The 58,054-nt window shown below is 41.8% G+C and overlaps 1 protein-coding gene across 4 annotated transcripts; it reads right to left on the reverse strand.

Annotated features, from left to right (window-relative positions):
- Positions 1 to 3,348: 3,348 nt before the first annotated feature.
- Positions 3,349 to 26,057, reverse strand: TNFRSF9 (TNF receptor superfamily member 9). 4 transcript variants are annotated; one of them, XM_075605025.1, is made up of 8 exons: positions 25,835 to 26,057; positions 23,279 to 23,449; positions 20,832 to 20,942; positions 11,751 to 11,891; positions 8,979 to 9,045; positions 6,604 to 6,731; positions 5,639 to 5,785; positions 3,349 to 4,077 (listed from the first exon to the last, which is right to left on the reverse strand). In XM_075605025.1, exons 2-8 carry the CDS (start codon positions 23,394 to 23,396, stop codon positions 3,986 to 3,988), a joined length of 804 nt encoding a protein of 267 aa, XP_075461140.1. In that variant the 5' UTR covers positions 23,397 to 23,449; positions 25,835 to 26,057; the 3' UTR covers positions 3,349 to 3,985. The 4 variants fall into 4 exon arrangements, with proteins under 4 accessions (XP_075461140.1, XP_075461142.1, XP_075461139.1 ...); XM_075605027.1 differs by having other exon boundaries at positions 5,639 to 5,779; positions 23,279 to 23,512; XM_075605024.1 differs by having other exon boundaries at positions 23,279 to 23,512.
- Positions 26,058 to 58,054: the final 31,997 nt, after the last annotated feature.

The following is a 58,054-nucleotide window of genomic DNA, read 5'->3' on the forward strand; positions in this document are numbered from 1 at the left end:
TGTAGTATTTCCAACCACAGCCCTTACACTATGTGTAACATAAGCATGTGCATATGATTCAGAAGAAGGTATTTCCACATCAAAGGGTACTGAAATCAGTTCAGTCTGGATGTGGAAAAATATGTTTAATGCTGGATTAAATGTTCACTTTATCAACAAATTAGATTTACACCTTTTGGGAATAAGATTAGACACAATTCCACCATCGGAGACTTTGCAATTGCTTGAAGCACCCCTCTAATTTTAAAGCTGCAGTCCAAGTAATATCCTACGTGTTTTCTTTTTTTTTATATAATAAATCGGTTCTGTACTATGAGAAAATAATTGTAGCATTAAAAAAAAAAAAAAAAAAAACCCTCTAAATTACATTTTTAATGTATTATAATGTAACATGCATTTTTTCTTTCTATAGCAACCATTTACAAAGTCACATCCTCTGAAACTGGCTCTGGCACACCCATTTTGAGCACTGTCCTCTCTCTAGCAGTGCACAATTGTATCTAGTGACTACCTGCTCACATGATCTTCCCCTCAGAACTTTGAATTTTTGGTCCTCTTCTGCTGCACTGACAGCCATTTAGCGAACCCAAGCCAAATCTTCGCCTATCGGCGAGAACAGATCGATTGCCAACTTAGCTAATTATGTATCATTGTGTGGATTGTATTGAAGCAGCTTGGTCTGATGCTTTAAAGTGTCTGCCCTGTAACTAACCTTAATCGGTGGAACAGAACAGCTTGCCTAGGCAAGTAAAAAGATCCCCTATAGTACAGCACTCGCCAACATGAACGTATATGAGTACAATTAAAACTTAACCTTTAATGGTTGATACAATATACAATCAGTGGGTGGCCAAATACAAATATACAGCACATAAACAACCTATCACTGATTCAGTAATTGTAATAAAACAAATGTTAAATAGATACTCTCACTCTTTTACAGGATAGGCTTAAGCATATGATAGGCTAATTTCCAAAATGAGGTAGGTGGGTTTTGTGATGGCTCAGGGTGTTGGCTACCCAGGGTATATGTAAAAGCTGTATGGCCCAACTGCAGTAAGTGCAGGCCTACTGGGTAGGTGTGTCCGCGCTATGTTGCGAGATCTATCTATCCCACGAAGACAGGACCCACACAGCTGATGAGAATCGTGTGTGCACACTATGCATCAATGGGTTTAGCAATTTGAGGTGTACCATAGGTTGTAGGGGCACACAGATGGCCCGTCTTCAACGTAGGAATATTAACATGCATACCAGGTGATTGGCATGGTATAGTGCCTGTTGCATCCAGATTGTGCTGCCTATACAGTATTTTGGTAAAAAGACCCCCACTCCCCCCCAATACATATAAAAAGATCACCACCCAAGACCATATCCTGTACAAGAGTGAGAGTATCTATTTAATATTTGTTTTATTTCCATTACTGAATCAGTGATTGGTTGTTTATGTGCTGCATATTTGTATTTATTCACCCACTTATTTTATTTATGTAACGGTGTTTGTGAACCGGTCTGACCCCCCCAATCTCACATTGGCCCCTGTGGTCTAACCAGTCCCCCATTACAGTGTGTAGTGTCTGGTGGTGCACCTGTTGGCAACAGGACTCCTGAGTCTCCCGCATGATGGTGTGTGGGGAGGACCCGTCCAGACAGGCAGCTGAGGTAGTGTGCTGAGTCCTACCTATTTCCAGTGCAGCGCCTCCACCTCATCAGGGTCCCTTCGATCACTTGGGGATGGTCCTGGCGAGGAACTCCTCTGTGGTGCTCCTCTCTGTACAATCACTCCACACATGTACACGAGAGGGTTTTCAATTAAGAGCATCTTTATTGCGTGAGGTGGGCTAGCTGCCCCTCGCAGTAGTATCTCTAGCCCCTCATGATCAGTAGTACCTCCCTTTGCAAGGTGTAATTCTCCTTTAATAGGGATTCCCTATTCCCGCCGGGATGTCTTTACTCTGTGCCAGGTCCCTGGACACAGTTTTCTTATTCAGCTACTATAACATAACTCTTCTCCTCTCATACACAGAACTCTGGCAGGACTAGAACTAACTTTTAGACACAGTGCTGTGCCTTATGTACACTCTGGAAGCTGACACACCTCTGACATCACTAACCATGGAGTCAGAGCCGGTGACCACTCCCATCCATACACAGGGCACCTCACCAGGGTGTGAGGGCAAACCTCCATAATTACTGCTGGCATGCCCACAACTTACCAGGCCTTACTGTCAGCAGGAGAGATGACTGTAGCCATTTTACATGACCGCTACATTTAGTATCAACCATTTAAGGTTACGTTTTAATTTTACTCATTTATATTCATTTTGGCGAGTGCTGTACTATAGGGAATCTTTTTACTTGCCTAGGCAAGCTGTTCTGTTCCCCATACCCCTGGCACCATCCATTCAGTACTGACAGTAGCAAGAGCTCTCCTCCACTCCCTTCACCCCACCTATTATTAACCTTATTCTGTAAAACAGATTAATGGAGTTGGGGTACCTTGAAGTAATGCTATTCCCTCCTCCAAATAACATACTTTTAATAATTAAAAATAACAGTGCAGATGGAATTATGAGTATGGAAAGATTGACGGCAATGCTAAAGCAAAAAATGCCGCAATTTTATATAACCTGGGAACCCTGGCCGGGATCAGGTACCCCCATTCTGACACAAACTTTATCGCAGTACTAATCCCCTGTCCTCCGAACCCCCAAAGCTCCCCACCTCTGCTCCTCCTCCCTCCCCCCTCCCCCCCCCTCTCTCTGTCCAAGTCGTTCCCAACTATCCACCCCCCCTTCATCACCCCCTCTCTTTTTCACCACTGAAAATGGGAAAATGGACTATTGTGTGTCATCAACTCTCCCCATGCTATGTACATGTACCGCGCCGTATTCCTAAGATGGCTTGACTGCCAATGTCTGTAATATGTACCAATTCGCTGTCTGGCACCAATAAAGGAAAAATATTAAAAAAAAAAAAAAAAAAAAAAAAAAATAACAGTGCATCTCAGACTTTGAAAATGCAAATGTAAAAATAGATATTTGTAGGACAAGGGAAGTAAAAAGCGTAGTCTTGTGGGCAGATATATACTATATTGAGGGGACCCGGTGAGCACTAAAATTGTTAATCTACTATACCTGATGTGCTCTTTAAGTACAATAGGCTGCCCTAGTCGTGTTTTTGCTGTGTAAAAAAGTGGTCATAACTCCCCAAAAATTGGCATATTCCAGCAGCAGGTGATGGACATCCCACCGGATTGCAAGGGTCTCTTACACCTACAATTATACAAGTCTTTCACTCCAAAACTGCTCATCGTATTCACTGAAAGACAACTGAATGCCAAAAGAATATGGTAAATTAAGTGATTTACTGACTATTACACACAGGTCCTCCTCCCAGCTTGTAAACAGTTTTTGTATGTACAATATTCAGTGCTGTACACAGGATTTGCAGGCACAATTCATGTCTGCTCTGTACAATATAGTCTTTGGTGCCTAAAGAACAGAAAATAAAGTGACTTGCCCAAGACCACCAATGGTTGGGTCACAAATCGGGTTCCCGAACTTTCAAGATAATACAATTATTACTAGGCAGCTTGTTCTCCCCCCATTCTCTATACACATACTGTAGCAAAACATGTACATTATAAATTAACAAAAAATACGTTTCTGCAAACAAGAACTTCACCAAAATAATTTTTACACTATAAGTTATGAACCACCATTAGAAAAATTATACTCCAATCTGATTTAGAGATTTGAATGTTAACATTATTGTGCTGTAGACTGCAAGGTCTTCCCACAATCATTATTGTGATCTTCTGATAGACTTCCCAATCCCTTGTGATAGATCCTGAGTCATTTCCCACTGCATTTTGCACCAATGTTAAGCCCAAACACGGTCTTATTCAATGTGACACCATTCCAGAAGCCTTCTGAGTCATAGGCAGTAACTTTAAGCAAGTTCAGTGCTGTGTCATGGTTGGTTAGTCAAGGGCTTCATCTCCTTGTTCTTCCTCTGGAAAGTGACAGCTGCAGGCATCTTCCTCTTCTGTGGTTCTTACAATTTGAATAGGAACTAAATGAAAGCGTAAAAAGGCTGTATTAATGCAACCATCCACGAGCTAGCTTGGCAAAAAAACTGGTATCAATAACATTTGGAAATGACCACTAATTTTAATTTTGTATTACAAATGAAGAATATTATTGGCTTATAGATCTGCAAATGAAGATTTATAGGTTTAAATTTTTTGGAACAAGCTGAAAAATTTGGCATGTCATATGCAATTCTCTTTAATTTTTGGCCTGTTTTAAGATTAGAATCACATTTTAAAGCACCAATCCCACGTATCTGTGTTCTTATTTTTAATATAGATTTTGCAGGATGAAAAGCAGAAGGCCCTTCAGAGCAGTCTCGCTATTTTTAACTTTGGGGACCTCCACCCCCGTCCAGTTATCAAGTTACTTATTTAGTTGATGGAGGTGTCTTCCATTTTAGGGAAATCAAAATGGTCTCTAAATCTTGCGATTCCCGCGTGCCAGTTGGTGGCTGCAACTTTATTGTGGGGGTTCTGTTGGATGACCATTTAAATGTCCAAGAAGAAGTGACACTCGTGTCTAAACGGGTAAGTAACTCAGGAGCCGGGGGTCCCAGAAGCTACAAATAAAGCTGTTGAGCTCTGGAGGGCCACTGGTTTGAATTCTGTAGAAAAATCAGGAACCCAAGTGAGTGGGATTGCTGCTTTAACTCTTTTGGTGCCAGAGAGATGAGCAGTGAATTACGCTGCACAGAGGTTCCTTATTACCACTTGTATAAAGACCTATTTTTTCAGCTGGTATTGTTATTGAATTAACAGTTAAGAATATTGCCTCCATTTCACTAAAACAAAATGTAATATGAATTTAGAGCGAGGTTTCCCACCTGCAGCTATTCATGGGATTGCAATGAGAAGATGATTCAAGACACCTGACACAGATTATGGGATGCACCTGGACTATGAGTTAAATCACCTGGACTGTTATTTATTGCACTGACTATATAGAGAGGACCCTTATGGTCCAGACACATGCCGCTCCTTGACAAAGGCTACCGTGACAGCCGAAACGTTGGACACTTTATTTGGCTTCAATAAATGATTGCATTTAGAAAATCCGTAGAGCCTCTACTCTTCCTTCCCTGTGTTTCCTGTACCTGCATTGCAGCGGGCCTTCCCTGTGTCTCCTGTACTTGGATTGCAGCGGGCCTTCCCTGTGCATCCTGTACTTGGATTGCAGCGGGTCTTCCCTGTGTATCCTGTACTTGGATTGCAGCGGGTCTTCCCTGTGTATCCTGTACTTGGATTGCAGCGGGTCTTCCCTGTGTATCCTGTACTTGGATTGTAGCGGGCCTTCCCTCATCAAGTTAGAGAGCACCGATATGAGTATCTCAGATGTATTTTTGATTTTTGGGGTGCAACATTTCCCCTCATTAAATTCCCATTATTCATTAACATTTTCAGGTCTATTTTGATTATACACAATATTTTAACTTCAAAAAAGGTAAGCAGTGTGCTAAAATGGGGCACTAGCATCTTTCCATTAACAGATTTATTATAACCAAATTCATATCTTTTATAAAAGGAACAGCTATACATGCTTACTTTTCTTGAATTCATTTTTCATTTTCTTCACACATTTTCGCAAGTTCACAAGCCCGATTACGACCAACAACCCGACTAATACGGCTGCACCCACGATAATGTACATTGTGGCCATTCCATCTGGGTTCTTCTCGGGATGTCCTAAAGCTTAGTAGATTGCAGATTTATTAGAACAAATCAAACTACAGTAAATCTAACGAGTCCAACTTCCCTGTAAGGTTGAGACATTGTACAGGAAGGTATATCCATATTAAGAATGTTCCTTTCTAACCATTACAATTATCTCGGTGCTGGATATTCCTACTGTAAGGGCCATATTTACAAGGTAGTGCTACTCCATATAACACTTTCTTGGACCGAAAAACAGCTTATTCAAATCAATGGAGAATTCCATTGTTATGGTTATTTTTATTCAAAAATCTTATGGAGTAGCACTGCTTCGTAAATATGTCTGACCCACAAGGGTAAAATCCAAGACCTCATTTTAGCCTATTTTATCTCTCCTCAAGGCCTCTTTGCATTTAGCGCCAACTACATTTAGATAGAGGTATCATACATACGATTTGGATGTACAAACTGGATGCCGTTTTATAACGATGCCAAATGTGTGGCGTTGTAAGTAAGGTTTGTAGAAGCGGAAATGGAGAAGCTAGAAACAAAGCTACTAAAGTATACATTTTTACGTTTACCCATTTCCTGTGCCTGTAAAGTATCCAATTTTTATTAGAATATTGGTTTAAAATGAATGCTGCATGTCAAATTGTAATAAATGTACCTGATCCTAACTGTCCCAAGGCCAAAAAGAGAACATAGATAATTTCGTTGAAATACAACTTGTTTCAGCACCGAGCTATTTTTTTCTCCTTCTACTGTCTGTATTTCACACCCCTAGGTGATTTCAACCTAAAATTTACCTTTTATGTAGCATGATAAAGATTACTATTCTTGTATCAACAAATACTCACTTGTTATAGCTGTGACTGTTGAAGACATGGTGGTGGTTATCTGTGAAGTACTGGTCGCAATATTTACGCAAACCACATTAGAAGTACTGGTTCCATTAACCAGAATCTCCGATCCTTCAGCAGAACAGCTGTATAGTTAGAAATATCGTCACCAGTTTTGCCATGAACACCACCTTTGCAGTAATGAATATGTGTGCAAATAACACAGTTTTTGTCTGTCTTAAATAGGTCCTTATAATATAAATAGCTGATGCATGTGTTATTTTTTGGTCGTCTTCTAGAACTTTACCATATCGACAGTAGAAATTCTGCTTTGTTTGCAAACTAAATTATGTCAATACCCACTAATCTTTTTTGATATATTACTCATTATTTTAGCTGGGTGCATATGGAATGCTTAAAATTATGCTTCAGTATAAAATCACCCCACTAATTTATACTGAAGTGTCTGTCTCCATATTTACTATGCGGTGCTAAGGCACATTACGACCGATTCACGTGAATGGTCCGTAAGGTACCTTACAGGTTGGTACCACTAGGCCTGTAATGCTCCAAGTGAAGAATACAATAAAGTGTAATATTTTTGTGTCCCACTTTTCATTTTACATATGCTGTGTTATCTGTCACTCTACGGCTCTAAATGCTAGAAGAGAGAGAGAGAGAAAGAGAGAGAGAGAGAGAGAGAGAGAGAGAGAGAGAGAGAGAGAGAGAGAGAGAGAGAGAGAGAGAGAGAGAGAGACAGAGAGAGAGAGAGAGAGAGAGAGAGAGAGAGAGAGAGAGAGAGAGAGAGAGAGAGAGAGAGAAAAAAAAATTGGGACATTTTACTATATATATATATATATATATATAGCCTGCCCTTCCGGCAGCTATTTCTTTTTCTGGGCCTTTCCTCTGTCAGTCCTGTTAGTGCAGGCAGTAGAAAGGTTAATTCCTTCAGTTGGCCTGTATGTGTATTTCAGCCTTGAATATTGTATCAATATTCGAGGGCGGGCCTGGCAACTCTGAGGCTGTCAATCTAAGGCCTCGTTCAGGGTGCCAGCTGCAGGACTCGGAGGGAGGGCGGGAGGGAGGCAGTGCGGCAGTTTGCTGGGCGATCTGTGTTTATCCCCCAGCAGACTTTTCAGCATTGGGGAGGGGGCGGGGTTACACACCGCAGGGTAAGTATCGAGGTTGCAGTCATGAAATCATTCTGAAGAATGATTTCATTGGCTGCCTAGGTCCCAGTGACGCTGCTGCAGCTCCAAAAAATGAAATTTTCGTTTATTGAAACTGTAGTCAGCTTCAACTCCTGGCCTTGGAGACAGGGCGGTTGCTACCCTGACAACCAGTATTCAAATTGAATACTTTGTTTCTCACGGCAGCACGCACGGCAGTACGCCCTCCCTCCGAAGCCAGCACCCTGAACGAGGCCTTAGGGGTGGATTGATTGGAACGCCCCCTGGTGTGTGTGGGCCAATCTGTATACGGCTCTGTCTTGTAATGAGTCAGAGTTAGAGACACTCCCCAAGGATGTTCAAATTGGGACATGCCTCCTAAATTAGTTAGTTCAGTTAGAGCAGTTAGACAAGAGAGAGAAGAGGTCTTGTGAAGAAACTGTCTCCCCCTTCCCCCATGCTACCAGGGGAAGGGAGGGGATATCATGCAGCTTAGGCCAAGAGAATAAGAAGCAGGAATGAGAATGAGTAATGCATGAGAGAAGTGTTACTCTGTGATGGAGCTTCTAAATAAAGAGAGAGAAAAGACATTGGTGTGTGGATTCATGTCTCTGGGTATGAAGGAGTGTCAGTGGGGGTCCATCCCCTGAAGATCATCAGGAGATCCTCACTGGCTGGAGGCACAGCACCATCAGAGATCAAGGTAATCTGTCCCCCCCCCCCCCTGTTCCCTGTCCTGGCCCTCCCCACACCACCGTGGAGCCCTCAGCCCTCCTGTTGCCAGCAGGTTGCCGCACCTAGACCGCTTGAGGTAACCAGCAAGGAGCATGCCCCCCATCTCATCTAGGGGGTGGGGTTATGATAAAAGGGTCACATATATATATATACACACACACGTTAAAGTTGTCAGATGGCACTCACATATAGTGCTTGAATTAGGTGCTTGTCCCATAGAGAGATGTATAAATAAAGAGGTGATTGTGCCAGTTTTTCTTCAATACACCCATGATATAGGATTACTTTAAGTACTGTCTCTTCTTTGCTGTGGTGTCCTGGGATACAAGGTCTGCCTGGTAAGGAGCGCTTTATTTTTATTTATTTTTTACCTGAGCTTGGATCATTTTAATACGAGTATTCTCATACTCCTATTACTCAGTGCCACAATTATAGTGAACTGTGCACGTGCATTTTGTTTTATCACAAAAATAGTACTGTACTTACCTAGTCCATGGTTTACAAGCACCATCTGTTCCAGGCTTAAACATTCCATGTCGGCAATCCATGCATTCTAGTGTAGATATATAAAAAAAAGAAATGATGTAGACCCCTTATCTATTTGCAATGTTTCCCAATCAAGTAGACAGCCAAATAGGAGCTATTTCTTCCTTGGTCTACTTTGTCATGGCATCAATATTTGTTCCTGCTCTTCGGCATTCTCAAAATTGATCGTAATCTTGTTTGTCTTAATGTTATAAATGAATCATTAATTCAATGTAAACAATAATACTGTTAAAGAAGCAGCAATGCTTATGTGACCACTTCTAAACTCTAGGAAACGTTCAAATGAAATACCACACGTATACGTTATGTGGGCGACATAATGTACTAAAATATTAATGCGTGCGGCTGCATACATCTCAAAACTGCCTTCTGTTATTTATTTTCTTTATATGGTGTTTTTATACTAAAGGGCCTTCTAATTACTTGGAGATATGCAGAAAGGCTTAGGTGCCTATCAGTACTTAGACCGAGCAGGAGTGTGACGCTTGTACAGTGCAGTGCGACGCTTGTACAAAGGAACAATAATTTGAAAGAAAAACATAACTATCTCATTGAGAAGAAACCATGTACCAATGTGCCTCCAGTTTAACATGCTATAAACAACTTGCTCATCACATTTAACATGCGAGCAATTAAGGTTTTCTTTTACACATGTAACCAGTAGACTATTCATTAGTTGCAATATGATATGCAGAATGATACCGTAATATTTTGATTATGCCAGGGCCATACTGGCAAAAACTTTCAGAAATATTGTAGAACCGTACACCTCTATTTCATGTAAATGACAGGTAGAGTATGACGGTTTTACTGCATTTATTTCCCGGTGGGGTGGATTAGATTGTGCCCACAAATCCGAACACATCCTACTCTTCTGATTACTGAGTAATATTAATATAAAACATCCTTCTATCTCATGTGAAAAGTAATAAAAATGAAGAATGATAACTTTTATTGAACCAACAATAGTTTGCCATAGTTTGAGCGTTACAGGTTCTGTACCCTAAGAAAAGCTCGAAGATATGAAAGTTTTTACATTGCAAAGTAAATAAAAATACGACTCGTGGTGCATTTGCATGTCTCAGACAGGTCTGCAACCCTGTCTTTCCCCATTATCACTTAGCGAAGTGTTTCCACTGCAGCCAGGGATTCTGGGTAATGTCATGATGATGCAAATGAGCACAATGTGTCACTCTGCTTCTTATCCATTTTAACATTGAACGCTATAAGCTTATGCCTGCCGCATTACACAGCTTTTCAGCACAGCCTGGGTTAAAGAAGTGCATACAATTTCTTGATCCAAAAATGTTATCCTACTATTTCATTTATCTCTTATATTTGTTGCATGAAATAAGGGACAAATATGACTACTAGCCTCTTTTGTCACATTAACCCAAGTTAAGATCAGCAGTCACATAGACTATTTATTTGTGATTCCTTCTGTAGGGCACTATATAGTGATTACACTTTTTTATCTTCTGGATGTGAGTGCTGCCTCTTTTTGCCCGACGCAAGGACGGCAATATATATATATATATGTAGCGGTCATGTAAAATGCCTACAGTCATCTCTCCTGCTGGCAGTAAGGCCTGGTAAGTGTGGGCATGCCAGCAGTAATCATGGAGGTTTTCCCTCACACCCTGGTGGGGTGCTCTGTGTATGGCTGGGACTGGTCACATGCTCTGACTCCATGGTTAGTGATGTCAGAGATGTGTCAGCCTCAGAAGCTTACATAAGGCACAGCACTGTGTTCTAAAGTTGGTTGCTAGTTGTTCTGCTGAGAAAGGAGTTCCAGCTCTTGTCAGAGCTGAGGAAGGAGTTCAAGTTCTATCAGAGTGTCAGTTATGTTATAGTAACTCCATGGGAGGCTGTGTCCAGGGACCTGGCACAGGACAGTGATTCCTGCGGGAATAGTGAATCCCTGATCTAGGTGATATACCTATCAAAAGGGAGCACTGGCGAGATGAGCGGCTGAAGATACTCCTTGTGGAGGGCAGTTGCCCTGCCGTGTCAATAAAGATGAGTTCAGCCAGAAACCCTCTCGTGTATCTATCTGGAATGAGTGTACAGAGAGGAGCACCACGGAGGAGTTCCTCGCCAGGATCATCCCCTTGCGGACGCAGGGACCCTGGTGAGGTGGAGGCGCTGCACTGGAACTAGGTGAGACTCAGCACACTACCTCAGCTGCCTGTCTGACGGGTCCTCCCCACACACCATCATGCGGGAGACTCAGGAGTCCTGTAGCCAGCAGGTGCACCATCAGGCATATTCACACTGTAATGGGGTCCGGTTAGACCACAGGGGCCAATGTGAGATTGGGTGGGTCAGGCCGGGCCAGAAAAACCGTTACATATATAAAATAAAAAAAAATTGTTTCTCGATTACAAATACTTTACCTCCAATAATTTAAAAGTTATTGTGGCTTTTATTTAAAATTATTTGGCTTGCTTAGCCACTTCCTCAAAATGTTATTGACAGGTTTTTTTGATTTTTGTAAAGCGCTGACAATTATGCAGTGGACACAATTTACAGGTATAATCTCATTTTTGTTTATTACAACACATGGAGATTGAGCAAGTTATTCTATGTCACAAGCAGTTGGCTTTGGGATGTGGAATACATTTTGAATTTAAGGAATCTGGGCAACTCCTTAGATCAGTCATATACTGTAAGTCAGTAAAATCTAATTACAGTATGTACATATATTCTTACTTTCTCCAACATGCTCTTGACCTTCTGGACAGGTATTATTGGCACACTTCTCGCAGTTCGGTCCAAAACACTTCTTGCCTTTGATACATTCACATACAGCATTCTTGGTAGAGGTGCAGTACTCCTTATATTGAAAGATTCCTTCAAAGTAAAAACAAATTGTTAAAAGAAAATCCAATATTCGTTGTTATCCCTGCCAAATATGTTCTTGGTATTATGTAATAAATTGTATTTTTAAATAGCGCTATGTCCCAGGATGTTGAGGAGGACGAGGTGAGCCGCCAACCTATCGATCAGAAGTGGGGGCTGCAGACATCCAGAGCTTGTCCTGACCCATTGTGTGCAGGAGGAAGAGCCCCGCAAAAGAAGAGTACCCAGATGGCCGTCCTAGAAGTCATGGCCTGACTTCTGGAGTTGGCTGGCTGTGCCCCCCTAATCCACTGTGCCTGAGATGGCTGCCCAAGATCTGCACCATTCCTCCAGTCAGTGGCCCTGAGTAAGGGCATGGTGGGTCTTCCAGGGGTGAATCACCATCAGCTACAGGGACACCCCAGATCCAGAGATACTTACTAGTTTTTCTAAAGGTATTTAAATCTCTGTCCTATAGGAAGCTTTCCTATTGACCTGTGTGATCCACAAGATTTGGTGATCCCTTTTTTTCTCCCGGAGTAAGTTTAAAATTAGTAACTTCACCACTAAGAATCTCGGGAGCTGAAAATAGTGTGGTTCAGTTTTGGAGGCCCCCCTGGTTCCAAATGTAGTTAAAAAGTTGTTGGAGACAATGGGGAAAGTCGGGAAATCTGGCGCATATTATGTAGTTTTTTCCCCCACCAAAAAAATGATGGTCTATGATTTAGAGCCTAGGAGTGGAAACCCTAGAAATTAGATTTTTCATTAGACCCGGTTTGTAGGGTCCTCTAAAAAACAACTTTTGGTTTTGAAGAAATATCTGTAATACGAACAATTGTAATGGAGATGCTAATGGAGAGTTTTATCTCATTTTTAAAAGCATAACACTAAAACGTTTTACAAAACATGGGACCCCTGGACGGGGGGGGGGGAGGAGGGGGGAGCCGGGACAAATTCTCCTGGGCCTGGAGGCTGTGGGGGGCTAACCTCTGGCCAGGCCCCAGATTCCCAGGGGCTGGCAGCTCTGCGTCCAGTGTTGCTGGGCCCCAGCTTTCCCCCCCCCCCCGCCCCACTTGCAGCAGGCCCCTCTCGGCTGCTGTTGCGGCCTCCCGAGTAGGCCCCTGCCTCCTCGACAGAAGTTCGTTGGCAGGACTGTGCAGCTTCGAAGGTGCGTGCCATTGTGGAGGGGTTGTGATGCGCAAGGGGGGGATGTGCAGGGGAGTATTAGGTGTGTGATGTGCAGTGGGGTTGAAGTGTGTGATGTGCAGGGGAGTAGTATACGTGTGATGTGCAGGGGTGGTGATGTGTGTGATGTGGAGGGGGAGTATTATGTGTATGGGAGAGGGGTGAGGGAGAGAGATGGAGGTGTGGGATAGAGGTGTAGAGGAGATAGAGGGGGGAGTCTCGCAAAACCGCCAAAACTAGGGGTGAAGGGGGGAGAGGCCTAGTGGAAACTGTAGTTCGGTGCCCTAGGAAAGCTATCTGCGGCCCTGCCCCTGGATCAATAGGTAGCTGGCACAGTTGTTGGAAATTAGGCTGTAGTATTTTGTCTCTGAAATTAATGTAAATCTGTTTTCCACGTGGAATCAAAATATTGATTGTAACGCTGATAAGTGACTCCTTATCCCACCCCCATATTTCTTTTTTCCCTTACTTTTTTCTTTACCTCCTCCCGCACCTCCACCCACACCCTGCTTAAACTTTTAATACAAATTGAGATGAAATTCTGCTTTAATTACTTTGAGAGGGAGGCATGAGATACCTTTGAGAATGTGTCCGCATTGAAAAGGAAAGCATGCACTGAGGGGACCTCAGGGACCTTATCACCTACTAAGCGGTGATAAGACCATGCTCTGAGCTGTAAGGTGCCTTTTACAGCTGCACGGAAGTAAATACGACCCAGTGGGTTTTATGTGCAAGTTACAGCTTGAAGAAAATTTGTGCTGAAACATGGGTGGTGTTCTCACTGCTTTACATGTTCACCCTCCATTTACAACTGAGGCTGTTCAGTGAGGACATTTAAAAAAAAAAAAAAAAGTCTGCAAACACTCCATTATCTTGACATTTTTGTTTACTTCAAAGTTTTTACTTCAGATTTAAAAAAAATAATAATAATAATAAGATTTCCCCCCACTCCCCCCAGCTGTTTAGTACTTTAGATAAAAGGTATTGTGTGAGTGTAGGCGGACGCTCACAGAGGTATGCAAGGGAGTCTGGTTATAGTGAAATTAAATAAGGCTTTTATTGCGCCTGTTTCCTTAGCATCGGGAAACCATCCAAACAAGGGGTAAACAAAGCTTCTATTCACTTGGGAGTATACTATGCAATCCACCACTCCCTTTAGATAAGCATGTCTCCCAGCCCCAAACATATAGCATGAAATTAACAGATATAAAAAAAGTCTTATAAATGAAAGTCTTATCTGTTCCTTGTGGTTTGGAGGGAAAATCTTCTTTGTTCCTGGTTGCTACCTTTTCTTCAGGATTTGTCAGCATTCAGGTTTAGAAGTTTCCTCTGTGTCTTGCAAGCAGCGTCTTCTGGTACAGTAGACTCAAGACGTCTGTCCCCATGTCAGTCTCACAAGTTGTGAGAGTAAGGGACAATCTCTGCTTTGTCTCCAAGTTCAGCTCAGGTGTGAGCTAAGGAGTCTCCCTTCCTGTCTCAAAAGACAGGCTTTTCTAAGCAATCTAATCAGGCAGGTGGTGTTTGTTAATTGACTACCAGCAGTTAACCACCACACTGCTGGATTAGAGGCACATTACCTGAACAGGGATAACTCCCCTGTTACAGTGAGATTAGGACATAGCTAGTGTTTTCCCTCCTGGAAACAAAATTCTTTAGCCCCATTAAATATCAGTTGCTATAAACCTGAAAATGTTCCAAATTAGCCCTTAAAACAAGGCTTATACATGCTCATTACATATATTTTGTTTGATAACATGCATGTGTTTTGTTGCTGTTGCTTTTGCTTGCAATCAGTTGACTAATTAAGAATTCAGTCCATAAAACCTGCATGATTAATAGAATCCGTGTTTACCAGCACCACAAAGCTAGCAGCTGTTTTACAATGACTGTAAAGTCTTGCAGAGGTATTGACAAATCAATAGAAACTCCCAACAGGGAGAAAATGGGGCTCAAAGGTATGGGATGCACTAATTAAATGAGAAAAACACTTAAGGATAGAGAATTCTTCCAATATGTTCACTCAGAATTAGAGATATATGCAATATAAGATACACACTTGGCAAACCTATGATAAGTCCATTCTAGAGCATTAATCTTGTGATAAAGCGAAACATGTCAATGTAATTTTCTCCGTTTTTTGTTGTTGCTGCAAATAAATCGTTGTTTCACCCTCTTCACTGTCTCATACGAAGTGGTGCAGTGTCTTTTGGCTTGTTGCCAGTTTCTCTTGGTATTCTCTTAGTATTGACAAATCAGCCGGTGACAATGCCATTGAAAACAATCTCTGTACATTGAGTAACAATGGGGAATTCATGAATTTAAAACTATGAGATCAAGTGACTCCACCCGATTTTCAAGCTTTCATTTTGATGACACATTGATTTAGTCAGTGTTTTCCATGTTGCAAAAGTGACCATGTTTTCATATAAACATAAGGGAAATTATATGGAGACCACTCGTGTATAAAAACACACAATGTTCACCTATTTCAAAGTCCTCTTATCACTTCAATAACACATACTTTTGTAGCACCTCACAGGTAAGGTGTTATAGACAAGTCTTGCTGGTTGTTGTTACTTAGGACTAGAACAGATCTGTTAGGAGGGGTTTATATTCTATTATCCTATAGAGTATGATACACTAATGTTCAAGTCAAGGTTACTATTATTTATATAGTGCCCTTGGTATGGTATATTAGTAAAACAATGGTGGGGTTATATTATACTTTAACCTGTGAATGTATATATTATGTGAAATGCATGTGTAACTAAAAATGATGTATATATGTGCCAATATGTTAATTATAGTGTGTGTGTGGGGGGGGGGGGGTGTATGTTGCCGTCCAACATCTGATTTGAAGTGCAGTATGCTTCCATCAGAGGAAGAAATCAAGAACATTATCTAAGTCCAAGGGAGCCATATCCAGGTGTCGGAGCTGCTGATGAATCCTCTTTGTACAGTGTAAGGCAAGCAGCCAAATGGACTAGCCATTCCAGTCAGATTGTCTTGGATACCCGTTAGAGGCCAGAGAACCACAGGAGATGGGCCCTGTGCTAGTTCAAGGGGTCACTTATTCCAGCTTGGCCAAAAGATTCTACCCTGGGCAGCAGCTTCCTGCCCCTCATAAGTGCAGTGCTCTCAATGAGGGAAGCATGGGACCCTAGGTGGTCCTTAGTGAGTGAAGTTGTGTTTGGATTTGTGGAGAATGACTGTGCCCTGAATCAATATTACTGCTATATTAAAGATTTTATTTTTGCGATTGAAGATTTCCCCAAAAAATACTTTATTTTTTAGTTAAGCAAAAGTCCTTGAGATGCATTTTGGACGAGTCAGACACTTGCAGCAACCGCTAGACCACCATGTCCATTGCCCAGTATCACCTCCCCCCTCCCTTTAACCCTAATTTTGTGGGCCATACTTAGATGTATTATTTAACCTGATTATGTATTTAATTCCTTTTCTGGAGTTAGTACTTCCTCCCCGCTCACCATTCTTCCAATATCTGAAATTTTGCAATATCAACTATTTCTCAATTCAACTTGCACGTAATATTTGTTACTTGTAACTTCCTTTTTACTCTTGGGGAAACACTTTTTATTTTGCTTGCCAGCACTTATAAAAAAAAAAAGCACATATGTAAATTCACAGTGTGATATTTTTGGTCAGTGAAAGACTGTAGGCACGTGGGGACTTTTTAACCTGCCTTTACATTTTTAATGCTTCACAATACTATAAAATACGACAGAACAATTTTCGCTATATTATTTTATTTATTATATATATTTTTTCTAGAGAGCTACTTTAATAAAAATGTGTTTTAATTTTTAGCTCTAACAAAATAAGAATGATTAGGTTGAATGGAGGTTATAAGCCTTTTTTTGGTTAAGGAACCTTATAATTCTATAGTGAATTTCTGCGGAACCCCAACCCTCTCTAATAGCATGGCTGACATCAGATGCATTGTAAATTCTTCTGTATTTTGGTACAATTTTCAAATAACCTGAAAATTGCAGAGAACCCATTATGGATGCCCGGGGAACCCAAGCGTTCCTTGGAATCCCTGTTGAGTTTCAGCCTTATTCAACTGAGTCTGATGCACCACATCACTTAGCGATCAGCCAAAAAGTGCTATTCAAGTTTATTGAGCTTAGCTGGTCGCATTTGTTTACACCAGGTAAGAGTTGGCAGTGCTTGGATACAAGTAAAAGGTGAACAATGACAGTCTTAGAATTTAACATATCCCTAAATATATTCACTAGATTAAAAAAAAAAAAAAAAAAACAGTAAAAACTAATGCAAAGTATCCTGATGTCTCTGACATTTATCATAATACATCATGCTGATGGATTATGAGAAACTTCATTCAATGCATACTTTAAATGTTTCTCTTCCTGTATTCCTACCCTCATCTAACTTGTTTGTTACATACAATGTATAAAGAGGGAACCTTTTCTTTTCTGATGACGCTTGAAGAGAACATAACCAAATGTAAATGTTACAAGGTAGTAAACAAATAGCAATGGGAAAACCCTGCTGGTTTCCAAGTGTCACTATACTGTAGTTATCGTTCCTTTTTTGCAATAATAGAACGCACTTGTCAGGGTGTGTTTTTGCATTGCATCTAAATTAGATTTCTTTGTATGACAATTAACAATGCCATTCTCAGAAACCATATCAGTAAAGAGTATAATAGAGACTGTGTACATTATAAGGACATGAACTGCTTGGTAGATCCCTTATTTTATGGCAGTAATTGGGGCCATGCTGTTGGTTTGCAGGTGCACAGTGAAGCATTGTTCTGTAGCACAATGGCAATACATATAGGCTATGGTTGCTGTGCAATTTTTAAGTGATGAACAAGTTTATATGCAGTATTTCCCTGATGCACCTATATGTTTTTATACCGGATACTGTCAATATATGCTTAACTGAAGTTTTCAAAAAATAAAAATTATACAGTATATGTTTGGTAAAGAAAGAAAATGTGTCTGATTTTGGCCGGATAAAGGCAAAACATTTTTATGTACGTAAGTTCATCATTTCTATTCACCGGCAAATGGGGAAAAGATTCTGGTTAAATCTGTTCAAATCAGGCTAAGTATAAATGTTTTCACCTGAGAAGCATAGATTTGTACTATAATAGCATGTTCTTGTATAGCGCTGTTAGTTTTACGTAGCGCTTTACAGAGACATTTTGCAGGCACAGGTCCCTGCCCTGTGGAGCTTACAATCTATGTTTTTTGGTGTCTGAGGCACAGGGAGATAAAGTGACTTGCCCAAGGTCACAAGGAGCCGACACCGGGAATTGGACCAGGTTCCCCTGCTTCAAACTCGCAGTGCCAGTCAGTGTCTTTACTCACTGAACCACTTCCTCTTCCTGAAATACTGGTATAGTTATGTATTCCTGGTACTATTACAGCTCTTATTATTCTTGAATCCCAATCTATATCATAGGCTTTACCTGAAGAAACCACTTGTGTGAAGGAGAGCGCAAGGGAGGTTCTGGCACAGGGTTAATATAGAAATCAGGGTAAGGTTGGCACAAAGTGAACAAATGTCAGATTATTGCATGGCACAGATCTGTAGTTGTTGTTATTACCCAGTTCTAACTAGAACTCATTTTATTTACACCTGGCTAGCATTTGTACCTAAAACAGCGAAACCATAAAGTTCTCCTGGCTCACTATCTATATAACTGTAGTAGTAGCACCAGCTATACAAAAGGCTGCCTCTTGCAAACCCTTTGTACCCCCCTCGTGTACATCATGTACCTCTGCCCATCAGAGGTCATTACACTCTGCTCATATTACTCGATCTCTCTGCAGCATTCGACACCGTGGACCACCCTCTTCTCCTTCACATTCTCCATACTCTTGGTATTCGGAATAAAGCTCTATCCTGGATCTCCTCTTACCTCTTCCACCGTACTTTCAGTGTCTCTTTTGCTAACACCTCCTCCTCCTCTATTGATCTCTCTGTGGGGGTACCCCAGGGCTCTGTCCTGGGACCCCTTCTCTTTTCTCTTTACACACTCTCTCTAGGTGACCTAAATCACATCTTTTGGGTTTAAATATCACCTCTATGCTGACGACACACAAATTTACCTTTCAACCCCTGACCTTACACCTGCTATACAGACCAAAGTTTCTGAATGCCTCTCTGGAATATCATCCTGGATGGCCATCCGCCGACTGAAACTTAACATGGCAAAAACAGAGCTCCTTATACTTCCTCCCAAACCTGGCCCTGCTACCTCCTTCCACATTACTATTGGAAATACGATCATTCACCCAGTAGCCCAAGCACGCTGCCTAGGGGTTACACTTGAGTCTCTCTCTCATTCTCCTCTCATATTTAAAACGTTTTCCTCCGCAATATCACAAAGATACGCCCTTTCCTCTGTTACTCGACTGCTAAAACTCTGACTCAGGCCCTCATTCTCTCACGTCTCGATTACTGCAACCTCCTCCTGTCCGGCCTTCCTGCCTCTCACCTGTCTCCCCTACAATCTAGACAAAGTTTAAGGGAGTAAACCCTTGGAATACTGTGGCTACCAAAACCGTGGTGGTATGATTATGTAAGCCTGTGGTTGCAGGAGGTAGACATCCTTCAAGTATGAAAGCAATAAGCAACAGAAGTATATCCGTATAGACTAATGCAGGGCGGGGGGCCAAACCGGGGGAAATACCAGCGAGCACGTCCAGGGAAATGCCCAAAGGTAGACCCTACAATCTATCCTAAACGCTGCTGCCAGAATCGCTCAGCTCTTTCCTAAATCTGTCTCCGCATCTCCCCTCCCGAAATCCCTCTCCTGGCTTCCGATCAAATCCCGTATCTCACACTCAATTCTCCTCCTCACTTTTAAAGATTTACATTCTTCTGCCCCTCCTTACATCTCAGCTCTAATTTCTCGCTATGCACCATCCCGACTCTTGCGTTCTTCTCAAGGATGTCTTCTTTCTACGCACTTTGTATCTAAAGCTCTCTCCCGCCTTAAACCTTTCTCACTTTCTGCCCCGCACCTCTGGAATGCCCTTCCCCTCAATACCCGACTAGCACCCTCTCTATCCACCTTTAAGACCCACCTTAAGACATCTGCTTAAAGAAGCATATGGATAGCACTGGATAATCCTGGACACATGATACATAAAGCTTGGCCCCCTGCAGACGTACTTACTAGAATTCCCTCCTACTGTCTCTGTACGTTCTCCCTACCTACCAATTCGATTGTAAGCTCCTCGGAGCAGGGACTCCTCTTCCTTAATGTTACTTTTATGTCTGAAGCACTTATTCCCATGAACTGTTATTTATATTATTTGTTATTTATATGATATGTATTACTACTGTGAAGCGCTATGTACATTTATGGCGCTATATAAATAAAGACATACAATACAATACAATGCTGTGAATAAATGTAAGCCATAACTCCATAAAGTGGTTGCGTTTCTCTGGTGCGGCGGTGATACTGTGAATTTCTAGCATTGAACCTGCCATTTCCACTGCATAACTCGGTCATATGTTCAGGATTTACTTTTCAAAACAATTTGGCTTTAATTGATCTACCAGCAAATTCTGGTTGGTGCGGGTCAAACTTTTGCAAATAATTTCAAAACACCTAACGTTTACCTGAACACATGTCGTGCTACTCAATGTTGATGCCAGTGTTTGCATTTCTCATGTTACCCTAATTTTGAAATGCAGTAATGTGCATCATGTAATGTGTCGCCAGTAGTAAGTTAAATCCAAGTTGTGTGTTTAAATTACCTTCACATCGCTTACATCTATTACAGTTGGTCATGCTGCTTGCTTGGTCCATGTAACTTGTTGGGGGGCATTTGGAACAACTGCCACAGTCTCTATTCAACAGATAAAAACCTATAAGAAATGTAAACGGATAGAATTATTCAGCATTGCATAGGCCATCACATTATTTCATGCTCATTCTGCAGGTAGAGTTTGCTTTTGCATTATAAGATTGCAGCTATTTGTAATTAGGCCAGGCCCAGAAGAGAGATTGTAGGTATTGTTTTCATTGTAGATAGTTCCTAAAGCATATCTGGGAGTAGTTACAGGAAAGACTAGTGTAAATTGACACCAGCGTCTTCCATGCAGTATTTAATAGTTTACTTCAGAAGGAATAACAAACAGGACTCAAAAGTGCCATATCTCTTTCTGTACACCATCATCCATTAAGCTGTTTTTGTTCTGCCCAATATGGTGACCTGTTTGTCCGCAGAAAGGGTCAATATAAAGGAAAGGTTCCTAGTAAGAAAGCATAAGGAGTCACAACTAGTTTCAGGAAGAAAGCACAATCTGAGGAAAAGAAGGTCTGGGATAGGATGACTCGTCAAGAGGCCAAATATGAAGAAGGACAGTTAGGTCAAGAATGTAATCTATTACAGGTGGATATGGTTCGGAAATTCATTTTTCTAAGGCTACCAGAGTAATAGCGCATATGTACATCATAAGAGGATAATAGGACCTTTGAATAACTACTGTAATAACGCTAGGTGTCAGGCAACACGCAGTCAACCTTTAAATAAGCAATAATAACCTATGATTGTGTTGTAACACTGTGGATATATAATGATTAGACGTACAGCCCTACTTGAATAACTCCAAGGATACAGGACTTTCCTATTTTATTATTGCTTTGCTGATATGGTTGCTTACAAATACTACAAACATTGGGCCCTGTTTATTGTTAGGACATCTCTACAGTACCCCTTATCTTTATGTGACCACATACACCAGCCGTAGGAGCACATTAAAACCAAACACTACACAAGTACTAAATATGTTGTTGCATTGGTGCTATTTGAGCTTTTTCTGGAAGATCTATTCTGACATGAGTCAGAGCTTTGGTAATAAATGGGTATCGCATGAAAAGTTACATTGATGTTTTAGTAGGCCTTGAACCGTTCGCCAGTGGTGTGGATTGGTGGTTGAAATTTTACACTGCTATACAGTACATCATTTACTGTTTGGCGCATGTGCTTCTTGATCATAGATACCATAGTTTATAGCTGCAGAACAAATTGGAAGTTGTGCTGGCCATCTTTTTCTTTACAATAGCCAATTCCAGTTGAAACAGATCATTCTATAGGGAATATTTTGATGCAGAATATGTGAATAAAGAATGGGTGACTGGTAGCATAAAAATGTTTGTTTGGAATAGCTTGGTTCAAAATCAGTGAAGGTTCAGGATGAGGAGATTTGGATGCCAAAAAGGAAAAGCAGTAGACTGTAGTAAAGTAAAAGGAACAGGCATCCCGACCAGGCCAATCAGTCTTTGTGAGAGATAAATTACTATAATGTAGAGGATACAAATACAAAATCTGGAAAGAATATTACTTTTATCTGTGTAAAATTATACTGAATGTGTGCGCCCCAACTTCTCGTGCCGAACGTTAAAAACATTCATCACTACTGGAAAGGTGAATTCCGCATTACACAACGGTGTTCCACTGTTTTCAATGGATATATGATATTGTACTTTGCATTGTTCCACCAAGTCATCAGATCACATACAATTACATTTGTAAAGACCATTTTCTGTATCTTTTTGGACAGTATGCACCCTCCCTTTACCGTTATTTTTTTTTAAAAATTGTGCGTGCCCTATTTCTGAATATATATATATATATATATATATATATATATATATATATTTGGAACCGGGGGGTCCCTCCCTCCTGGGGAAACAATATGGCTACCAAATCTTGTGGGATCTATGTCCCAATAGGAAGCCACGTTATTGGTTGCAGCTTCATACTACATTATACCAGAGGCCATATTGGATTTTACATGAGGGAGCAATAGCACCGAAAACGGAATGTATCTGGGGAATTTTGGGTCCCTGCAGCTGAAAATAGAAAGATTCAGCACCGGAGGACCAATTATGTAAATAAATAATTTCAATATTTAGGTGGGTTCAACTTGGAAAACACATTCGGGAAGCAAATGCTACCTTTCAGTAAACACAGAAATATTTGGAAAAACATATGAAAACAAATTATTGTTGCTATACTTTTTCTTATTTCAAAACTGCTCTGTCTAGTTTTATTTTACAGATACTAAATCATTGTAGAGATGTACTCTATAGAGTAGGAATTGGTCTAATATGGGTCCCACACACTACTGCCTAACACTTCAATACCCTAGTTTCACCATTGATATCACTTTGCAAGGGTGTTACAAGGATGTCTTACCGGGATTACAGCTAATGCAGCAGTTCCCCTGGCGTGTGTGGCAGTCATTACTATGAACAGTCCCAATACTCATGAGCACCAGGAGTCCAACTCGCAGTTTGCACAAAACTCTTTCCATGTTGTGATATTCACACACTCCGTCAGGGACTTCTGTACTTCCACGAGTTCCTTCTAGTATAGTACGTCACAAAAATGTATTTCTTTATATATGTAATCAACTGAATCTTGTGGTACCTGATATGAAGTAAACATGCATTATACTATTAGAAAACAGACACGAGTCTTGGGTTACACATGTGACTAAAATTTCTAAGCTTGAGGCTTTAAACATAGGTGTACAGTATTTTACTTTGGTTAGTTCTAATTACATAGATCATGCAGCAGCTTTCCATTATGGAGAAATATTGATGAATAGTGATGTCTTATGACTTATAAATCAACCCAGATCACTGCTGCATTGGAATCAGTGAAGTGTGTATGTATATATATATATATATATATATATATATATATATATATATATATATATATATATACAGATTGTATTAAAGACAAAACATCAGCACAGATCAAACCAATGTTTCGGTCCAGAAAGGACCTTCCTCAAAGAGTGCTAGAGGACAATGGCACCCAGGAGTGTATTTATACCCTTAGTGCACCAGGTGTATCCAATAAGAGGGAGCTAAATCAGCAAGACAGGGAGATCCATGTCATCAGACAGCATCGCTGTCTTGCCCATTAAGTGGAATCGGTTTGCTGAAGCTGCTTCATATCTGAGTGCTTTACTATATTTAATATTCAGTGTGTGTTTCTATGTTTGACCAGTCCTTTTAAAGATGCAGACCAAGCAATATCCTACATGGTTTTTTTTCTTTCAATAAATCAGTTCTGTACCATGAAAAAATACTGGTAGCATTTTTTTAAACAACTCTGAATAACATTTTTTTATATATTATAATGTAACAAGCCTTTTTTGTTTCTATCGCAACTATTTACAGTCACAGATACTGAGTCAATACTCCTCTGCAGCCATTTAGGGAACCCCTGAGCCAAATCTACGTAGATCGATCACAGGAGAACAGATCAATCGGCAACTTAGCTAATTACTTATTGTGTGGATTTTATTGATACACATATTAAAAGGGAAATAAATAAATAAAAACGGTAGCTTGGACTAGCACATTACAATTAGACTTAAACATACTCTGAATATCTCACTGATTATCCTGTATACCAAATGGAATATCTCATGTTTATGTTTATAGAAGGTAGTCCAAGAAAATTCCATATAGTGCCCATTTTAAGAAATGTTATTTAAGCAATATTGCCTTTCCCAGCCGGGTAAGAAAAGAACCAAAGAAAAGGGGTCGAACAAAAGTCCGTATTCCTCTTGTTCAAATGATTTTGGCATGAGGGCAATAACCATCCTGTAACAACTTTACAGGAGCAATCCCATGGCATTTTAGTCATGGTCTCTTCAGGTCTGGAACTAAAATCAATGTTACCCAAAATATTTTCACAAGTTTGCATGGATTTGCATAAGCCTTTACAGAACATGAACATATTGTGCAATCTTCTTTTTCTTTGCTAAACACATTAAACCACTCAATATGAAACTATGAAAAGTATGTATGTTCTCCTGTAAGCATTTTTCAGAATGTCAGTAATACTGTCTGCTTACAGTAGGTCCTGTACATGCCATGCAATTTGCAGCCAGTGGGACACAATGTAGCAGGTAGAAGGTACACATTTATAGTGCTGCTCTGGGCAGGTGAATGTGGAATGTAGTTATTCAGTAGGGCTAGAACTCTGATATTGTACAGCAAGCAATGCTGTCGTTTTTTTAGAGGAGAAAATCTGTGGTTCTTAACCCTTTCCTCAGAGCTGCCAATGTATGCCAGGTTTAAGAGGCACCCAATGATATACAGTATCACACACACACAATGCAATGTGTTGGGTAAATATCCATAAGATGTGGCCTGTCAGCCTGGTATAATTTTTGAGAGGGAAGGGGGGATGGGGGGGGGGGGGGGGGGGGCAAGAGGGGAGTTCCTGCGCATAGTAGTTGTTTAGTAACACGGTTTAATTAATGAACCCCACTATGTTGACCTATGACTGTTTCTGTCAAACAATTGGAATTATATGTATTGCATAGCAGATTGGTAAAATTGAGTTAGTTTGCTACTGTGTACACAGCAAGACTTCGTGTTGTAACTTTGTTGCTGGGCTCTGAAATGAATGGGAGTAAATGTGTGCTAAAGCTCAGCAACCTTCTGTGAATCTGGGCCAAGTATCTTAACTTGCAATGCTTTGCTGGCCCCTCTTGCAGTCAGAGGGTTAATACCGCAAATAAATTAAACTGTAGAACATATAGTTGTTATTGAGCAAATAGTGCTGTACAGACAACGAGAGAGAGAGAGAGAGCGAGAGAGAGAGAGAGAGAGAGAGAGAGAGAGAGAGAGAGAGAGAGAAAAAGAGAAAATGAGAATGAGAATGAGAATGAGAATGAGAATGAGAAAATGAGAATGCAGTCGACTCTGATGAGTTCTGTCTTACTGAATGAGGTGCAGGCCGGGAGTCCTCTGTTGCTGAACGAGGTGCTGGATGTGGGGAGTCCTCTCAAGAAAGCTCCAGGATTTGGGAAGTCCCAAGCTCGCGTCTCTCTCAGTAATTACATGTCCTGTATCATGCATTATTCTCTCAGCTATACCGATGTGTGCTAATTTGCGATCATTTAAATGTACGCTCTGTTTTTCGCAAGTAATACTAAGTGACGGACTTTCCCAGAGGGAGGAGCCACTAGCTACAGAAAAAAAAAACCCATGAGAAGGCGAATACTAAAGGTCGTGGTTATGATGAGTCAACACCCCCTCAGCTGCAGACCCCCATACAACGAGCAACAGTCATAATACACAGAGCCTGAACCCTGGCAAGTGTTTGTATTCTTGTTCACAAAATTCCATTAGTACTGTCCAGATATAACTGCTTTCTACAGCCACCTGACCATAGCAGTTCAAACATGCTTTCCTGGAAATTAAGGGACTCTTGTATTGTCATAATATAATTTGAATATGTTCTTGTCCCAGAAATTTCCCATGTGAAGCAGGTTTCACTTTTTATCATTATGGTTTTTTGTAACGTGTTAACGTGTTCTCATGTATTTCTTAGAAAAGGTTAACAGGGACCGTTTTGTTGTTGTTGTTGTATATTAGTTTTTTTCATTTTCGGTAAATGGATAAATACTCACTTTTTTTTGTCAGCAAATATGAGTGGGTTATGCAAAATCCCAGATATTGCGGGGCATATGTAGCAACAACAAAAAGGGGGGAGGGACAGGAATTCTAAAACTTCTGGTGTGTGTGTGTGTGTGTGTGTGAGTTTTAGAAATGACAGTACCAAGGTTACTGGAAGCTGTTCCAGGAGAGTAATAGGATATCAATGAAAGCGGATGATGGTTAGATTGTGAGAAATTGGAGAACAACTATTCATAGTGACAAGGTGAATGACTCATTACTTAGGTTAAGGTAAGTGAAGAGATCCATTAAGTGAGAAACTGCAAAAACGTTTATTTTGTAACTATTACCTACCTTCTTGTAGCCTAAAACTTTTTCTTTTAGCCTGAAGGCATTATAGTGATAATATCTGGGCAATTACTGTACTGTATGTGCTGGATATGTCACTTAAGCCATCTGGTCTTAGGACTTTACATATGGATATGAATAAAGTTTTCTCCCCATTTCATTTGGTCTTGGAAAAGTTATATAGTGTAAGGTTTCCTAAGTAGGGTTTACCATGAGATAGTGGCCAGCTTTTAATTTTGTTGGCCAAAAGAAAAACTAAAAACCACTTCAGTATGATGACTTGAAGCAGGGGTCTGCAAACTTTTGTTCAGAAAGATATCAGAGCATATTGTGCTCTAGGAAACCGGTGCTCAAGAGTCACTCACAGATAAGAAAATAAGGCAGAAGTTCCGCTGTATAGTAAGAGAACACCCATCAATGGGTAATAGTACTCACGACTTGGCAAATGTGCTGCTGGAGAGGTGGGGAGCGCCTGGTATAGCAAATAATTGTGGCACGCCTTACATCAAGGAGTAATCCTCGACTGGCACATCTCTCACGGCACTGTTGTGGTGTCCACGCCTCCCGCGTTGCTAAACTCAGCTCTGTAGCGGCTCTCACAACTCCGCGTCACAGCCAGAAGTATTCAGCGTCAGAACCCTCAGACCTCTCTGCCCAAGCTGCGTGATGTCATCTCTCTCAATGGATGAAGTAAAGGTATGGTGGCTTGCAGTTGCCAAATAAACACAGCATAGTGGATCCTTTGCTTGGCGTGCTCCCTGGTATCTGCATGCAGTATATGAACAATTCCCCAGCAGGGGACAAACCAGTGCACAGCGAAGGGATGAATGAATAATCAGAGGGATTTATTTAGATAAAAAAACATGGACAAAAAGCACTGATACAGTCACTCTAACATGTTTCACACGCAGGTTGCTTTATCAAAGAGTGATAGTGCTTTTTGTCCATGATTTTATCTAAATAAATCCCTCTGATTATTCATTCATCCCTTCGCTGTGCACCAGTTTGTCCCCTGATGGGGAATTGTTCATATACTGCAAACTTTTGTTGCTGTGCCCCCCCCCCCCCCCCGGCTTGCTGTCCACAAGTGCTTGCCCACCCCCCTTACCTTAGTGCGGCGTCAAATGATGCCACGTTTCCATGGCGTCACCCGAAACCGGCTGAATCACGGTAAGTTGAGTTGCAGAGGCCTTGCGCGGTCCCCTGGTATTTAATTTAAATTCCTTGGGGAAGAACACGGGGCCTCTGCAACCACCACGTCCCCCAACAAAATCTCTCACCCCCCAGTTTGCAAGACCCTTGACTTAAGGAACATAGACAAACAATTTATTCAAGGTGCAGATCTTCTCTAGGACAGTAAAAACAATAAAAGCAAAGACACAGCGCACCAAATGTGAATGGAAATATATGTATTAGTAAACACACACGCAGATATAGAAACTTACATTTAAAAAGGTAAAAAGGAGTTCTGCTGGTCCGGATGAGAACTGACAGTCAGAAAGATGTTATGCAGTAAGAACTTGGTGCACCAAGTCCACGACTGTCTGCTCGCAGCACCTGCGGACCTTAAGGCTGCGTCCATAGACATTACAGCCATGCGGAGGCGCGCGTAGGCTGAGGGAAAGCTGATGCTTTCCCTGGCCATGGTACGCATGCCATCCGTGGGCGTGTCTATGGCTGTGCCAGTGATGTCACGGAGCTGGTTCGCCCTCATTGGGCGAACCGCTCACGTGACCGCCCTATCGCGTGAGAAATCAATTTGAACTGATTTCTCTCGCATCGCGCGCCCCCTCCTGCCTCCGCGCGCACGTGCCCGGACGTTGCATGTACACAAACACTGCCTTAAGGCAGTCTGTTCGCTCAGCGTGCAGACGCGTCCGCGCTGTCTGCCTATCTATGGACGCAGCCTAAGGAGCTACTCGGGAGCAGGGAAAATAACAGCTGACCGGCACTGCAGCTAAGAGGACTTTGCGTGATGACGTATTAGGTGATAGTGACAACCTCTAAGCGTTTTGCACTCACGTGCTTCATCAGGGGTTAACATCACTGGCAACAAGGCTCATATTTATACCTATTGCAATTAATATTCAAAGGTTGTGCTCAATAAAATAAATAAAACCAGGCCCAGAAAAACAAATCAGGCTGAATTGAAACCTCATGATCTCCTCTGTTTGTGACAAGCAAAATGCAACTACATTGTAATAAAGTTAATCACACATAAAATATATGTATGATACATCTGCAAAAGCAAAATTTCAACTGAGAAAAAAGATTAAAATATAAAATACTAACAAACAGATGAGATCATGAAAAGAAATCCTTTACAGTGACCAGAATAAATCAAGTGTGCAATATAGTTTAAAAAGACAAATAACACACTAAATTGCTAACACAAAGTTAAACTAAACAACTACTGTATCTTGATTTCAAGAGGTGTGTGTGCAATGCAAATGCATAATATCATAGCAATTTTATATTAATAAAAATATACACACCTCCATTCTAACGCACATGCACATATATAGGCATGTGTATTGAACAGTGGCTAATGCTCTAGCCATGAAAAATAAAAACTTTATTTACATATTTATGACATTTAAAATATAAATGTAAAATTCATAGATGGAGACCAGTCCATGTTGACGGACAAATCTCCAAATGTGAATAACATATCATATACAGGTCTGTGTGTTAAATGCAACAGATAGCACCCACTCAGCAATAATATTCAAAGTCATTTTCTAAGAAAAGGTGTAATGTCCACCACATCATTGAAACCCAATGGATGTTTAGTTTTTTAGTCTATGGGTCCACAATTGCTCCCTGCGCAGCAAGTGCAGAGCCCTGTTGCCACCCCTAACATTATCTTCCAGGGACTCGATGGCAGAAAAATGTAATAACTTGGGGTTATCACCATGCACCCGGTGAAAGTGATCCAGGAGGAACGTCAATGGTTTGCCTTTGTCTATAATTTTTTTTTACTATATTTTTGATGTTTCTTGGATGCTCAAAAATCCTACTTTTGAGACATCTTATAGTTTTCCTTACATGCGGGATCCCACAATCACATTGTAATAGGTAAATGACAAATTTACTGTTACAATTAATGAATGAGTCCACTTGAAAACTTTCATTAGTAACAAAGGACATAACGAGCTTTGCAGGGATCATGGAGCCACAGGCTGTACATCCTGAACACTTGTAACAACCATTGGGTCTCATAGTTTGTACAAAGGCTGATTTGGCATTAGGCACCAGATTCAGACGAAAATTAAACCGCCCCAATCAAGCCCTAAAGTTCTCCTCACTAGAACATTTACAACGTTTAACCCACAACAGTTTCTCGATGACCTTACCAACTGCCCTTGGCACAGAATCAATTTAAATCCCAACCCTGATTCTGCGCTCGACTATTTCCAATCAGAGTTCTTAAAACTCTGTGATACCCATGCTCCACTACGCAGAATAAGGGTACGGGGGGCCCACTTCCCATGGGTTACAACTGACCTTATAGCACTCTACCAGTTCAGGGATACCTTGTGGAAAAGCTACAAAATAACTGGCACTACCAAGGATCTCAATCACGACAGATGCCTGCGGAACATGTGCACAAGGCAAACAAGGCATGCAAAAGCACAATATTACTCTGACAATCTCCTCCAGAATACATCAAACCCAGCTAACTACTGAAGGTAATCAACAATATATTCCAGCCTCCTAACCATCAACAACCAAGTAATATCACTAAGGGGGATATTACTCTGACAAACCACACTGACATTGCAAATGCATTCAATGATTACTTTGTGGGGTGGGCTACTAACTTATTAGCGAAACGCAACCCAAACCACAAACATGAATCTCATCCAAGGAGTACCCATATAGCCCCACCCCCTCCCAACACTGCCCACAATTTTCAATTTGGCCCAGTATCCGAAGAGTAGCTTATACAAGCACTCCTCAAATTAAAGCTAAGCAGCCAATGTGGACCTGACTTACTACAATCTAAATTCCTAAGACTTGGTGCCCCAGCCATTGCCAAACCAATTGCTTCCATAGTCAACTCTATCCTGTCTGCAGGTTTTATCCCCAAGACCTGGAAAACTGCCAGAGTTGTCCCAATCTTCAAAAGTGGGGACAAAAACACTGTCTCAAACCACAGGTCAATCTCTCTTCTCCCAATACTATCCAAAGTCATGGAAAATGTGTCCACTCCCAATTAAGCATTTACTATAAAAAGACAAATTTCCCTAGCCAATTCCAATCTGGCTTCTGCCCCAAACACTCCACCGTAACTACCCTGCTAAAAGTTTGCAATGAAATCCAGTGTGGAATGGAACGGGGTCAACTCACTGGTGCTATATTCCTAGATTTTTCAAAGGCTTTTGATACTGTTGATCATGCTATCCTGCTTAACAAACTCCAGAGCTCTGGAATAGGGAAGCATGCTTTATACTGGTTTCAGTCCTACCTATCAGGTAGATCCCAACATGTGTCCATCTCAGGCTCTAACTCCAACCCCCTGGATATCACCTGTGGTGTCGCGCAAGGCTTTGTTCTGGGGCCCCTACTCTTCTCAGTGTTCATCAATGATCTTCCCACAGCTTGTAATGAAGCTTCAATACACATGTATGCAGATGGCACAATCCTATATGCACACAGCCATAGCCTCTCCGACCTTGAACACATACTTCAGTCTGACTTTTTGAGACTCGAAAACTGGATTTCCCAAAACAAACTGTTTTTAAACACTGACAATACTGTAACAATTGTATTTGGGACCAAGACTACATTTTTAAAGCTTCCAGTAACTGAGCTCCAGATCAGAAACAATGCTAACACCACCCTAACACCTGCTGCTAGTTTTAAATACCTGGGCATATGGTTTGACTCCAACTTAACATTCGGGATGCACATTGATACCCTGACATCCAAAACCTATGCCAAACTAGGTGTACTTTACAGGAACAAATCCTCCCTAAGTCTGCTGGTCAGAAAGCGTATTGCACAGCAGATGCTAATGCCAATTATTGACTATGGAGACATAGTATATGGCTCGGCACCCCAAACCCACCTTGGCAAACTTGATACCCTCTACAATTCAATATGCCGCTTTGTTCTCCAATGCAACTACACACACATCACTGCGAAATGCTCAAAGAACTAGATTGGTCATCACTTGAGTCTAGGTGCAAAGTTCATCTTTCCTGTCTTGCCTTCAAATACTTTCTGGGCAAGCTACCCATCTATCTGAACAAGCTCCTCACCCCTACCACATGCAGCACTTATCATCTGAGATCAGTGTGACGATTATAGGATTAATCAGCGCATTAATAAAGGCAGTATGCTCGGCTGCTTAATACTAAATCATATTGGGGTGAAGGGGTTAATTTTATATGCTGTTCCCATGTACCATTTTCCCATCTATGCATTGTTGTCCCCTTTTTGCAGGCTAGTCTCTACCTGCAGTGCTGAATAACAGGAGCCATTCCATTAAGACTGCTAACGCAGGAACGGAATGAGCCAGCACCGTGATTTTTGGTGTGCAGCCTCAGTGTAACCCCACAAGCACACACATATTAAAAATATAACTTTGTCATTATTGAAACATATATTTTTGATAAAGTGCCTTTCGGTTGCAGTTTTAAATGTACAGGCAGGATGCTATTTTTTCTGCCTGCCTTTGTAATGCATTAAGAAACAAATGTTATGCATACCTGTAGCTGGGGGGTATTTCCCTCCCCAGCTTCAAAAGCCCCCTGGTGAGGCAACGCCTGTGGGTCTAGGGACGTGTGGGGGGAAGAAGGACCCCAGAGTTTTACAGTGTGACTTAATCAGGATATTTCTGAGTAGCAGATCCTGTTACTCAAACTGGATTTTTCACACCTTGGGACCAAACTCCAGACATTGCGTCCCCAGAAATGAGAGGCCCCTTTTTACTCAACAGTTCTACCAAGCTGCTCACTGAGCATGCTCAGAGCTACCCGGGCTGGCCCTAGGATTTTCCCACGTTACAGGGCAGGCTCTGATAGGAGAAAGATAATTCCTTGCCAATGGGATGAGGCTAATGAAAAACTCCAGGGGCCCCTGTCCTTAAAGAGGCCTGTAACCCTCATTCCTGTGTGGTTGTTACCTGATTTCTTCAAGCGGATAAGATCTAAGTACAGTGGCTGCGATTCCAGAACGCAAGGGGTTAAAAACATCGCAACAAGGAAACTAGCCCTGCTTCAGGATTTCGTTAGCCTTGGGGATACCAGAATGAACATTTCATTTTACACGGACTTATGGGCCTGGCATCTTGCGCCCCTTTGCAAACGGACTGCAATTTAAAGGGACATTATTTCTGTGCTTTTCGTTCACTGGACAATTTATCCTGTTCCCGATCCCAGTAAGTGTAATTATTAAGTGTATTCTAAGGTTGGCATGTGTTTGTCTATTAAGGAAATAAATCACAATTTATTTTGCAACTTGTTCTGTTCAATCGAGTACCCAGAAATATTAATGTGTTGGTAAAGTTGGTGTCCATCGTGACAATCAGACTCCAAAAGACTGTTCATGGTCCCAAGGCTCAACAAAGTATCCGGCCGCTCCTCCTTCTCTTACCGTGCACCACAAATCTGGAACAACCTACCGGAGACTCCCAAATACACCACCAGTTTAAGTTTAAACTGAGGTTGTATTTACCTAATTTTAAGACCTACTAAGGAACAGATGATTGTTATTATGTCCTGATATGTAAAACCATAGAATTCAAAGAGGGTGTACTTTCTTTTTCACACAACTGTACTACGTAGATCCGTGTAGGGACCCTCACCTTGTGGTCTTTCGTTTTCTTGCACTAGGCTATGCATAACTTAAATAAGAGTGTGATCTCTGTAATCATAATCTTCAGATGGTGTATTTAAACTCTGTTGTATCTGTCTTCTCCTGAAAAATTTGTGTAATGATAATTTCCGTGAAAATAGATTAAGGTCTATGATGCACTCAAAAACATTGATTTGGTCGGTTGGACAGAAAGTCAGACCTTTAGATAGAACACTATTATGCTCAGGGCTCAGTATTTTTTGTGACAAATGTATCACCTGCGATGTATTCGAGCCCTCTCCTGAATATGGATACTGTACTTAACCATTACTGAAAGCGCACACTAGTGACATCTAGAGGTTTTTAAATGTTTCCCAGGACTTAGGGAACCTGTCCATTTACATTCTTCTTAGTTTTCCTGGAACAGCCTAGAATTTCCCCACTTATTTTATCTTGCTGTGAAGTTCAAGTCTACAGTGAATCATGTTCCTGTGATTGTATCATTTGTATTTTGTTTACAAACTGTACTTCCCAGGAAATAAGTGGTCAGATCATTATTTCATTATTCGCAGTTCAAGGGCAAAGAACTGGGCTGCTGTGAATATTTTCCGTCCCTTTCTTAAAGACAACTAGACTAAGAATAAAGTGCTGAGTGCTCATTACATTTGCTCTAGTGTCAAAACATTCAACACAACACAACACAATCATCTGAAAATGATTCATCATTGCTATCTAGGCATATACAACTCATTTACTGTTGATTGTTGAGATCCTACTGGTTCACATGCTTGGGAGACAAATCGCTAGGGTTGCCAGACAACTGATTCTTCCCCGACGTGCTCTTTTTTAGTGGGCGTACATGAGGATACTGTATAGATAAAATTGCAGGTCACAAAGCTTTTGAAACCTACTGTTCAAGTGGAATAATGAAATACTAAACTTTATTTCCTATGGCACTTTTATCCCAATGGGACTCCACGCGCTTCACAATTACAGTACAGTGCGCGGTACACAGTCTACTTGTTAGCCTGAAAGGTTTATAAAAGTCAGTGTTGTCAAATGTTTTTAAGCAGAAAAGAAGAAAGAATTATGCACCGCCTTGCATGCCATTGTAAGATGCAGAGCACGTAGCAACTCCCTACACGGCAAGCTGGTGCACAACGAGGATTATTGGAGCAAAGATGTAAACGTACGATTTTTCATCCAAATTTGCCCTGATACGTACTGATGCCGCCTTTCTCACTTTCCCTGCGTCCAAAGTTTGCTGTGGGAAATATATATTTTTTTGTTGGGCTACGTCTGTGGATCCCATTGAGACTAGAGAATTGTATTTATTGCAGCACTTTCTGAAAATACACACATCAAGGAATATAGTAACGTGTCAACAAAAAATACCTGGCAGTGAATTTTTGTTATAAACGGTGGTATTGATATTTTTCTTTAACATTGACACTACTTAGGATTTTGCATAAAAATGTCTCACACACGGTGCAATCATGGAAAGGAATACTAAATGTTATGGCCCTGGGGCTCCTGAGTACTCGGATACCAGATACAGATGTAGCAAGCCAAGTGTCTTCAGTGCCGCAGTCACAGCACCGAAAGGATTAATGCTGCAGGGGTTCCTGTTCAGAAGCATGGACACCCAGCTCCATCGTGGTAGATAGTGTCCCAGGCGCCGCAGACGGCCGCAGACGCCGCCGCAGCACCGGGAACGGGAAGTCTTGCTACATCTGTATGTATGGGTTAGCAAGACTGTTAACACCTGAATTTTATCAGAGCTGAATGTAAAATGTTCCCGCCAAAGTTGACAAGGGAAAACTACCGACTAGCATAAATATACCCCCATAAAATTGTATATTTTCTGAAAATACATGACCGCAGGAATTAAAGCATGGATAACATATACAAAAAAAGAAGGCTTGGATTTAACCTGGACCAGGCCTGAATTTTGTGTGGAGGAAGATGGCTGGACTCCAAAAAACAAACTCATTTGTTTATGGGGAAAATTGCTGCTTTTAATGATATTATTAAGCCAACAATTGTCTCAAATTCAACATGTGCATGTGGACTGGTATCCCATCACTTGTCCCAACTAGCCCTTGTTAGAATAAACAACACTCATCTCCCTGTGCCTCCACTGGTTATCAGTGTGTATTCATGTTTTACAATGAAACTCTCCTCCATACTGACCATGAATGATAACTACTAATTGCAAACTTCAGCATTTATAGCTCTCCAACATTCAGTGTATTAAGATTTCCCGATGACCTCACGTGACCTCACAATGCTGTTGTCGGCTGCCTTGCTATATCTAAAGGCAGGCAATATTTTGACCAAAGAGTGATGACCACTCCAGGCTAATGGCAGCAGCTTCAACTTTTCTACACCCTTCCATTCTGATGTCACTGATGACTTCAGTGTTCTGGCCACAATTTTCTGCTCAGTTATATTCCTACTTTATAAATTAAATAGAAATAGCTGTGTTAGTCCAGTTACAATAGTGCAAAATAAATGAGTACTTCAGTAATAGGTGATACCTTTTTTATTTGGACTAACAATTGATATTATTACAATGATAATATCAATTGTTAGTCCAAATAAAAAAGGTATCACCTAATACTGAAGTACTCATTTATTCTGCACTATTGCAACTGTAACCCTCTTTGCCCAGCTCTAAAGGAGATTACATCTAGTTGAACTATATACATGGTTCAGTCTCTCACATTGGTGAAATGTCTGCTTGTCACTGAAGTGGGTGTCTGAGAATCCACAGTAGGTATACCAGATACTATGGGAAACTTTATGGCAAGAGCCTTAGAAACAGACAAAGGAACCTCAGACATTGCAAGCAAATCAGAGAAACTTGATTTTAAAGCAGGAGTTTTAGCATTAATGATAGGTATATCACACACTACAGGAGAGTGTAAGGAATCGGGGAACGCGTCCCCCGCGGTGCGCTCCCTCCTTACCTGCAGCTTTAAACACCACCGCAGACATCACGTGCATGGAGAGGTACCTATGACATCATGAGGTCTGGCCCCGCCTCCCGTTCACATGACGTGATGGCGCAGCGCGCACACGTTATGCTTGTGCACTGCTCCCCAGCTGCGTGTCAACATCACTGATCTAGTTCATCACTCCCACCTGTCTCCTGCACCGCTCCACCTATCCCTGCCTCCGCTGAGGCTGCACTTCCACTCCTCCCCCGTCTCATTGGGTTTGTTCTCCTATTTATGCTCAGGTTTGACACTGGCACTTTGTCTGAGCATAATTCCTTGTAGCCTGTGTGTTCCCACTTCCCCATTCCTAGCTTTGTCTTGCCTTGCCTTGTTCTAACCTTGTTGCTGTTTGAGTCCCTGTGTACCAACCTGGCTTGAACCTTGGACTCCGCTCTTCTGGATTACTGACCTCGGCTTACCTCTGACCTTCTGCATCTCTCCAAACCCCTGACCACGGCACCCGGACATCAACTATTCTCCTGTCTCCAACCCCTGACCACGGCACCCCGGATATCGACTATTCTACCGGCTCCGACCTCCGACTTCGGCAAGTATCGGGACTGTTCTCCCATCTCCAATACCGACCCGGCTAACCTGACTAACCACTCCCGAGTCTTGCCATCATTGCTGTGGGTGACGTTCACACTTTCCCACCTCAGTACCGGGGTCCCGTCTTGTTTGTGGTGAGCATCAGCGTTACAGTATGCTCAGCCCCACAAACATGGACCCCACTGAGGTGGGTCAAGCCTTGTCCTCTGTTGGTGACAGGTGTCTCCAACTGGAAGCTCAGGTCGCGTCCCTAAGTCAGAGGTTCTCGACTTTTTCGCTGCAGCAGCCACAGCCTGGCCCCCTGAGACCTGCAACTTTCTTTCCGCCCAAACTTGAACATACCTTTTCGGCTGAGCCACGTCTCCCTACCCTTAACCGCTATAAAGTTGCCTCCTGACCCAGAGTCGATGAATGCGGATGCTGTGATTTGGAATTCAGGCCCACTGAGGGATATGGGAAGCATGATCCGCGTCAGCAAGATTTCCTGGATAGTAGGGGAAGGAGCGATAGTACCCAATGTGATTCCCCTGTACCTCATTGGGCGCTAGCATTTTCCCAGTTTGAGTGGACAGCGAAGCACTTGATGTTCGGGATGACCGCAATAATGGCAGAGTCCGCTATCCCGCCGGCGCTGTCTCTCTGAGAAGGACAATCGATCCCAGCCTGGACTGGAACCCTTACAAAGAAGAATCGAAAACATTAGTTTTATGTACAAAAAAACATTAAATCTGCTCTTTTACCCTTTATTCATTCTTTAGAATTTTAACAACTCCTAACACCTTTTGAAATACCTCCATGAAAGCCAATAAAAGAAATAAACAAAAAAGAGACAATTTTTTTTTTAAGTACCCAGACCAAATATTAATTAAAACATATATATTTTATAATGAAAAGACTGATAAAAATTTTTTTAAAAAACCTTTGAAGGCTTTTAGACTACCCGGTAAAGTTTCAGTTGTTAGAAAAAAACTCAAAATGGCAAAAAATGTTAATTTCATGGTGAATATATGATAATAGAAAAATATAATAAAGATTTGTGATAATATCTTCACAAATAAAATCATAGCAAGGAAACCAACTTCAATATCTATATACAGTATTTATGTTTTGAGGATGTAGATCCAGGAAGCCTCTCTTACAGTATGGCAAATTATGTAACACCATCTCCTACTCTCCAATTAGTTTTTACAGATTCTATCCTCACCAACGTAAGACAGAAGGATTTTCATTATGAAAGACAGTGAAGTGGTTTGAGACACTGGCACTTGTTCTGTAAATAATTAAATTGGGTGTTTTCCATGCGATAGCGCTGGATGGGTACTTTCTGCACTTTACAGAATAAGTACCATTGTTAGTCCTTTCTCTATCTCCGTATGTGTTCTCCAATCCTTGTTTTAACTGCTCTTGTGTGTTTCGACTGACATGTTTGCCGCACGGATATTCAAGCAGGTACACAATATAAAAATTATTACAAGCAATACAAGATTTAATATAAATGACTCCTCCTGTGATTATGATTTTTAATTGGCTGTTTGTGTTATATGATTCACTGTTGCAGGCTTTGCAATTATCATACTTAAAAAAATCCTTTCAACTTATTTTGAAGCCAGCAATTATTTCCTTCTTCGTCTCTTAAAAGGCTTGCCACTAATTGACTGTTTCTAAATTATATTTCCTCTCTAGAAGTTTTGGGGAATCTGTGGGAGAAAATAGAAGACTGGGACTTTAAGTTTATTGATTAAAATGAAATCATATTCTACAATATCTTTGTGAGAATGCATTTCCATCTAGAAATGTTACAAATTATTTAAGATACATATTGGTAAGTATCACCTATTAGCCTATTTGCCTTTTCAAGGTATTGATGTGTATATATATTTTTTTTTTATAAATTCCCCTTTATTTACTGGTTTGATTACAATTTCTTTGTTATTGGTTTATTTATTAAGTACCTCCTTTCTGAAGGGGATAGTCTACCAGCTTTTGGAATGTAACCAGAAGTTCTCCATTTATACAGCTTGGGTAAAAAGTTGACAAATTATTAACATGATTATGTACATATTATCTTTGATCAGTATTAGGAGAATTTCTGAAAACCTATCCATCCTGTCCAGAAAGATATTGTTTCATAGACTATTTTTTTCAATGTTTTTACAATGTATTTATGCAAAGCAATATAGACATTGAATTTGTTCATACCATGTTACTGCAGTGCTGCTCGCAGACCAGACCCGTCCCTACCACTGAGGTGTGACGTAAGTATACACGCACCCGCAGCAGAAGGAGCGTGTCCGGAGTGTGGTATTCGCGTTGCCAGGCCAGGAGACTATTGCTTTAGTACTTGCCAGTTCCGGAGGATAGAAGAGCCGTAGTGGTAGCCGTTGCCGAGGTCAGGGAGTAGAGAGATCCGGGAGGTCGAGGTACAAGCCGAGTTCGAGGGACGAGAGAAGCAGCATAGTCAGGAGGAAGCCGGGGTCAGAACCTGAGTAGCACTGTAACGAAGAGACAACCAAAGTACACATCCACTAGCAAAGACTATGCAGAGCGATGTGCAGCAGGAAGAATAGGGATTATAAAGGTGGGCTGACCAATGGAAGGTGGAGGCAGGGCTAGAGGAGTGTGTGGAGCAGCACTGGATAGGTTGTGCTGATGAGGGTATGTTGAGAACAGCTGACAGGCAGGGGAGTGTGCTCGTGAGCCGTGTGATTGTCGGGGGCGTGGTCTAAGCCCCAGAGGGGTGAATAAATTATGAGTGCCTGATACGCGCTCTGTAAGGCTGGTGAGCGCACGTGCAGGTCTAATGGCAGCCGCATGTTTACCCGCTGCGTGCGGAGCAGCGGCTGCCCAGCGGGGGTACCGACGGAGGGGGACTGGAACGGAGACAACGGGGGCCACGGGTGGTAATGGAGGGTCACGCTGCAACCGCCGTGACCCCTGATTCCTCACATACCATTAGTGGGGGCGAAAGACAATCCTTTTTTCAGTAGGATAATGTGGCTTTCAGTGAGATTAAATGTTCTTAAATGAAAGATTCCATGTGTTTTAATTTTTTTTACTTTGTGTCTTTTTGGTGGTTTAATGCCTCCTCTTGTTCCTCTTTTTTTTTGGTCTTCTCTCTTTCATCTCAGAGGAGATGCTAATCTCCGTATTTCTCACAAACGAGATCCTGTCTTTCTCTGTATGGTTCAGAGACAATTTCTTGTCTGTGTGTACTGTACTTATTTGTTTGTCTTTTAACAAATGAGTGTTAACAGATGCCTTTTGTATATCATATCTAGTTGTCAGACTATTTCAGATTAAATTATAGAAATTCTGTCTCTTGTAATCTTTTATTGTCTGTGTGAATTTTTCTAGGTCTATTACATTTTTGTGTGTTTAAATGTCTATTATTCTTCATACCATGTAAAGCCCTTTTGTTGACCTGGTTTAAGGAATTTCTTCCGATGTGAAAGGGAAGTTTGGTAATATTATTTTTCATTTTTTTTCCAGTACCTATAGCATTTTTATCATAGTCCTCTTCATCTCAAATGTATATTTTTTTCATAATCCTATGTAGCCTAGTGCCCCTGGCTATTTGTTTCCTGGCCCTAGCATATAAATCCTGGTAAGTGCAGGCAATGGTAGGTTTAAATCCCTTTTACATGGGCCAGCGTGTGAGTCGGTTAGCACACCGGTTAATTTGCTGCCATAGCCATGTGCAGGCTAGTGGCAGTTGGAAGTATCATGCCTGGGGGGGAGGGAGGGGGGTGGTGTTAACAGGGTGTGATGCCTGTCTATCATCTAAACATGCCCAGTTGTTGGGGCAGGGTTACTAATCCCTCCCCAGGGACACAAGCATATAAGATGCTTCCAACCTAAATTTAGAGAAGAGGTTTCCAAAATGTATCCTGCTCCTAAGAGAGTGAGGTGGTGTTCTGCCTTACCCTCTGAGGGGTAAGGGAGTGGCGACTAGCATCGGGGACCACAAGCCATTGGGGGGCCTAGTCAAGGGCAAGTGACAATGCAAGATTTTGAGGGAAGTGTTCCTTGACTGTCAGGTGTATAAGGAAGGAATCAGGTCTGGCCTGCCAATAAATTGTGAACTGTTCCTTGCCTCTGTGTGACACTAGAAGGGGTTCCTGAAGGGACTACTCCCTGCCTCTGGCAGATCCCTGAGTGTAGGGAAGCAAGGAGCACAGCTGAAGTAGAAAACTGCAGGTAGAGTCCTGTAGAAAAAATGAATAAGGGGCACAACTCCGTGCTAAAACTGAGGGTGATTTATTGGATAATTGCACAGGGACAGAAACACAGCCCACACACCGACATGTTTCGTCCCACGGGACTTTATCAAGGTGTCCCGATAAAGTCCCGTGGGACGAAACATGTCGGTGTGTGGGCTGTGTTTCTGTCCCTGTGCAATTATCCAATAAATCACCCTCAGTTTTAGCACGGAGTTGTGCCCCTTATTCATTTTTTCTACAGGACTCTACCTGCAGTTTTCTACTTCAGCTGTGCTCCTTGCTTCCCTACACTCTGATTTCCCTGATCAGGATTGCACGCAGTGGAACTTCGCCTGGATGGATTTCGTATTCCTATACACTCAATGGAAAGGTAATGGGCAGTAGCCCTCATTCTATGTTACCTTGGTCCCTATTTAGGGAAGTGTATATGGTAAGGGGGGTAAGCAGGGTAAACCATATCTGCGGTAGTCGCGCTGACTGACCGCTAGGTCCCATGTTCATGTCCCCCCTTAACCTAGTATTATATAATTGCTGGAATTATTTATGGAAGTTCCTATCTACCTATATGCTGTAATACAGTTTGTGAGTCTATACACTTGTATGAGCGTCAATCTCTACGTTTATACACTCTGGCAGATCCCTGCAGGATGGAGGCGCCATACCGGAGAACTACAAGCCTGTCCCATTGCTACTCCCACTACCATCAGCGGAGACTCCGGCTTCCTGGAAGACCACAGGTGAGCTAACCAGCACCACGATCAAGTAGCATACAAATCTCCCTTAGGGGTGGACGGGAGGGGAATGGTGTTACATCTATATCTTCTTTTAGTCTTCGATTCCACTGAATTCCAGTTGGTAAAAAGGTGCTAGTTTTTCCTGTAGATCATGAATCTCAGAATCTAAAAATTATTTCTCCTGGTGTATTATTATTTTTATTTTTTTCCAAACAATTTTATTTATTTTTAAATTATGTTGAGGGTTGGGAATGTGTACAGCAAGAAAAAACAGGGTGGGTAAAGGGCAATAGAACACTCAACACACTTAAATCAATAATACAATAAAAACATCATAATAATAATAACGTTGAGGGGTGAGGGGGAGGCAAGAGACAATAGCAGTCACAATCATTTCTCAGTACCTTCAATAGAATTTGGTTAATAAACTTAGGGTGTTTAAGGACCTGCTTCTACTCACTTAATGTCTTTAAATTTGTATATCTTGCATTGCTGATATGTCTTCTGGAAAGGCATTTATCCAGGGACTCCAGGTCTTACCAAATTAAACCATAGAGTTATTCATAAGTGCAGTAAGTTTTTCAATTTCTAGAACTTGTCACACTTTTTCCAGGAAGATCTGGTGAGATGGTATATTTCCACACAAAAATTATCCAAGGGGATAAAAAAGATTCCTCTTATTGCACTCTATATTATATTTTTCACAAATAAAGGACAAAGTCGTCCTAGCAAGATAAGTGTGCTATTATTGCCATTGAGGCTATTGAATCGGTATATTCTGTTAAAAACAAAAAATAATAACATTTTATTACATCAAAAATAATAATCTGTGACTCAGTGAAATATTTACAGTGATTAATGTTTAAAAGAATCCTCTCTAGGGGTAGAGTGGTTTGAGACTCAATTTTTTGTATATTTCAGACTATAAATCACATTAATATGTGTGTCTGTATTTCTTTTGAATCCCGTCAGACAGCTCAGTATAATTTCATACATATATATGGGAGTAAGTATATTACGGCTCAGTAGACAGTGAATAGTTGCCTTTTGTAACAATCAACCTAGGTTAATAACACATCTACTTAGTCTGAGTCCTATTTAATGATCCTGCAGTGGGAAATAACATATATTGGTCACATATAAGGTGTATTTATCACTCCCCTGATGGTATGTGTAGCTGATTCCACACAAAATATAGACACAATTTAATATATGTACATAGTATCCCTGTAATAGGTATATCCACATGCGATCAAGTAATCATAGGAGAGATGTACTCATAGTAAGTAACCTAATATCTCATGGAGACCATAGATAATAAGTAACACTGTAATAGAAGTATAGTGTTTGTATGTCTGGCCAAAATAAACCCTGCTATGTATATTTATGGGGTAGTATAAATATGTCCCAAACACAGACACACTTGTTACTTATTATCTATGGTCTCCATGAGATATTAGGTTACTTACTATGAGTGCTCCCTTGAAAAAGGTCCTGTCTTTAGGACCGAAACGTCGGTGACTGTGCCTGCTGTTTAATACAATTCTTTTGACATTACCAAGTGTGCTGCCTCTTCCCTACTTTGTGGTCCTGGATCTCCTGGTCTGCCTGGTAAGGAGCCTTGTGTTATACCTTCCATATGGGACAAGAGCACCTGCCTTTATATGTATTTGTGTGCCATCAGTTCTCTCACACTATATATATATATATATATATATATATATATATATATATATATATATCCACCATAACTTAAAATGTGTATGATAAGTTCCCCAGCCTTCAAAATTGCAAAGCCAGTACAACCAACCTCACACTAATAAGACCGAAAAGGTCGACACACCTGTCTGTGAGTGGTTTCACTGGCTTTGGAACCAATCCTATGCTGTGCTTAAAAGCTATGTGAAAAAAGCGAGCATTAGTTTATAAGGGTTCCATGTAAAAATGGATTTCAGGCAAAAGTTGACATGGTGTGCTCATTTGCATGTAATTTCCCAGAATCCCTTGCTGCAGTGGAAGCACTGTATGCTAGGTGATAATGGTGAAAGGCAGGGCTGCAGACCTGTCTAAGACATGTGATCTTTTTATTTTTTATATATACAGTTGTGTGAAAAAGAAAGTACACCTTTGAATTCTATGGTTTTACATATCAGGACATAATAACAATCATCTGTTCCTTAGCAGGTCTTAAAATTAGGTAAATACAACCTCAGATGAACAACAACACATTACATATTACACCGTGTCATGATTTATTTAACAAAAATAAAGCCAAAATGGCAAAGCCGGAGGCGCTTTCATGTTGCTGCGGGAGACTGCCCCGCCTCCGGCTCTCTGAGCTGAGCTTTCCCTCCTCCCCCGTCACGCCCATAACGTCCTCATGGCAGCCAGATGTCATGGCAGTCAGAGGGGAGATCAAACCCTCATTACCTGTCTCATGTGCAACATCCCTTGTCTCCTGTGAGTGTGTATGTGTCTGTGAGTGTGTGTGTGTGAGTATGAGTGAATACAGTGAATACAGACACCCACTCAGTCATCAACCCAAGTGTCAGTCACACTCACCCACCCAAGTGTCAGTCACTGTCACCCACCCAAGTGTCAGTCAATGTCACCCACCCCCTCTGTCACCACCCCCTCTGCCTCTCTCTGTCACCCACCCCCTCTGTCTCTCTCTGTCTCTCTCTGTCACCCTCTCTCTGTCCCCCTCTGTCACCCACACTCTCTCACATTCTGGATCTGGATATCTTATTTACCCTATATATCTTAACTGCCCTATACCTACACCGAAATAACCTATACTGCTTTCTTCCAGATCTGACTCTCGAGCTTCACATGGGAGACATTGGAAGTCCCCCTAACCCGGAAGACAGGTAGGGAACACCTCCCCAACAATGTATAACATTGCAGGAATGAGGGTACCTGGACATTGAGGGACTGCGGACCAGGTAAGATCCCAGGCGGTATTACTACTTTAGTTATTGTGAAGCGGGGGCATTCAGACACTGCTTAAAGGGTTCAGGAAACTAGTCATTCACATGTGGCTTTTTTTTCTAGATCCGACATTTATACACACACACACACACACACACACACACACACACACACACACACACACACACACACACACACACACACACACACACACACACACCACACACACACACACACACACACACACACACACACACACACACTTATGAAACAAGGACTAATTGTAGTAAAGTATAAATGTAATACAATAAATAAACTGTTATCTCAAAAACGAATGTTGTTCTTAGTTCTTACTAGGAATTTGTTCAATTTCTTTTTTAAAAAGTGGGGTTAGGTGACGAACAGAGCTTGAGAAAAGACCTGGAGGTCTGAAACGTACGTCGCTCTGGAGTTTGTCTGACTGCTTGATGATCTTTTTTGATTAAATTCATGTTTTTCCATATTAGAGTGCTGCAGATTCTTTTTCTTATACTATTTTGGGACTGGTTGGTGTTGCCCATCCAGCTGCGAGCACCCAAACGTATGATAAGTATACTGTGACAGATATGAGGGAACAGTAGTGAAAAGAGGATATTACGGCCCTAAATGAGTGCAGGGTTTCTGCTCCACTCCACGGTTTGGAGATTTACCAAGGGGAATCCAGACCGGGACTTCTAGCTCTCCCAGCTTTCACAGGACTGGAGCAGCTGATTGAGCAGGGAGATGATTAAAAGGTTGCTCTAAACAGAGCAAGACAGGGCTGTTTTACTCTCAAGAGGAGGGTGTGCTGAAAAGCAGTGTTATGCTGAGAAAAAGACTTTTGTTTTGTTTGTTTGATTTACTCCTGTTATCTGCTGTAGCATTTGTATGGCAAAATAAACAGGCCAAGCTTTTCACCTCTGTGTCAGAAGACTGTCTCCTCTACCTGAAGGCTGTGTGAAAGTGCTGATCCTTGGACAAAAGGTACAGAGCAAGAAGGTATTTTGTCACAATACTGTGATTTTTTTTATTTGCATTATTTTGCACACCCAGCATCGTTAACTTTATATATATATACTGTATACAGTGTTCGACAAACCTGGTCGCCTGGGGTGACTCGAAATTGCCCCTTGCGATTGGCCCAAGCAGCCCACGTGCTGCTGTTCAAATTCCCCCTCTCGCGCTGAATTTCCCCCGCGCGCTGAAGGAGGAAAAAACAGTGCCTTCCCCGCCTCTCTGAGCATGTTTTCTCTCCTCCCCCGTAGCAGCCAAAGAGCGCCTCTGCAGGCCCCCGATGTCCCCCCGATACCCCAAATAGCCGCCGCAGGCCCCCACATACCCCCAATGTCCGCCGCATAACCCCGCATACCCCCAATGCCCTCCTTTTACCCCCGCTGGCCCCTGCAGGCCTCCGCAAACCCCCAATGGTCGCCGCATACCCCCGCATACCTCCGATGTCTCCCGCAGACCTCCGATGTCTCCCGCAGACCTACGATGTCGCCCGCAGCCCCCGATGACTCCCACATACCTCCGATAAGGAAGGTGAGAATTAGGGATGGGGAAGGGGGGGGGGGCTGTACATCCACAGCAGCACAGAGGACAAAGTGTTTGAAGTCAGTGGAGGGTGGCAAGAAATGGTATGGAGGGGGAGGGGGATGCTGGGGGGGAGGGAGAAGGTGTGGATAAGAATAGAGGCAGGCAGGATAATTACAAACAAATTTGATAGGGTATGAGAAACCCCATATCCGCATAAAGTCCTTTGGTTTTAGTGTCAAAGAGTCTTATCATTCTGAGTTCAAATGTTTTCCGTTCTTGGGTGCGTTTAAACATTCTATTGAGGATTTTGATTTTTAAATAATTTATGGAATGATCTTGTTGTGAGAAATGTGAGACAGCTGACAACCATCTTGATAAGGAGGCTGCTTGTAGTCAGTGCCGTCTTAACGCATGGGCACGCTGGGCAGTTGCCCGAGGGCCCCACGAGCATAGGGGCCCCATGCTAATCTATGCACAGACCAGAATTTAACACTAATTTTCCGATCACCCGCCTCAACATTCAAATCTTCCGCTAACTCGGTAGAAGGAGAAAAATTACGACATGTAGCGGAGAGTTGGCAGGGCCCAGTGCACTGCTTTGCCCGGGGGCCTATAATGCTGTTAAGACAGCCCTGCTTATAGTGGGTGGCTGACAGACTACAGAGCTGTCCTGTGGAAGCGCCTATCCAGAAGGATTTCCTAAACTCTCTCTAGGGACAGAGAGTCCCAAACGAAGATACAGTAAGAACTTTAATATTGTTTCATAACTATTGTGGTATATGTTTAGGGGTTGGGAACTGGACAATGCAAGCCAGCCCAATAGATAGGGCCTGGAATGTTTAGAAAGATCTCCCTATGGGGAATAGGCGTTCTTTTTATAAGTTTTGTTTTGCCTTAAAGGGACAGTGTGCCCAAATGTTTATTTGTGTCGTGGAGAAATAAAACCACTCAACATTTGGTTTACCCTGAAACTGCACATGTGGACTATTGTCTGACCTCGCCTACAGGCTGTCCTGCCACAGTCTCCTATTAGTATCTGTCTACCCGGGTGAGCTCTCCATGTCAAGGTTCTTTTTATCTCCAATGTAAGTGCTCATCCAGGCTGAGAGCGAGCGCGCATGCGCGCTCATGCTCAGCACAATCAAACACATTGTGACAATGTGTTTGATCAGTTTGTGCGCCTGCGTGCCCATGTGCGCATGCGTGCCCGACCGCGCATGGTGCTCAGCTGCTTGGCAAGACAAATCAATTTGATTTGGCGTGTCATGTGAGTGGTTCGCCCAATGAGGGTGAACCAACTCAGTGATGTCATGGCCGCGCCCCCCGACACGCATCCCACACGCGCAACTAGTTGGCCAAGAATTGCTCGGGCAACCTGAGCGTCTGACACCAACGCGCTCGGTTTCACCCTGGACGAGGCCTAAAAGAAGAGAGTACATATAGTGTAATTCTGTTTAATAAAGATAATAAAAGCAGAAGGGAAATCACTCACAAATATAGTATAGTTATCTACTCCTATTCACAACAGTAGCACCTTTCTTTGTTATTTGTTACAGTACCAGTTCCCTTATTGGGTGAATCAATTCTTGTCACCCACCCGCTTACTTTTAAAAATGCATAGCCAACGTAAGTTCTCCAATAGAAAATTGCAGTACTATTTCTGTCCCCTTCTGAAGCAAAGAGGAACTGAGTAACTATTTTTTTATTAGGTTGGGAGTTCCCTTCCAGCTTACTTCCAGTAGAGCTGATCAATAAAAAAGATACTTGATTGTCTCTGGTTTGATGGATCCTATTTAACATCTACAGTATGCTTCCCCCCCCCCCCACTACCCATAGCGCACCTACCACAAAAAAAAAATGTAAGCGCGCAAGTTTTACTTAACTGTTTTCTTCTTATTGTAATACGGAAAAAACAATGCAATCTATTTATTTTAATATTTTCAACAAAAGACAAAGATACACAATGCTACATCCAATGTGACAAAAGGCCTGGGGGGGTTAAGTATGGACTGGGGGGGGTTAAGTATGGGTGACTGACTGCTTGCGTGACTGACTGAATGTCAGGGTTGACTTCCTGGGTGGATGCCTGACTGGGTGACTTAGTAACTGACTGACTGCGCGAATTAATGACTGCCTGGGTGGGTGAGGGACTGCCTGGGTGGGTGAGTGACTGCCTTGGTGGGTAGGTGGTTGAGTGACTGCTTTGGTCTTGGGTGGATGAATGACTGCCTGGGTGGGTGACTGCCTGGGTGGATGAGTGACTGCCCTGACTGCCTGGGTGACTGACCTTGACCGGTGGTTCGCTGCTTCCTGCTATCGCTTCCCTGCCCGCCAGATGCTTCCCTCCCTGCCCCAATCCCCGAGGCTGGCACGGGGGGAGCTGGATTGGCGGGCGCGGGGGGAGCTGTCTTGGCGGGCATGGGCTCGGCATGGCGCTTCCCCTCCATCCCACGTTGGGAGCAGGGGGGGGAGCGGGCCCAAAGGCAGCAGGCCAGACACCCTGCGCCGAGACCTCTCCTCTGCGCATGCCGGCATTTTTGTTTCTGACATTTTTTTTTAATGAAATGAGCACGGCCCAAGGTCACAAGGAGCTGACACCGGGAATTGAACCTGGTTCCCCTGCTTCAACCTCAGTGCCAGTCAGTGTCTTTACTCACCGAGCCACTCCTTCTCCTTTAAAAATATATAATTTAAAAAGAGCTGTCCTGCGTAAAATGTAAAACATAAACAAAAACGGCAGGTAAATGTCATTATCGCGATAAATTACTTTTATATTGTTATCGTGGGCAAATAATTTTTAGCGCCCAAACCTAGTTGTGTGGTAAATTTACCTCACACTAATACTGCTTGCTTTTGGACAGTTTAAATTCAAAGTTTTCCATTGGCATTTTCTTGTAATTAAGTCCGAAAATAATTAGAAATTCTTGGTACACCAATTAAAACACATACTTATACATTTTATGCATGTGTCTGATATTGTATCCCCAAGTGACTTAGAACGGCGCTGGACAACAGTGATAGTGAAAAAATATATAAATAGTGAATTGTAAGGTGAAACGGAATTGATTCTCAACCTTCACATCGAATATGTACAGATTCCCTTATAGACAGTAGGGTATCCAGGGTAGGAAGGGAACGATGGTTTCAGGAACACCCCAAAAGAAAAGATAAAAAATGATGGTGCAGCAAGTTTACACAATATTGGTGCAGGTAAGTCATGGCTCTATTGAATTGCCTACTTACAACAGGTAAGTGATAAAACAGCAATGACAGGGAACAGGATTGGTGATGGTTCAGGAAGACTCCCACTAAAGTTGATGTTCATGGAAGACAAGGAGAGACCATAGTGTAGACCAAAAGTGGCAAGTTTATAGGTTAAAAAAGTATAAGAAATGTACTTACAATGTGTACATAAGTAATATTCACATAAGGATTTACTTGAGGCAGTAGAGGTGCCGGAACAGATGGTATACTTGCGGCTTCACTTCAAAGTTACCCCCGTCGGATCGCGATGGATGGCCTCTGACGTCACGTCCGGTCAGGGACTGACGACATCCGGTTGAGCGAACCAGGAAGCGGGCAGCAAGAAAGCACGGCAAACTCAGCGCCTTCAATTCTGGAGCAGCTGTACAGGTGTTGAAGGCTCTACGCGTTTCGCTGTGCTAACGACAGCTTCCTCAGGAGCAGAATCACACCCCTAGTGGGTACACTCTATAAATAGTGTGTGTAATTAATTACCTAATTGATCAAACATAGTCAATTTCACACAGGTTCTCCTCATTGAGGGTACATAACACTGTGGTCAAATAAACGGCGCACTAATTACAGATAGACATGATTGAAACAATAAAACACATATTAAAAAGTAGCTAAGCTCAATAGCTTGTTTGCAGAACTAAATGTATGAGACAATTCACTCGATAATGGAGGGAGAGAGAGAGAAAGAAAATATCAATTAGTCAAGACATAATGAGAAGATCTTAATACAAAGGTACATTAGAAGGGAACTGATTGCTTATCAGAAAGTCACATTTAATGTATAATATATATAGTGCAGGGCGAGAGAGAGCATAATAGAGATAATGACACTAAGGTAATACTGGATGTTATAGTAATGGATATCAGATGAGGAATGGTGCCAATTCTAAATCAGCATTTAAGCCATTAGGTATGAGGGTATTGAGTCTGTGAATCCAATACATCTCACGTTTACTTAAATCAATATCTCTACTACGACCTCTCCAATGTTGTGTTACATTTTCAATAGCAGTGAATATCAAACCTTTAGTACTTGAATTATGGAAATTAGCAAAATGCTTGGAAACACTGTGTGTTAGTATACCTCGTCTAATATTACTTAGATGTTCTATAATCCGAGTTTTAATTGCTCTTTTCGTTTTTCCCACATACTGTAACCCGCATGGGCATTCTAAAACATAGATGACATATTCTGTGTAACAATTCATATATTGTTTAATTTTAAAATCTTCCTTTCGGTTATTACATCTGAAATTCTTTTTGTCAGGTTGCTTGTATTCACAGGCTTTGCAGGTAGAGCAACCATAAAATCCTTCAAGTTTCTGGAACCATCCTTTATTTTTAGTATCCAGCTTTTTTATAGCACTCGGAGCAATAATACTTTTCACATTTTTTGCTTTTTTGAAGATTATTCTTGGATTCTCTGGGATTTCATTTTTCAGAACAGGCTCATTACGCAGAATATGCCAATGTTTGCGGATTATTTTACTTATATTACTTGCTTCTTTATTAAAGGTTGTCAAAAATGCGGTGTCAAAATTATTGTTGATATTTATTTGTCTACTGTTAGATTTAATTAAATCCTTTCTGTTCAAAGCCTTAGCTTTTGTGAATGCTGTGTCCAAAATGTCTTTTTTATAATTTTTTGGGATAAAACGTGATTTTAATGTCTCACATTGTTCTCCAAAAACTACTTCGTCGGTGCAATTTCTACGCATCCTCCTATATTGGTTGTATGGAAAATTGTCCATCCATAAGTGATGATGACAGCTAGAGCGCAAGATATAATTATTGCTGTCCACGTCTTTGAAAAATGACCTAGTTTTTAGATTACCATCTTCAACGTAGATGTTTAAATCCAAAAAATGTAATGAGGTTTTACTCGTCGTAGACGTAAACTGTAAATTATAAGTATTAGTATTCCTATTTGTTAGAAACACATCCAGACCGTGTTGGTCACCCTGCCAAATTAAAATAATATCATCAATGTAGCGCCGCCATAGGACAATGCCCGCCCCCAGAATGCCATTGGTCCAGATGTTATTCTCCTCCCAAAATCCCATAAAGAGATTGGAAGAAGAAGAAAAGTAACCATCCGTTATTGGATTTAAACATCTACGTTGAAGATGGTAATCTAAAAACGAGGTCATTTTTCAAAGACGTGGACAGCAATAATTATATCTTGCGCTCTAGCTGTCATCATCACTTATGGATGGACAATGTTCCATACAACCAATATAGGAGGATGCGTCAAAATTGCACCGACGAAGTAGTTTTTGGAGAACAATGTGAGACATTAAAATCACGTTTTATCCAAAAAAATTATAAAAAAAGACATTTTGGACACAGCATTCACAAAAGCTAAGGCTTTGAACAGAAAGGATTTAATTAAATCTAACAGTAGTCAAATAAATACCAACAATAATTTTGACACCGCATTTTTGACAACCTTTAATAAAGAAGCAAGTAATATAACTAAAATAATCCGCAAACATTGGCATATTCTGCGTAATGATCCTGTTCTGAAAAATGAAATCCCAGAGAATCCAAGAATAATCTTCAAAAAAGCAAAAAATGTGAAAAGTATTATTGCTCCGAGTGCTATAAAAAAGTTGGATACTAAAAATAAAGGATGGTTCCAGAAACTTGAAGGATTTTATGGTTGCTCTACCTGCAAAGCCTGTGAATACAAGCAACCTGACAAAAAGAATTTCAGATGTAATAACCGAAAGGAAGATTTTAAAATTAAACAATATATGAATTGTTACACAGAATATGTCATCTATGTTTTAGAATGCCCATGCGGGTTACAGTATGTGGGGAAAACGAAAAGAGCAATTAAAACTCGGATTATAGAACATCTAAGTAATATTAGACGAGGTATACTAACACACAGTGTTTCCAAGCATTTTGCTAATTTCCATAATTCAAGTACTAAAGGTTTGATATTCACTGCTATTGAAAATGTAACACAACATTGGAGAAGTCGTAGTAGAGATATTGATTTAAGTAAACGTGAGATGTATTGGATTCACAGACTCAATACCCTCATACCTAATGGCTTAAATGCTGATTTAGAATTGGTACCATTCCTCATCTGATATCCATTACTATAACATCCAGTATTACCTTAGTGTCATTATCTCTATTATGCTCTCTCTCCCCCTGCTCTATATATATTATACATTAAATGTGACTTTCTGATAAGCAATCAGTTCCCTTCTAATGTACCTTTGTATTAAGATCTTCTCATTATGTCTTGACTAATTGATATTTGCTTTCTCTCTCTCCCTCCATTATCGAGTGAATTGTCTCATACATTTAGTTCTGCAAACAAGCTATTGAGCTTAGCTACTTTTTAATGTGTTTTATTGTTTCAATCATGTCTATCTGTAATTAGCGCGCCGTTTATTTGACCACAGTGTTATGTACCCTCAATGAGGAGAACCTGTGTGAAATTGACTATGTTTGATCAATTAGGTAATTAATTACACACTATTTATAGAGTGTACCCACTAGGGGTGTGATTCTGCTTCTGAGGAAGCTGTCGTTAGCACAGCGAAACGCGTAGAGCCTTCAACACCTGTACAGCTGCTCCAGAATTGAAGGCGCCGAGTTTGCCGTGCTGTCTTGCTGCCCGCTTCCTGGTTCGCTCAACCGGATGTCGTCAGTCCCTGACCGGACGTGACGTCAGACGCTATCCATCGCGATCCGACGGGGGTAACTTTGAAGTGAAGCCGCAAGCATACCATCTGTTCCGGCACCTCTACTGCCTCAAGTAAATCCTTATGTGAATATTACTTATGTACACATTGTAAGTACATTTCTATACGTTTTTAACCTATAAACTTGCCACTTTTGGTCTACACTATGGTCTCTCCTTGTCTTCCATGACTTGAGTGGGAGTCTTCCTGAACCATCACCAATCCTGTTCCCTGTCATTGCTATTTTATCTCTTACCTGTTGTAAGTAGGCAATTCAATAGAGCCAAGACTTACCTGCACCAATATTGTGTAAACTTGCTGCACCCTCATTTTTTATCTTTTCTTTTGGGGTGTTCCTGAAACCATTGCTCCCTTCCTACCCTGTATACCCTACTGATATTGTATCCCCCCATTGCTGTATCAACAAGTTACTGTATCCACACCTGGAAGCACAAAACAGGTAGTTTGCACATAACGTCACTATGTTGATAACACCAGTATCATGCACAATTGCCTTGTGTTTTAAACAATGTAACATTTCTAAAACTACTTTGTTTCCCAAGACAAATTGCTTCCCTTTCATATTACAAAGCAGTATTCCTCACAAAGTTTGTGTTTCTGGTATGATAATTTGGCGTTAGAAACGCATTGCTGTAATACAGTGGTCACCTCTAGAACTGAAGGAGACCATTCTTTGAGTAGTTCGTTTGGTAAACAAATTCCTATTCATGTTGGCAACTCATAACACATTAAAGACGCAATGTGTCATGATGCAATAGAGGCGCAGAGGACTTTTTAAAATGAATACTATTTTTGTTATGCATTATAATTCTAATCTAATTCAAACATATTCCAAGACTGGAGCTCGCTGGAACATTGAATCTTTCAGTAATTGCTTTTCTCATAGTCTCACCCATATTGCATAATTACTCCCTTTAATTTCACTTCCCTGTATAATAATCCAACGAAGCAGCTAGCACTACATAAATGAAAGAATAATATAAAGTAATATAATTACATTACTGTGCTCGTGTCACTAGATGTAAATTAAGCTGTCCAACAAATAGCCCCATGGTAAAATAATGTAGGCAAACAAGTTTAATATTCATCCACAAACGTCTCATTCTTTGTTTCATTTGTAGATGATTACAAAACGAGCCAGTTTCCGCTGCTGTAGTGCAGACATCTCAGTGAATATTTATAGCAGCATCCTGTACTACAAAATGTCAATTGAACCACAATTCTTTTACCCACTCGTGAGGTCATGTTCCATTCATAAACCACAAAGTACTTTAAAACTATCATACTAATGCCGTCTGATTTAGAGCGAAGGAAATCTCATTTATACCAAATCTTGTAAATTAAAGTCTCTGAAATATTTTTGGGGGCTTTATCAGTCACACGCGTTATTGTACATCAAATGTATACGTTTAAATCCCTTTGCAGCCAGAAGAGTAATTTTATATAAGTAATATTTCTCTATTAAATTCACTTTATTGCACTTTATGTGCTGTTACAACTAAAAAAAAACCCCATGAGATTGCATCCAGGGCCAGTGCAAGGTTATTTGGCCTTCAGCTTGCGCAACCCCCCCCCCCCCCCCCCAGTCATTCTCTCGCCCCATGACACACACACCCCTCCTCTCTCTGGTCCATGCTTTTCCCTCCTCTGCTTGGCCCCGCCCCCAGGCCCTTTACACCTCCTCCTCATTGGTTGCATTACCCAGCAGCAGCCAATCAGGATGGAGGAAAAAACCCAGGTCTCCCCCTGCTTAAGGAAATCCCCTTGCAGTTAGAAATCTGCCACCTCCCAAATTTCTGCCTAATTTGACTAATGGTAGAACCGGCCCTGATTGCACCTTGCAATCTCATGCAGTTGCCCACAAAACAACCTTTTCTAAAGAATTTAGTTGTTTCAAATCTGACAATGCTAATAGGAAAGGTTTGGCTGATTTAATTCTTTAGCGAAAATCAATTACAAGTTAAAGTAGCATTCCCAGCTTTTTTCTTTTTTTCTTAGCAGCTTTGGAACCGGGGGATCATCCGGAGCTTACTGCATCATTTTTTTTTTAGCTCCAGAGATACTTATCTGTACAATTACTGGTGTGTTCCTCCCCTTTCCGGTGTTCAATAAGGTCATCAAATCTGACAGTTGAGGCAGTGGCGACAAAGTTGTCCAGAAAGGCAGCTATTGTCTGTGATCAAGTCAAACAAAAATGTAAATATTGAATATACCTTCAACTCTCACATTTCTTGCAACTTGAAAAGAAACGCGTTTAATATATCACGAACTGCAAAACACTTCCATGTAAAAATTACAATTTAATTTGCAGAAAAATTTCTGAAAGCTGAAAAACAATACACACAACTCATTATTCTCAAGAAGGCTGTGACGTATGAACAGTTATACTGACATTGTGGAAAACCAATTACGCAGTAAATAATTATCACTGCCACCTAGATGTCAAAGTAAATCTACAGGTTGTTATTGTACAGATGTAGCCACTTACTGTCTCCAGTCCCCTGCTGAAATCCCTCTCCTGGCTTCCTATCCAACTCCGTATCATACACTCAATTCTCCTCATCACTTTTAAGGCTTTACACTCTTCTGCCTCTCCTTACATCTCAGCCCTAATTTCTCGCTATACACCATCTGACTCTTTCATTCTGCTCAAGGATGTCTTCTCTCTACCCCTTTTGTGTCTGGGAGAGATTTTCTAGGGGGGGGGGGGGGGGCGAGGCGGTTACAGAGGTCCTGCGCTCTTTCCCAAAGCATTTAAATTAAATGCTGGGGGATGGCGCCAGGCCCCTGTAACTCACTTACCTTGGCTTCCAGTGACGTGTTGTCATGGTGTCAAATGACGCAGCGGGGTCACGTGACATCCCTTTACCATGGCAACGTGCCGTGACATTACCCCACGGCATCATTTGATGCTGGAGCCAAGGTAAGGGCGCGAGCAGGGGGGAACAGAATGCAGGGGGTCGCAGGGGGAAAAGTTTGCACATCACCTGACGTAGATGACTGACTTTGGCCCTATAGTATTCCCCCTCATGATGTTGATACCCATATTCGGTCATCTACATCATGAGGGGGTTGGACAGTGTTGTAGCAGGGAGAGAGTGAGTGCCAGCAACTGCAGGCAGGAGAAGTGTAAGGATCCGCGCTTCGGGTAGACCCGCTTCCAGCGCCTCCTTACCTTGTCTACGTGCCGCCCATGCTCCCCGGCGGCGTGCCTCACTCCTCGCAGTCCCCCACACGGCTGCTCCCGCACTTCCGGGTAACACGCGTCACCCTTACGGGCGCACGCAGACCCAGGCTTCCATTTACTGGCGCTGTGTGCCCGACTCCGCTTCCTCAGGTGCTGCGCAAGCATCACATGCTTCTCTGCCCCTACTCCATCAGGTCCGCCCCCCAGGCCCTTCTCCCCTATCTGATCCTTCCCGGGCCGCTCCTCCCCTTGCTCTGATAGGGGAGAAGTGCCTGGGAAGCTGGGGCCTATCAGGCCCTCCCTCGGGCCGCTCCTCCCCTTCCTCTGATAGGTCCCAGACCCCTATTTAGTCTCCCCTCACCATTACCCCCTTGCTCTGCATAGCTTCTGTACCTTGGTGCTGTCTGCTGTTGCCTGGCCCCTTTTGTCTTTCAGTTCCTGTCCCTGGATATTCTGCTGACCTCCCTGGATCTTGACCTTTGGACTTCGATTAAGTTGCTCTCTGGTACCCCTTGGATTTGGCTTTGGACATTACTACCCTGCAGACTTCTATATCCCCTGGACACGGCTTACGGACACTCTACTACGCTGCTCTCTCCACTCCACGACCCAGGCTTACGGACTTTACCTTTCTACGCAGGAGTTGTCAAGTACGGTAACCTTTCTATTTTTTGTTACCTGGACCACCTACGCTACTTCCACACTCCGGCCGTGCCCTCGTTTACTGCTAGGTGTGTGGTATTACTCTTTTCCACCTCAGTCCCAGGGTCTCGTCTGGCTTGAGAGCAGGCCGAGCGTTACATTATCAGTGCCCATCAGACCCAGACCCCTCTGAGGTGGAAGATATCCTAACTACCAACTCCAAACACTTTACCTTCTTGGACAACCAGGTCACCACTCTTAACCAACAGGTTGCTACCTTAAGCGCCCAGATTCCCCAGGTTAATGTCTCCAGTTCCGTTATCTCTCCCACTGTCTCCCATGAAGGAACAGGGTCTTCAGAGTTGCATATCCCTACGCCCAGTAAATACGCGGGGGGCCCGCTTGCATGCCGTGGGTTTTTAAATCAGTGCGAGATACAATTCGAACTGTCACCCTCTCGCTTCCCCACGGATCGTACCAAGGTAGCTTATGTTTTTTCCCTTCTCACCAGGGACGCCCTGGCCTGGGCTTCACCAGTCTGGGAGCTGAAACCTGAACTCACAACTTCCCCAACTTTAAAAGAGAATTT

Source organism: Ascaphus truei, chromosome 6 (genome assembly GCF_040206685.1).
Source record: "Ascaphus truei isolate aAscTru1 chromosome 6, aAscTru1.hap1, whole genome shotgun sequence".
Classification (NCBI taxonomy): domain Eukaryota; kingdom Metazoa; phylum Chordata; class Amphibia; order Anura; family Ascaphidae; genus Ascaphus; species Ascaphus truei.

Coding starts and splice junctions, on each gene's coding strand:
- TNFRSF9 (XM_075605025.1), bottom strand. CDS start 23,396: ATGGAAAGAGTTTTGTGCAAACTGCGAGTTGGACTCCTGGTGCTCATG. Junction 11,892..20,831: donor TAGATGTAAGCGATGTGAAG/GTAATTTAAACA, acceptor TTTACTTTGAAG/GAATCTTTCAATATAAGGAG. Junction 4,078..5,638: donor GAAAAATGAATTCAAGAAAA/GTAAGCATGTAT, acceptor GCTTTCATTTAG/TTCCTATTCAAATTGTAAGA.